This window comes from Arachis hypogaea, chromosome 2, assembly GCF_003086295.3.
Source record: "Arachis hypogaea cultivar Tifrunner chromosome 2, arahy.Tifrunner.gnm2.J5K5, whole genome shotgun sequence".
In the NCBI taxonomy this organism is placed as follows: Eukaryota; Viridiplantae; Streptophyta; class Magnoliopsida; order Fabales; family Fabaceae; genus Arachis; species Arachis hypogaea.
The window spans coordinates 58,126,526-58,198,614 of NC_092037.1; the positions used below are offsets into that span (position 1 = coordinate 58,126,526).

Consider the following 72,089-nt stretch of genomic DNA (forward strand, 5'->3'; position numbering starts at 1 on the left):
TTCTCTGATATGGTGGAAAAATTTCTGGAAGTCTTCATGGATGACTTTTCAGTATTTGGAGACTTATTCAGCTCCTGCCTTAACCATTTAGCACTTGTTCTGAAAAGATGCCAAGAGACTAACCTGGTTTTAAACTGGGAAAAATGTCACTTTATGGTGACTGAAGGAATTGTCCTTGGGCACAAAATTTCGAACAAGGGGATAGAGGTGGACCAAGCTAAGGTGGAAGTAATTGAAAAATTACCACCACCTGCTAATGTTAAGGCAATCAGAAGCTTTCTGGGACATGCAGGGTTCTATAGGAGGTTTATAAAGGATTTTTCAAAAATCGCCAAACCTCTGAGCAACCTGCTAGCTGCAGACACGCCATTCATCTTTAATGAAGAGTGTCTGCAGGCATTTGAAACTCTGAAAGCTAAATTGGTTACAGCACCAATCATCTCTGCACCAGACTGGACATTACCATTTGAACTAATGTGTGATGCCAGTGACCATGCCATTGGTGCAGTGTTGGGACAAAGGCATGACAAGCTTCTGCATGTCATTTACTATGCCAGCTGTGTGCTAAATGATGCACAGAAGAATTACACAACCACAGAAAAAGAGCTACTTGCAGTGGTTTACGCCATTGACAAATTTAGATCCTACTTAGTAGGATCAAAAGTGATTGTGTACACTGATCATGCTGCTCTTAAATATCTACTCACAAAGCAGGATTCAAAACCCAGACTCATCAGATGGGTGCTGCTTCTGCAAGAGTTTGATATAGAAATAAGAGACAGAAAAGGGACAGAAAATCAAGTAGCAGATCACCTGTCCCGAATAGAACCAGTGGAAGCGGCGTCCCTCCCTCTCACTGAAATTTCTGAAACCTTTCCGGATGAGCAATTACTAGCCGTCCAGGAAGTGCCATGGTTTGCAGACATTGCAAACTACAAGGCAGTGAGATTCATACCCAAAGAGTACAGTAAGGTGCAATCAAAGAAATTAATCACAGATGCAAAATACTATCTTTGGGATGAACCATATCTCTTTAAGAGATGTGCAGACGGAGTGATCCGTAGATGTGTGCCTAAAGAAGAAGCACAGAAGATCCTTTGGCATTGCCATGGATCACAGTATGGAGGACATTTTGGAAGTGAACGAACAGCCACAAGAGTCCTCCAGAGTGGCTTCTACTGGCCTACTCTCTATAAAGATTCCCGAGCATTTGTGCTTAACTGTGATAGTTGCCAGAGATCAGGCAACCTGCCTCACAGTTATGCTATGCCTCAACAAGGAATCTTGGAAATTGAGTTGTTTGATGTATGGGGCATTGACTTCATGGGACCTTTCCCACCATCATACTCAAACACCTATATTCTGGTGGCAGTGGATTATGTATCCAAATGGGTGGAGGCTATTGCAACACCCACTAATGACACTAAAACAGTGTTAAAATTCCTCCAGAAACATATCTTCAGCAGATTTGGTGTCCCTAGAGTGTTAATCAGTGATGGGGTACTCATTTCTGTAATAAACAGCTCTACTCTGCTCTAGTACGTTATGGAGTCAACCACAGAGTGGCTACTCCATATCACCCACAAACTAATGGGCAGGCTGAAGTCTCAAATAGAGAACTTAAAAGAATCCTGGAACGGACTGTAATTAACCGTAGAAAGGATTGGGCAAGAAGCTTGGATGATGCTCTGTGGGCATACAGAACAGCATTTAAGACCCCTATAGGGACCTCTCCATACCAGCTTGTGTATGGAAAGGCATGTCACTTGCCAGTAGAACTGGAACACAAGGCCTACTGGGCAACCAGATTCCTGAATCTTGATGCCAAATTAGCTGGAGAAAAACGATTGCTCCAGTTAAATGAGCTAGAGGAGTTTAGACTCAATGCTTTTGAAAATGCGAAAATCTACAAGGAAAAAGCAAAAAGATGGCATGATAAGAAATTGTCATCCAGAGTCTTTAAACCAGGACAAAAAGTTCTGCTATTCAACTCTAGGCTCAGATTATTCCCTGGGAAGTTAAAATCCCGGTGGAGAGGTCCATATGTGATCACAAGTGTATCACCATATGGATACATAGAACTTCAGGATAGTGACTCAAACAAAAAGTTCATTGTCAATGGACAAAGAGTTAAACACTATCTTGAAGATAATTTCGAGCAAGAATGCTCAAGACTGAGATTACATTGAATATCAGTGTCAGTCCAGCTAATGACATTAAAGAAGCGCTTGCTGGGAGGCAACCCAGCCATTTACAAAGTTTATTTACTAATTAAATAAATTTTCTTTTCTTTACAGGTTTGAGTCCAAGTATCTTCAAAGGTGAATTAGTAATTGATTGAAGTCCCAAGAGTTACAGAGAAATTTGGAAGCTCACTGGCATGAAAAAGCCAGTAAGAAATACTTTGGGCGTTAAACGCCCAAAAGAAGCACCCACTGGGCGTTCAACGCCAGTAAGGGTAGCCTTCTGGGCGTTAAACGCCAAGAAGAAGCATCTTCTGGGCGTTAAACGCCAAGAAGAAGCATCTTCTGGGCGTTAAACGCCAGAAAGATGCACCTTCTGGGCGTTTAACGCCAATCTGCTAGCATTCTGGGCGTTTAGAAAAACGCCCAGTAAAGAAGGACCTCCTGGCGTTCAACGCCAGGAAGAAGCATCACATGGGCGTTGAACGCCCAGGAGAAGCAACATGTGGGCGTTAAACGCCCAAACCATGCACCATGTGGGCGTTTAACGCCAGGATGGTGGGAGGAGGTACAATTTCATTTTTCTTTGCAATTTTTCAAAATTTTTATGTTTCAATTCATGATTTCTTGCATAAACATATTTTAAATTATCACTTTCAATTCCAAAAAGTTTATCCTAATTTCTAAAATCCAATGATTGCAAATTTTTTAGATTTATCTTAACCCAAAAGAACAAATGGCTTTCCAATTCAATCCATCATCTTTTCAAATTTGTTTCCAACACATCTTTAACTCCTTTTAAAAATCCTTTTCAAAATTAAAATTCAATTCTATCTTTTAAATTTTGATTCATATCTTTTCTTTTTTAAAATTATATCTTTTTCTAATCATATCTTTTAAACTTATATCTTTTATCTTATCTTTTATCTTATCTCTTTCTTATTTTTTCGAAAATTACCCACCCCCCCTCCCTATATCTTGTGTTCGGCGCCCTCCTCATCATCACCATTCCACATTGCTCTCCTCCTATCCCTCTTCTTTCCTCTCTTTTGCTTGAGGACAAGCAAAGCTCTAAGTTTGGTGTGTTTTCCCGTGATCACCAAAACTATTGTGTCTCTTGATCATGGCCCCTAAAGGGAAACAAACCGCCCCAAGAGGAAAGAAAGAAAGCGTTCCAAAGCCACTTTGGAACCAAGGGAAGTTATTAACTAAAGAACATTCAGACGATTACTACAAGATAATGAGTCACAGATCAGTGATCCCGGAAGTCAGATTTGATCTGAAAGAAGATGAATATCCGGAGATCCAAGAGCAAATTCAAAACAGGAATTGGGAAATTCTGGCCAATCCTGAAACGAAAGTGGGGAAGAATATGGTTCAGGAATTTTATGCTAATCTATGGCAGACAGAAAGGCAAAGAATCATTGGAGCTGCTATCTTTGACCATAAGACAGTGGTCAGAGGAAAAATCATTCATACCAATTCTGACAGGATCAGGGAGATATTCAAGATCCCTCAACTGAAAGATGACCTAGACTCCTTTAATAGGAGAATGATAAGGGTCAATAAAGGGCTGGATAAGGTTCTGGAGGACATATGCATTCCTGGAGCCAAGTGGACTACCAGTACAACTGGCATCCCAGTTCAACTCAAAAGAGAGGATCTAAAACCAGTAGCCAGAGGCTGGCTGGATTTTATTTGTCGTTCCATATTGCCCACCAGCAACCATTCTGAAGTTACCATCAAAAGAGCTGTCATGATTCACTGCATCATGTTGGGAAAAGAAGTGGAAGTCCATCAGCTGATCTCCTGTGAGCTATATAAAATAGCAAACAGGAATTCTAAGGACGCCAAATTGGCTTATCCAAGCCTAGTTTCTATGCTTTGCAAAGATGCTGGAGTAAAGATGGGAATAACTGAATATATCCCAATTGAAAAGCCCATTACTGGAACATCAATGATCAGGCAACAGCAACAAGAGGATCCTGCCAGAAGGAGAGCACAAGAAGCCCTCCCAGAATTGCCCCAATTCGAATATTGGGAACAGCTTGAGGCTTCTGTTTCCAGATTGCAAGAAGCTATGGATCAAATAAAGGAAGAACAGAATAATCAAGGTAGCATGATTTGCAAACTGCTCAAGGAACAGGAGGAGCAAGGGCGTGATCTAAGGGAGCTGAAGCGCCAAAAATTAATCCTTGAACCACACCCCAAAGAATTAGAGGAGCATCCACTCCTCAAAACAACAGGTTGCTGAGTTCCAATTTCTCTGTTTTAACTTAGCAAAGATTATTCCCTTTAGAAATTGACCTTAGAAGATATTTAGTAGGAATTAGGATGTCTATTTTGATTTTACTTCCAATTAAGTTATAAGTTATTTTTCTCATCATCATTAGGCATGAATAAAGTAGTAGATTTTCTTTTAGAATAAAGAAGTAATTTATATTTTTCGAGTTCTTAATAAATAAAATTATAATTAATTATATGTGGTGGCAATACTTTTTGTTCTCTGAATGAATGCTTGAACAGTGCATAAGATGTACTTTGAATTTGATGAATATTGGCTCCTGAAAGGACAAAGAACACGAAAAATATTGTTGAGGATCTGAAAAATCATGAAATTGATTCTTGAAGCAAGAAAAAGCAGTTCAAAAAAAAAAAGGGCGAAAATTTTAGCAAAGATCCAAGGCTTTGAGCATTAATGGATAGGAGGGCCCAAGGAAATAAAATCCAGGCCTAAGCGGCTAAATCAAGCTGTCCCTAACCATGTGCTTGTGTCATGAAGGTCCAAGTGAAAAGCTTGAGACTGAATGGTTAAAGTCGTGATCCAAAGCTAAAGAGTGTGCTTAAGAGCTCTGGACACCACTAACTGGGGACTTTAGCAAAGCTGAGTCACAATCTGAAAAGGTTCACCCAGTTATGTGTCTGTGGCATTTATGTATCCGGTGGTAATACTGGAAGACAAAGTGCTTAGGGCCACAGCCAAGACTCATAAAATGACTGTGTTCAAGAATCAACATATTGCACTAGGAGAGTCAACAATACTATCTGAATTCTGAGTTCCTAAGGATGCCAATCATTCTGAAAATTTAAAGATACAGGGAGATGCCAAAACTATTCAGAGACAAAAAGCTACAAGCCCCGCTCATCTAATAAGAATCTGAGCCTCATTTAGAACTCGAGAATATTATTATTTCTTTATTTCTGTTAGAACCTATTTTATTCATCTAGTTGCTTGAGGACAAGCAACAGTTTAAGTTTGGTGTTGTGATGAGCGGATATTTTATACGCTTTTTGGGGGTAATTTCATGTAGATTTTAGCATGTTTCAGTTAGTTTTTAGTAGAATATTATTAGTTTTTAGGCAAAAATCATATTTCTGGACTTTACTATGAGTTTGTGTGTTTTTCTGTGATTTCAGGTATTTTCTGGCTGAAATTGAGGGAGCTGAGCAAAAATCTGACTTAGGCTGAAAAAGGACTGCTGATGCTGTTGGATCCTGACCTCCCTGCACTAGAAATGGATTTTCTGGAGCTACAGGAGTCCAATTGGCGCGCTCTCAACGGCGTTGGAAAGTAGACATCCAGGGCTTTCCAGCAATATATAATAGTCCATACTTTGAGCGAGGATAGACGACGTAACTTGGCGTTAAACGCCAAGTTCATGCTGCTGTCTGGAGTTAAACGCCAGAAAAACGTCATTATCCGGAGTTGAACGCCCAAAACACATCATAACCTGAAGTTTGACGCCAAGAAGGGCCTCCACACGTGGAAAGCTTTAGTCTCAGCCCCAGCACACACCAAGTGGGCCCCAGAAGTGGATTTCTGCACCAATTATCTTTGTTTATTCATTTTCTGTAAACCTAGGGTACTAGTTTACTATTTAAACAACTTTTACAGACATTTCTTGGACCTCATGACATTTTCAGATCTGAAATATACACTTTGTGACGGCATGAGTCTCTAAACTCCATTGTTGGGGGTGAGGAGCTCTGCAGCGTCTCGATGATTTAATACAATTCCTTTGTTTTCCATTCAAAAACGCTTGTTCTTATCTAAGATGTTTATTCGCGCTTAATTGTGGAGAAGGTGATGATCCGTGACACTCATCACCTTCCTCAACCCATGAACGTGTGCCTGACAACCACCTCCGTTCTACATCAGACTGAATGAATATCTCTTAGATTCCCCAACAGAATCTTCGTGGTATAAGCCAGATAGATGGCGGCATTCATGAGAATCCGGAAAGTCTAAACCTTGTCTGTGGTATTCCGAGTAGGATTCCGGGATTGAATGACTGTGACGTGCTTCAAACTTTAACCTGCTGGGCGTTAGTGACAGACGCAAAAGAGTGATTCTATTCCAGTAGGAGCGGGAACCAACCGGTGATTAGCCGTACTGTGACAGAGTGCGTGAGCATAGTTTTCACTGCGAGGATGGGAAGTAGCCACTGACAACGGTGACACCCTACATAGAGCTTGCCATGGAAGGAACCTGCGTGTGAGAAGAGGATTTCAAGGAAGAGTTGAAGTCAGAGGACAAAGCATCTCCAAAACTCCAACATATTCCCCAGTACTGAAAATCAAAGTAACATTGTTCCCTCTTTTATTTTTATAATCAAATCCAGTAATTTCACTTTTAATCCAAATAATCCTATTGACATCCTAACTAAGATTAATAAAATAAATATTGATTGCTTCAAACCAATAATCTCTGTGGATTCGACCCTTACTCACGTAAGGTATTACTTGGACGACCCAGTACACTTGCTGGTTAGTTGAACGGAGTTGTGAGCTTCTCTAACAGTGCTTGAAACTCTTTTATCACAATTTCGTCCACCAAGTTTTTGGCGCCGTTGCCGGGGATTATTGAGTTTGGACAATTGAAGGCTTATTTTATTTCTTAGATTAGGAATAATTTATTTTTATTTTTATTTTTATTTTTATTGTTATAGAGTCATTAAATTTTGATAGGATAGTTTCTTTTCAAGAACATCTGCATCAAGTGTCATATTTATTCCCAATTGGCTAAAGCATTGGCTTATATTCTTGATAAGGGAGCACCACTAAATGTAACACTTTATTACCTTAAGCCTTACCTCTAGCCGTAAAGCAAAAGGATAACAAAGTGCCACGACAGTTCTAAAGCTTATAATAGATAATATATATCCACGAATTTATATAACTAGAAGCCCGATGAAGGAATAAAGCTCAAAGTCGCATAAAGCAGAATTACGAAACGCGAAGCGTTCACACACGATAACTAAACGTTTAGGCACGGACAGAATTTTGACACTAATTTTAAAGATTTTGGCCCGAAGGAATTCATAAAACTATGCTATTTTATTGAACAAATGTAGAAAAAGTTGATAAAATTCACCAAATTCAATACAAGATAAACTATAAAATTGTGGTTTATTAAAGACCTGAACAAATGGAATATGTTCACAGTCACTGTTAAAAATTAGAATGTGCAGGAAGATATTCACTGAATTATGGAATAATTGAAGAAATACACATATGCATTATGTTGAGCTAAATCCAATTTGAGTTTTATCTCTTAAAGTCTTATACATATAGACTACATTTTTGTGCTGATCAGATTTCAGTTTCATCATGAGAATAACTAATAGCTTTAATTTCCATTCTCCTGTTGTTAACCTTTTAAAAAAATATATAATTCATGACATGCATCAAAGCATCTATGACAGAGTGACGTAAAATTTCATTCTAGCTACCTAGTTCTATATAAAGTTCAGTACAAGCTAAGTGAGCCTATTCAATGCCCACACTCCAGGTTATGATATGTACTATAATCAATGTACTAAATATGTAAGGCATCCAAATTGAAACCTACATGCATCCATCCATCCTTTCCATTCCTTTGTTTGATGTCAATTAAGATAAAGTATGGTTCTTCCAGAAAATGCTTATGAGTCATTATGTTTCTTTAAAGAGGTCATGGCTAAAACTAGAATCAGAATAATGTACAAGAAGATGAAAATATCCCGAATAATTCTATCACACGAATAGAAAAGGAAAATCTAGTTAAAAAGAAGCTATTACAAGCTATTTCAATATAGTTAATTCATTTTCAGTATTGATCTAAAAAAAAATAAAGATTGGGTTACCCAATAAAACGAGCCAATGCTAGCATTTTGACCAAGGATTTAATTTATGCAATAAGTTATTAGGCTGACTAGTTCTTTGTCAGCACCAGTATCAAAATCATAAACATCATTGCTGCCATATGTCATTAATAATTTTAAATCTGTTTTTACAATATTCAGTCACTAATCCTTGAAACAGCATAGAAAATCATCTCAAATTAATCTAGGTAATAACAAGAACCGAAGAAGCCAAGAGCACAAAATAGGTCCGAGCAGAGAACATACCCGTATGCAAATAAGCTATTGCACTGGCTACCTATTTGTGGCAACAGCGAAATTAAAGAAACTCTCTGAATTAAAGGATTGAAGGACACATGAATTTTGTAATTGAAATACTCACAGTTAGAGGAACCAAAATAATAGCGTAAATTGGCAACTTCACTGCCTTCCAAATCAAGGTTTTCCCTGAAACAAAAAACTCTTCATCTTGTTCCTCTTTGACGTTAAAACTATTTGATGACCTAGATTTTTCTCAAAATAAGATTTCTTTCGTTGCAAGTATAGTCTAAATCAACAAACAATCTTCACAATCAAATATTTGAATTCAAAACAAAAGATAACCGAGAGTATCTAAACCTCAGTTTGTTCTCCCTAGGAACGCAATTGAAGTGTGTTTCTCTTTTGATTGATAAGGCAAAAAGGGGATTTTCAAGCAAGAAATGAAAGATTAAAAGAACTAAGCAATAAAAGAACCAAGAGATGATCAAAATTGTAATTAATGCAAGCAAGGAGAAAATAAGATCAAAACTAGTGAAAATGCAAGGAATGCAATAAAGTTCCTTGAGTTGGGAATGAGGATCAACGGAATCCTATCATCGCCATAACCACAACTATGGTAATTATGATAAGTCAATCTCGCCTAGTCAACCCCAACCATCGAGGAGTAAGTCAAGCAAGCATAATTGACCTTAATCCATAAGTCCTAACCAACTTATCAAACTAGTTGATAAAAGGCTAGCGTCAATGGAGACAAGAGTCAACTAACTACCCAAGAATTACCACTAAATGTTGGACATTATGACTCTAGTATCCTAGGAACTCAAACTACAAGCCAAGGTGTGAAAATCTACTCAAACCTCATAATTGGCATTTTCACAAACATCTAGTGTGCATAAAAGTAAAGCATGGAAAATTGCAAGGGAAATCAGAAAGCTATAACCAACTATCAACAAAACCAAATATGAACAAGCAATCAATCATAAAGAAAGTATAAAACAGTAAATTCATCAATCAAAACTTCAAGAACTCAAAATTGCAAGTATAAACAAAGCACTTGAACCAAGAGGAAATGAAAATAAAGACAATGTAATTAAAAATGAAATTGAGAGTACTTACAATTAAAGATGATCAAAATCCAAAATTAAGCTCTATAAAATGCAACATGAGAATGGAAGATGAAACCTTACGAGAGCAATGCTACACTACACTACTCCGAATCCTATGGATGCTTCCTATACTATGTATACCTAAATAAAAGTGAGCTCTCTTCATATGTGTTGATTCTCCCCTTATATAGCACTTCAATTTAGCAATTCAGCCTTCCAAAATGAGCCAAAAGTCCCCAAAATACGCGCAGCACGTGTTTCATTAATGCAATCACGTGCAGGGACCTGTGCGGATGCACAAGCGTGTGCACCCGTACACTCGATTGAAAATTGACCTGTGTGTATGCACAGGTGCTTGTGCACACGCACACACGGAAATTCTCGCTCGTGCGTACGCACGCAGGGCTATGCGCACACACACTTTGCTGTGTGTGCTTTTCCTTGTTTTCTTCATGTTTTCTCCCTTGTCCATGCTTTCTTCCACTTTTGGCCATCCATTCTTTCCTTCAAGGCCTGAAATCACTCACGAACCATATCACAGCATCGAATGACATAAAAGTGGGATTAATTTGCTCTATTAAAGCACAAAATTGCATGTTTTGTCATTCAGGTTTGAATTAGGGATCAAACATAAAAGTATGCTATTTTGGTGCTTAAGTGTGAGTTCATATGCTTGAATCCATTCAAATCATGACAAAATATATCGGAAAGTATGGACTCATCAATTCCCCCACACTTAAACAATAATATGTCCTCATGCTAAACCAACAAAGAAAATGATCAAAAGGGGTAACCAACTTATTAAATGCAATTATCTATATGCATGCAAGTATGTATATACTATCTATACCTATATATCTATTTATAGTATCTATATGAAATTGGTGAAAACAAACGATCAAATTCCCAAGCAAGAGTATGGATATTTAGGGCTAAGCAAGGAAATAATTCAATGCACTCAAAATCTAAAGAATCGATCCAACTCATTGAAGCGAAGCAACTTGCAAGAATGTATGATAAGAAGCATGAAAACATAGAGTTAAGTAATTGAACCCTCACTAGGTGTGTATATACTCTGATCACTCGGTGTTTAGGGTTTTAATCACTCAAGTCTCTTCTAATCATGCTTTCAAGGAATTTCTTTTCATCTAACAATCGACAATAAGTGATGCATGAATGCAATTATCATGAGGACTTCAAAAGGTCGTAATGGGGTTAGGGTAAGGTGGGATTGATGTGGTCAAGTGGACTAAATGCAATTGAATCCTTGATTAGTTTAAGTATCCCACTCAACCTATATCAATCAAATCAAAACAAAGAAGTGCAATCCTAACCTTCCATCAATTCTTTTTCACAATCACTCATGTATGGCTCATCATTCACATCACATATGCATTTCTTATTCATTTTTCTTTTCTTTGGGATAACTTTCATCCCCTTTTATGATGATAATGATTTTTTTATGAAAGTGAAAATGCATATGGTTTTAGTAGCTCATACATGAATGCACCCATTTTCCAAGATTTTCAATAAATACCCAAAAGTAAGATTTTCAATCACTACTAATGTTTCCCAATATTCTCCCACACTTAAATGAAACACACTTCTCCAACCTAAGCTAATCAAGGATACAATCCAAGGTAATTCATGATTTTTTGCTTAGGGCTGTGATGTGCTAAAATCAAGAACAATGGGGTAAATAAAGCTAAAAGTAAGCTTTAAACAAAGATGGCCTCAATCATACTCAATGCAATTCAAAACATCAATCATTAGAAATAAAGAATTAAACAAAACCAAGATCACAATCATAAAAGAGATATAACACACAATGAACAAAATTAGTGGTTAAAATGTGTAACCACTCAATATAAGCCCAAAAACTCACAAGGTATTTGTTCTTTACTCTTCTATGTTTCAAAGAAATTCATTCAAGCAAGTTAAGTTTGAAAAGAATAGTTTTCCAATCAATTCAACAGAAAGCCCAAAATTATTGGAAAGTCATGTTATTTTTCACAAAAATTATTCCTATATATGTATATGTATGTATGTTGTGATGGATGCAAAATTTTCCAAAATTTCCTAGTTCTCTTCCTAATTTTCAACAAGCGAAAAAGTAGCATGAACAATTAGGATCAAAATGAGCTAGGCATAAGCTATTCACATCATCCAATCACAATCCCTATCTATACTATATACCAAGCAATATAAAATGCAATATGTTTATATATATACCAAAATGAAAATGCAATACTAAAAATAACTAGAAGCAACTAATCTGTATACCAAAAGTACTAAGCAGCAGTGCATAAGTCAAAGTACTATAAATATCCACAAAAGCATCATAAAGACTGAAAATAACTAAATGAAAGTGTTCAGGAGAGAATGTTTACACACAAAATATCGCAGATCCTCCCCCACACTTAAGTCATGCACTGACCTTAGTGCCCAAAATAGTCAATTGGGGGTGGGAGGGGGGAATCAACCATGAGAAGCTCCACCGTCAGATGGTGGTGGGTGATGATGACATTGATAAACAATGAGGGCTCTGGATGTCACTAGGGTGGACTCAACTACCAACTGCTCAACTGCCTGGTCGTGACAGCCATCTCAACTATCAACTTGGCTCCAGCTGCCGGCTCCTCAACTCTAGGCTCCTCAGCTCTATGCTCCTCAGGTCTCCGCTCAAGTGTCTGGACTGCCTGGCTAGCTTCAGCTGATGGCTCCTCAGATGCAGGCTCCTCGCCTCAAGCTCTGGTGTATCTGGAGGAGGTGGCCCATGGTCGTGACCGTCAAACTTTGCCACTATCCATTGGAAGCGGCGAGCTATGCGGCACTCAATGCGATGCAGTATCTGCAAGATCTCCCGACCCAGCTCATAAGGCGTCTAGAGTCGGGGTACGGGTGCGGGTGCTGAAGGAGGTGCTAGAGGCTCTGCTACTGCTGATGTAGGCTCAGAGGTCTTCCTCTTCTTCGGAGGCGGTCCTTCGTAGTCACCGTAAGGTAGGAATGTCTGCTTGCTATTGTAGACAGACGTCCGGTCTATTGGACGTCTCTCTACACCAGATAAGGCTGCAAATCTGGTGATCAATGATGGAAAGGGAACGTTGAATTTTAGCTGTTGGTTTACCTTCATCATCGACTCTCTGATAAGGGGAAGAACAAAGATTCTCTTCCCTTCCAGAATAGCCCATAGTAACACTGCCTCCCGGACTCTGATATGCGTGGCATGCGTGCTCAGAAGAATGTAGTCGGTAATGATCTGCTGTCAGATCCTTGCCTCTGGGTTGAGGTCAGTGCACGCAATACTCAACGGAACCGCATTGTCCCTTTTACTGTACTCCTATCTAGCTTCAGGCTGGCCTATCTTCTCCAGGACCACATCCAAAGAAATCTTGCCCGTTGAGACGTCCCTCATTACTTGAGTGTAAGCGTCGCGAGCCGGAGGAATATGCAAAATATCCAAGAGGGCCTCTAAAGTAGTATCAGAGGTGTCCAAGGTGACACCTCTTAGAAAAACAGTTTTGGCATCCCTCTTTAGGAGATTTGCATAAAATTCCTTAACCTGGTGTTCATTTACTTCCACCGAGTCGGATTTTTGCAAATCCCTAATGATAAAAATCAAGTCGGTTAAGTATCACATCCGCATATTTCTCAGGCAAGTTTAGCTTTCTCTCATAATAAAAGGCACATTTTCTAATTTCTTATATTGCTCTTGGGCTTCAGAATTAATGAACATGTCTGGTTGGTCACTTGGGGGCGCAGGAGGAGGATGAGCCAAAGGGTTGGCTTTTTCCTTCCCCTTGCGAGTCATCCTGAGGAAGGAAAAACAGAATACAACTCAGGAGAACATATAAAAGTCACAAAAATTCAGAAGAGACAATCAAACAATTAATTAAGAGCCAATGAGGTAAACAGATACTAAATCAAGGGAAGAAACATGTATGCAGTAGTGAAATGGTCAAAAAGGAAATGTGTTTCCCCAAATCAAGCAACCTAAGTAATATAAAAGAGAATGAACAATAATTAAAGCATATGTGTGATTTCGGTGCTTTATGTAAGTGAATTGATTTGAAAAGGAATTGATTATTCCAATTGTTCTTTGGGATTTGGAAAAGTTTGCAGAAATGAGCACAAGGGGTAATAATCAAAGATTGCAGTGAGAGCATGAGATATTCATGTTTAAAAGCAAAAGAAATGATCGCATATGCATAGCTTCTTGTCCAAAGCAATATCCTATTGAAAAACGGATTGCGTTGCTCAAAAACTTAAAGAAACAAGTTGCTATGTATAGGGTCAAGAATGTTAAAGAAACATGAATATGCAATTGGTCAATTCACAAAGAAAGCAAGGTATGTACTGCTACTCATGACACCAAACAAGTTTCCAATTTTTCAAGTTTAATGCTGGTTTGGTGTTTTAGGCCAAAAGAAAAGAGCATTCAGTACATAATGCAGCTATTCAGCATAGTATGCACTTTGACGTACCAAATGGAATGGTCAAAGCTGTAAATTTCAGTCCCATTTGGTCTCAAGAACAAAATCAGCAATGAAGTGCATAGTTAGCAAATTAATCAGCAGATGATGATGTGCACATTAAAATTGATATCAAACAAGATAATCGCACAGCAAAATGAAGTTCAGTTTGATATTTCAGCATGAACATAAAGTGCATTAATCATCTCAGGCAGCATTTCAAATCAATAAGAACTTGCACAATTATAGAGCAATAATGCAGAGTCAAAACAAACTTCAAAATCTGTGTTGATCAGACACATAAGATGAGTCAAAAAGCTGTATTCAGCATTTCCACAAGTATAATGTGTGCAAAAATAAGTAGTAGCCATCACAGTTCACTACTGATAACATTCACAGTGTAGGAAAAGCAACAGCATTCAGTCTCAGCAACATTCAATAATAAGCCAGTCACATATATTTAGTCCAGAAATCACAAGTCATCTAGCCTATAACCACCTAATAACTAAAGCAAAATAAAAAAAACAGAAGTAAAAAGAAGCAATAACATGAAACAGAAAAGGAAGGAAACAGGGCCAGGAAATAGGGCTTGAACCTGTAATGCAGAAGGAAAGAAGGGAGATGGTGGATGTTGCAGCGGCACAGAAGATCGCCGCCGCTGGCGGCTGGTTGCCGGACTGAAGGTGCGCGGCCTAGGGTTGGCACTGGTGCGGTAGCAGAGGCAGGGAAGAAAGAGAATGGAATGGAAAAGAGGAAGAAGAAAGGAAAAAGAAAGAGAGAGGCGGACGACGACGGTGTGGTGGTCGTCGGCGGTGGCGGGTTGCATTGGAGGAAGAAGGGCTCAGAGGGGTTGGGTGGTGGTGTGGGTTCAGAGAGAAGAAAAGGAAAGAGTTGGGGTGGTGGGAGGAAACTGAAACGCGAGTCCCATTTCTTTTCGAATTAATGTTCGAAAAGTGACCTGTGCAAACGCACGCAAGGAGAAAGAGGGGAGTATGCGCACACACAGCGTCGTGCGGACGTTGCGAACAGAAGGTGCAACGCGACCTATGCAGGCGCACAAGGGGGTGTGCGCTCGCACAGAAGGAGAAAAGGGGTGGTGTGCGATCGCACAAGAGGTGCGGTCGCTACGACCAGAGGGGTTTGTTCAGGCTGTGCGGCGCACAAAGGGTGTGCGTTCGCACGTGTGGCTCTCTTTTCTCTTTTTTTTTTGAAAAGGGGGATACGTGTGCGGACGCATGGAATCAGAAGGGTGGTGTTCCCACGCACAGCCTGTGCGCGTGGTGGGAATAGAGGCGGTGTTTAAGGGTGTGCGTGCGCACGTTGCTGTGCGTACGCACGGGAACTGGAAAACAAGGGACCTAGCTGTGCGGACGCACAAGGCTGTGCGCACACACAGGTCTCTGTTCCTGCAACAAAAATTATGCCTCCAAGGCATCACTCTTGACATCCAAAACAGGTTTTCAAGTCCCAAAACATCAGAAAACTCCTAAAAACACATTATTTCACTAGAATTACTTAACAAACATCAAAATAACTGTAACCAACCAAGCAATATAGCCTATTATTCATGGAACGAAAAGGTAAAAGAGGGAAAGTTAGAAGGATATTACCATGGTGGGGTGTCTCCCACCTAGCACTTTGGTTTACAGTCCTCAAATTGGACTTTTGAGTGAAGCTTGTGTCATGGTGGCTTATGCTTCCACTCATCCTTGAGTTGCCACCCATGCTTGTTCCTCAAGAATCCTCCGGAATCCCAAACGAAGTACATTAAGCTCATAAGCAACCTCAAGTAAGAATTTGGGATCCAAAATTGTTGATTGTAAACATGTATGCCCGGATCCTACACTTTGGTTTCTCTATCATCCTCTTGTTGACCTTCACTTGTGCCATTGCATGAACAACCTTCCCAAGCACTTTTTAAGCACCCAATTGAATATTGGACTTCTCCAAATTGGACCTTGCACCACTTGTTCCTTGAATTCCTTTGAGAACCAACACCTAACTCTTCACCATTTAGCACTCCAAGAAGCACCTTAAGTTGATAATCCGTTTCCAAGAGAGTAAATTGATGTGGGCCTATGAAGCTCATCCAAGAAATTGTTACCCACTCAATTTGTCCTTGGGGTGGAGTTATCCCAGTAAGCTCTTGTATGTATGCCCTCACTTCTTGGATGATCACCTCTTCCTTACCAATCTTTTCAAGCTCCTCTTTATCTACCTCAAACTCAAGAGAGGATGGTTCCTCAAGATCATTGAGTGGGTTGACCAAGGTGGACAAAAAATCATTGATGATGCAATCCACTTCTTGATCAAACTCCTTTAATTCTCTATTTACCTCTTCCGGTTCACTAGTTCTACCTTCCTCCTCTTTTCGCTCAATCCTTGGCTCCTCTTCTTCCTTCCGTTGAGACTCCATGTTTTTCTCCTCACTACACTCCTCCATCGATCCTCCACATCCCTCAAGGGGAATGTCTTAATTGCTTGAGCGTAGCAAGGTCAAGCGGTTCACCGCTTCAACTATGGTGGTCATGAACTCCCCTTGCGTCCTTTGGAACATTTCTTGCTCTTGGAAGAATGCTTGAAGGTCTTGTTCTTCTTGGGGCAAGGGTAGAAAAATTTCACCTTGAGATGGAAGAGAAGGTTCAAAAGTAAGGAGAGAGGTTGTGTATGTGGGAGGTATGTTATGTGGGTGGGGATATTTAGGTGGTGTATAAGGGTGTGATGGTTTATATGGTTGGTAACAAGGTGTATAGACATTTTGGCTCCATGGGGTGTATAGTGTGGTGTTTGAAGATTTGGTGGTTGAGGGTTGTGTATGGGGTATCCTTCATAGCTTTGGGTTTGATATTCATATAGGGGAGAGTGTGGCTCATTGTAATATGACGGAGGTATTTGCCATGAGTGTTGCTCATACACAATTGGTTCCTCCCTAAATTGATTCTCCCACTCCATGAAGCAATCCCAATTTGAATTCATCATACCCTACAAAATACTCACAACTAAACTCCAAGCAACAAGGGTAATAGCTCATAGAAAAAATAGAAAACAAAAACCAAAGACATCAGTAAAACAAGAAAATAAACACTTAAAAATTAAAAAAAAAACAAACAAATACCCAAAAGGTTAGATATTTACACTATTAACATATTCACAACAACCTAAGATATAACACCAATTGCGTTCCCCGGTAACGGCGCCAAATTTGACGTTAGAACTATTTGATGACCTAGATTTTTCTCAAAATAAGATTTCTTTCTTTGCAAGTATAGTCTAAATCAACAAACAATCCTCACAATCAAATATTTCAATTCAAAACAAAAGATAACCGAGAGTATCTAAACCTCGGGTCGTTCTCCCTAGGAACGCAAATGAAGTGTGTTTCTCTTTCGGTTGTTAAGGCAAAAAAGGGATTTTCAAGCAAGAAATGAAAGATAAAAAGAACTAAGCAATAAAAGAACCAAGAGATGATCAAAATTGTAATTAATGCAAGCAAGGAGAAAATGAGATCAAAACTAGTGAAAATGCAAGGAATGCAATAAAGAGCCTTGACTTGGGAATGAAGATCAAATGAATCCTATCATTGCCATAACCACAACTATGGAAATTATGATGAGTCAATCTCGCCTAGTCAACTCCAACCATCGAGGAATAAGTCAAGCAAGCATAATTGACCTTAATCCATAAGTCCTAACTAACTTATCAAACTAGTTGATAAAAGGCTAGCGTCAATGAAGACAAGAGTCAACTAACTACCCAAGAATTACCACTAAATGTCGGACATTATGACTCTAGTATCCTAGGAACTCAAACCACAAGTCAAGGTGTGAAAATCTACTCAAAACTCATAATTGGCATTTTCACAAACACCTTGTGTGCATAAAGGTAAAGCATGGAAAATTGCAAAGAAAATTGAAAAGCTATAACCAACTATCAACAAAACCAAATATGAACAAGCAATCAAGCATAAAGAAAGCATAAAACAGTAAATTCATCAATCAAAACTTCAAGAACTCAAAATTGCAAGTATAAACAAAGCACTTGAACTAAGAAGAAATGAAAATAAAGACAATGTAATTAAAGAGGAAATTGAGAGTACTTACAATTAAAGATGATCAAAATCCAAAATTAAGCTTGCTATAAAATGCAACATGAGAATGGAAAATGAAACCCTAAGAGAGCAATGCTACACTACACTACTCCTAATCCTATGGAAGCTTCCTATACTACTACTACCTAAATAAAAGTGAGCTCTCTTCATATGTGTTGATACTCCCCTTATATAGCACTTCAATTCAGCAATTCAGCCTTTCAAAATGGGCCAAAAGCCCCCAAAATACGCGCAACATGTGTTTCATTAATGCAATCACGTGTAGGGACCTGTGCAGACGCACAAGCGTGTGCACCCACACACTCGGCTGAAAATTGACCTGTGCGTGCGCACAAGTGTGCGCATACACACATGGAAATCCTCGCTCGTGCGTACGCACGCAGGGCTGTGCGCACGCACACGTCGCTGTGTGTGCTTTTCCTTGTTTTCTTCATGTTTTCTCCCTTGTCCATGCTTTCTTCCACTTTTGGCCATCCATTTTTACCTTCAAGGCCTAAAATCACTCACGAACCATATCACAGCATCGAATGACATAAAAGTGGGATTAATTTGTTCTATTAAAGCACAAAATTGCATGTTTTCTCATTCAGGTTCGAATTAGGGATCAAACATAAAAGTATGCTATTTTGGTGCTTAAGTGTGAGTTCATATGCTAGAATCCATTCAAATCAAATAAAAATATATCGAAAAATATAAACTCATCACTCTTCAAACCCATTGCCTACCTATTTGTGTCACTAGATTTACATACAACCAGTCTTAGTTTAGCACATGGTTACCTTTCCAGGAGTGCCTTTGGTGAAATAAGACGTTACAGAAGTTATTTGCTAGAGCCAAATAATTTACAAAGTGCTTGTTAGACAATATACTTCTATCAATTCACATAAGACTGGTTATTTACTCATTCTATAGATTTAAATTGAAAACTAAATTAAGAATTCTAAACAGACAACCAACAGATAGGATTGTAACGAAATTTCTATTACTAAATCAGTCAGAACATAGATCAAAATCTACCTGTCAGACACTTCACACGACTGGTGAAATATAACATAAAACAAAGATGCAAATAAATAATCATCAATGGAACAAGCATTCCAACAATGCATGTTTTTCATAATAGAAATTTTTCTATCAACCTCAGTGCACTACTAATTAAAATTTGAAAATTTAAATAACATCTCAAACTATACTCTCATCACACTATACTAGGTAATGTTACTGCATGTCGTTGGACTTTGGATATTGTTCTTGTTGTACAACCTGTTCTCCACGGTATAAACAAATTTAAGAGAAAAAGAAAGGACTTCAGCACATCATAATGTGATCTCAAATAATTTAAAAAAGTACTAATGACTAAATTTTAACAATGCAATTATTCATCGTTATTATTTATACCTGTAATAACTACTGATGCTTCCATATGGTGGGATGAGAGCCCCATGACTATTATTCAATCCTGAATCACCTAGCCCAAACTCTAACTGCACAGAAGTATCTACTTTTGTATTTGGCACTGCTAATATCCCTTGGGAAGCCTCAGGATCTCTGGGAAGTTCCTATGAAAAAAGAAGACATGCAGTCAAAATTGCCATCAAGTATAAATACAACATAGAATTTACCAATTTATTTTTATTCAAGTAACCCCTACTGTAATATTGTATCTTACTAACATCTTCTTTACCCAAGCTAGCTTGCGTGCCACTGCCAGTCTTATCACCCGAATCACCACCGTCATTCCTCACATGACATTTCTTCTTTACATGACCAGCACTCTTGGATTTAGTGCACCTCCGTTTACCTCTTTCTTTTCTTCTCTTGGGTGCACCTTTTGTCTTGACCAATGACCACTGAAAGGTCACTAGCAAAGTTCGACATGGAAGAATCTCTTATTTGTCTTTTCAAACAAGATTTTTGCTCTATCGTTTTGGTCAACCGACAAACTTCATTCATAGCATCATGAAAAGAAGGACCATCTTGAGCTCCTAAGAATAACATCCATGTAGTTGCCACTGACAATGCGTCATAGCGCATTGAAAATTATCTTTCTCTGTCTTACGCAGTGCCTCCAGCAGAACTTTCGTCCAAATACTTATTAGCATCTTTGGACCATCTTTTCAAAAAAAGACTTTTTGGCAACGTCTGTAAATCTACCATTTTCATGGCACAAAACATGTGACTGCAAGGATACCTTTAGTATTTCATGGATTACATTCACACTCCATATTCTCAGTATTACGATCATAAAATACGTTGTATATATGTTGCCTCTTTTTTACACTCCTTAACTTTTAACACAATAATAGTTGATATGTTTTTCTCATTAATTATATCTAATGCGACCACTCCTTGAATCTCCAGTTTTATTTTTCCAAGAATCTCCTTTGTGTAAAAATTTGCAGCACAAAGCTTCAATGCTTCTACCCCAGTAGTTAGAATGGGATCCCCATACACCATCTTAAATTGAGAAACTAATTCATTGTTTCTGTAGTGCCTAAGAGCATGTTCAAGAATTTAGACCAACTCTAGAAGACTTTGGCGAATGCCAATAAACCTCTCTCACACCTTGATGTTGTTCTAAATCCAACACAGAATTTATCCCTCAAGTAAGCACTTTCCCACCTTTTCTTCTTTTCATATTCATTTAGAACTCAACAATTTTCTTCCAACTCATACTTTTTTAGCTTATTCTTCTAATATTCTTCAAATTCATCAAGATGCCATGGAGCATACAAATATTTTCTGAAGTCGCCAGAAAAATTTTTGGTTTTTATGTTTGCCATTAAATTCTTCTGAATGTGCCAACCACATAATCAGTGAGTTGCATTTGGGAAGATTTCTTGAATTGCTGCCTTCATTGCCTTGTCATCGTTTGTGACCACGGGAGACTTGTTCAAGATGACTTCTAGAAAGTTTTGCAACAATCATATATATGTTGTCGTTTGTTCACCCTCTATTAAGACAAAGCCAAATATGCATGTTTGGCGGTGATGGTTACAACCCGAGAAGATTACCAATGGCCTTCTGTACTTATTCTTTTGATAGGTTGTATCAAATGCAAACACCTCTCTAAAGCACTGATAACTAGCCCTACAAATGCCATCTGCCTAAAATAAATTCGCTAGCAGATTTTCATCAGTAGCACTATACCTTGCCATGGCCATGGGTCAACATCGGCTTTTCCAAGTAGATAGCTTATTGTTGCATTGGAATCCCCATCAATAAGCTTTGCACGACGAGTTCTTTGAATGTGGTTATCCAAGTCCTTCTTTGTGAATCCAACATTAGCATACCCACCGGATTGGCCTACCATGAGTCCCATTATTTTAGAGGTTGGAAGACAATTATCATGCATGGTGTTCACCTGAGCTTTGTGTGCTTCAGTTAACTCTCGGTGGTTTGGAATTAGGTGTATCAAGCATTGTCGGACAAGATCATGGTTGTGCTTCTCAACTAATTTTTTAACCCTTCAAGTCGAAGTTTTCGTGTCAAAGTACACCGCAAGCATGGCTTCACAACCAGTACGAGTCAACGTTTTATACTCCCTCTTTCTATTCGAAGTAGAGATGTATTTCTTGGCTCACTTTCCTTCCTTGTTGCAAAAAAAATTGCCTTCTACGTTGTGTTCCATCTTTCCCACACGATGTATCACCCTTACGAACTCCAAACCCGACACACCTCGCATAACTTACATACAAGTTATAAGCTGCATCCGATATTTCAAATATTTGGTTTATAATATCATCGGCCATAACAAAAACACACTTTCTACTGCTGCAACCGCAATCACAAGTTCAATTCACAAATCAACTTTCATTGCATCCTAATGAGATGAAATAAACAAAAGGCAATAAATAACAAAAGGCAATCCCAATAAATAACAAAAGTCATTGTAAATTTCATTGATAATTAACTAGAATTTTAAGTTATAGTTATTGTCTCATTAAATTACAAATTATTTAAAAAAGATTAAAAAAATAAGGGACCATACCATTGTTTGGTAAAATATCATTTAATTTATATTATGCAAGAATATATATTCTTGCACACAACTATCATGTGACATAAAACAAATAATAAAAAAGAAATTATGTGAAGCAAACGAACTTATAATATGTTGCATTCAGATTTATTGTGTATTTTTGTATGTATTGAACCACTAGACTATAAAATAGAATAACAACGATCAAATTTTTTTCAATTATGTGGATCAAAAGATGTCATCAAGAACTATCAGTCCATCATAAATTGTGCACAAAGTATAGAGAAGTGACTAAATTTAAGTCTTCCGTAATAGTTTTGTTATAGTTTTTGCAGTTTGCCTTTAATACACTTAAATTGCATATGTTAAAAAGAGATGCCATATAACTAGGATATATTTCCTTTTATTGGTTGATGCAGTTTGCATGGATGATTTATGAAATATCAACATATCAAAGCAATACTCCTACCTGTAGCATCTTTATGTCAAGCACAGTTTTGACTAAGCAATAGCAATAGCAATTCAAATAGGATGTTTGTAAACTACAAATCCTTTAAATTTCAATACATTTGAAATCTTAATAGCAGCAATAATTCAGCTTACAAATTAACCTTACAATACCATACAAGCACCATTGTGTATTTGTTCTTCAATGAAAAAGCATATCATTAAAAACCAAAAAGGACCCTTGTGCATTCAAATTGACAAAACTTAAATATCAACAGTCATTCAGCAAAAGGACAAAACTAAGATATCAAAGGCTCTCTAACTACATATATAGACACATCAGATATAAGGAGAAATTACTTCGGTGCCAACATTTATTACATGTTGATATATTATTGATATAATTACAAAATCACAAAAGGGAAGCAGGACAGAATGCCATAATGCTGAGAGCTAGACATTTTCAGAAAGAATTTACGCATAATTGTCATATACCCAAGATCAACAATAATATTCTAATTAGATGAACACAAAAGAGGCTTATTTTAACCAAACAAATAAACAAGTTTATTTATTATCCTAAATCATGCTTGTGCAGTAACAAATTCTAAAATGTAGATTGTCATTTTAGAAAACTATAAATTAATAATTATGAACTGGATAAACAACACATTGAGCAATATAAAATTTCACTAACAAATTGAATTCAGTGATGATTTTCAACAATGAAAAGATTTAGCTAAGTAATTATTTGAGTAGAACAAAAACAAATTCAAAATTCAGTGAATGTTATCAATAACAAATTTATCTCATTGACTCTTCAGCATAAAAAAAAAACTAGCTTAGTGAATTTTCATCAACAAATTATTCAAGGCTCATGATCAGCAACAAATTCATGTCATTGATTATTTTCAGCAACAAAGAGACTAATTCATTGATATTTGTAGCAATAAAATCAAAGGCAGCAACAAAACAGAAAAGGAAAGAACAGGAGAATTTGTTGAAACTCACCAAATTAAGACCAGCTTCTGGTTGCGTGAAGGAAGATGATGATGAGAGTTGCTGACGACGAGAGTTGCTGCCGGGGAGGAGGAAGTGCCGGGACCTGCTACTTCTGCCGCCGGCGACGACGACGGCAGGAAAGGCGCGCGAGACCGTGAGAGATACCCGATCCGAGAGAATGACAACGAGCTTGATGGCGACACCGGAGACAGTGAGAGAGACCGGAGCCGAGAGAGGGAGGGAGTTTGGGTGCGACAGCAGTGACAGGGATGAGAGAGCTCCAGGTTCAGTCTAGTGACGTTGAGGGAGGAATGTGAGAGTTTAGGGATGCCAAAGACGTCGTTTGTGGAATAAAAAGTGAAAAAAAACTAAAAAAAAAATTGATCCAGTGGATCATGTAGATTGGTCGGTTCCATCGAGTTAGATAACAATTGTATTTATTATTATTGGTATAGAAAATTAGTTTTATTTTAATTTATTAAAAAATTTAAAAATAATCGATTCATTAATACGTCTAATAATAACGTAACAAGTAAGTGTCTTAAAAAAAGATGTTTTATAAGTCTTAATGAAAATATTTGTTAAATAGAAAATATTTTAACAAACCAATCAATTTGTTAAATTTTTTATATTTTTAATAATTTATTTTAATTTATAAACTTAAAATGTATCTCTTGGCACAAAAGAAATAAATCATTATTATTATTTTTAGAATAATTACCAAATTTAATTGCTGGAAATTTTAAGATGGGACATTTTAATTTCTTAACTTTAGTTTTGACAGATAAATTAATCTTTAGTCTTATTTTTCTGCCAATAACAAATAAAAAATACTCAGATGGAGACTTAGTCAATTATTTAGGTGTACAATTGTACAAATAAGAAACATTAATCATTGGGCTTACGGTTTCAAACTGACGCACCCTTCTCTGTGAGGCCCCAAAGATCACCCGTCCTTACACAGAGTGCAGCAAGAGGTTATGATCCTGGAAGGATCTCTTCGGTCACATGCACTGCCACCCAGAGCGCCATTGGCAAGGGATCATCAGACCACCACCGCAAGATGGGGAAGGAGGACCACCAGATTGCGACATGTCTGCTGTTGCTGGCGAGTGGGAAGGGGACCTCAGCAGGGTGTCACTGGGAGAAAGCCGACACCGATGACACTGCATCCTCCTCCGTTGACATCTATTTGACTGCTTCTCTTGATCAACAACACCACCATTGCTCTTTGGATTTGAGGTTGGGTCTTTAGTGTAACCCTACTCTGCTGCCCCTTTCTTTTTCTTTTCTAATTTGCTGTGTATCTTAAGCAGTAATTCTCGCTGACAGTGGCGGATTCGTCCGGAAAAAAGATGGCTATCGTGGCTGCCGGAATTGCGAAGGTGTTGGAAGCACTTATTGGATATGCGAAGAGAAGTGGTGGAAAGAAAATTTGGGATGAACAACCTGGGGCTGGGACTGTAACACCTACTTCTAAAGTCGAACATAGAGAGAAAGGTGAGTCGGTTTTGAAACCCTATTGCCATAGACTAATTTATTTATCCAGCTTGTTTGCACATATGGATAACTGGCTGCCAAGTGTATTAGTTCAGGCCTCTGTGTCATTATTTTTCGGTTGTTATTGAACAAAAAACAAGGTGAAAGACTGATTTATTTATCAGAATTAAACTTGAAGAGGTTTTTTGTGTATTTCAAAAATTAGAGGACTCAAGAGTCCGATCCTAAAAACCTCGATTTGGATAATTACTCTATTAATTTTTTTTTTTAAGAGACTACCTTTTAAGAAAGCGGCCATGTGAGGAGGAGCAAACAGTAAACAGGGCAGCTACATCCCTAACTGCCGAATTCCCCTTCTTCTTCTTCTGCATCAAACATTCGAACGGCGGCCACTTCTTTCTCTTCACTGCGGCTTCTGCTATGTATTCTATCTCCGTCGTCGATGTTGCTATATAGTCTCTCTCTATTGGAGCTGCAACCCTGCAACCTTTCAACTCGTCGCCGTCTGTTCTCCTGCTCTCTACTCACCCACTCTCTCTCGCTACCGCTGTACTCTCTCTCCAACTATTTGCTTCGTCTCCGCACACTGCCGCTGTTCTATCCACTACCAGACTCCGCCGCCGCCTGCAAACTCTGCTGCCTGTACCGCAACGAACACCGCCTCCTTTAGAAACTTAGGTATGCGTTCTCGTTCTTCATGTTCTATTAGTTGTCCTTTTCTCTTTCTGGAACTTAAGTCTCTTGTTTTATTTTATCCAAATATTTGTTATTTTTTTTTTCTCTTCCTCTTATTTCAAACAATGGTACTTTGTATGGTGTTTTGTGTCATTTTCTGAAAATATAGAACTTTGGCTTTAGAATTTCCCTAATGGGAAGGGTATTGATGGTGTGTTGTGTTGTTGCTTTGATAAGTTGTGTTTCTTGTTCATGGGCTAGGTATTCATATATGCATTATTTCTATTTTCGACCCCTCAAAATTCCATACTTTTATTCCAAAAAAAAGGAGAAATTGTGATGGCTAATGTGCTTGTCAGTATGTTTTTTTTTTGTAATTATTTTTTTTAGCGAGACTTTTTGGTGATGGTGGTGGTGTAGTGTAAGATGTGCAATTTGCTGTTTGCCACCTATGAAGTCTGGTTTACTAATTGTTCTTGTTGGGGCTAGCTTAAGTGTGCAAGTGCCAGAGGTACTTTAGTTATTTCCCCTCTATATAAATAGAGCGTCACAATTCACAAGGGTCACCAAGGTGGTGCTAACCATCATGACACCAACTTCAGAAATGGCTACAACAATGATATGACTTGCATTAGTGTAGATTTACCTCGAACTTTTCTTAAGCATGAGGCATTTCTGTTGTATTATATCAAATCATTTGGTTCCTTAGGATAACATCATGTGCCCTGTATAATTTTTAGTTATTTTATAAAATGTGAAATCTTTTTTTCTTTTTTCTTTTTTAATAAGAGGAGAGAAAAATAAATAACCAAACAAAAAGAGAAAACAATAGAAAGGCACAATAACTAGATTGACAACGCATCATCAAGAACAAGCCAACCACATAGTTGGAGGGATGGCCTATTGAAGCATGGTTTATGATGTGTTTGTTGACAGGGAATTTTTAAAAAATATATTTATAAATTTGTAATAATGATTTTAAATTAAATTTTGAATATTTTATCGATATTCCTTCTGCTGTCCATTGCCCAGCTAAGAGATAGTATTTGAGAAACTGAGAATTGAAATTCTGATTTTCTGCTTTAACGTTATTGCATTTTCCGCATTTCTTTTTGCTATTGTTGTGGCCTGTTATTTCTCTCATGCTGGCTGATTGTTATGCTCTGCTGAAATTTTGGAGAAAGATCAAGCATTATTATTTGAACGAGCATGTGGCTGCTGACTGCCATCATCATCAATAAACTATTTAGACTTGTTTAATGCTGAAATTGATGTGTTTTCTATTTTATTATATAAAGTTTGTCAAATTTTTATAGAAACACACGCATACTTGTAGGTTGTACCCCACCGGTGATTGTTGCTGATATACACTTACATTATGATAATGCCTTTAATTGTGCTTCTAATTCTTTGCAGATTGGACAAAAATGTGAAGTCACTTGGTTGTGTCTTTCCAGTCTCATCTACATTAATGGCCAGATGGGATGCAATTTTGTCGCTTCCCATCCAAAATCCTCCCACATTGGAGTTCTCTTCTGCTGACCTAGTATGGTCGGAAGTGGAAGGTTGGCATGATAAACTAGATAGAGTTGCTCTAATTCCATTTGCCAGAGCTGATGATTTTGTGAGAGGTGAATCAAATAATAAAGAATGTCCAACAAGATTTCATGTTGAAGCAAGGCGTCGACATCGTCCATCAATGCCTCTCAAGCCAAAGGTTGATGGTATACTAGAGTATATCCTGTAAGTTGTAAACACTTCATTTAGTGTCCACTATTTGTTTCTATTGCTTCCTGTATTCCACTGCAATGTGAATTTTTATACTATGTCAATGCAGGTATTCGTGTTCCTTTGGTCCCGATGACCACAGAAAAGGTGACGTTGTACGGCCAAGTTGGACTACATATGCTACAAAGAGGAAAAATACTGGTCGGCCAAATACTAAGAGAGGTTGCACCTGTCACTTTATTGTGAAACGCCTCATAGCTGAACCTTCAGTTGCCTTGATCATATATAATGATGATAAACATGTGGATAAAAAGGGTTTGCCATGCCATGGTCCACAAGACAAAAAGGCTGCGGGAACACGTGCAATGTATGCCCCATATATCTCGGAAGATCTTCGACTTCGTGTTTTATCTCTCCTATATGTTGGAGTCTCTGTGGAGACTATTATGCAGAGACACAATGAATCGGTTGAGAGACAGGGAGGTCCTAGTAACCGTGATGACCTTTTGACCCACCGATATGTTCGGCGACAGGAGAGGGTGATCCGTTGATCTACATATGAACTGGATGATGATGATGCTGTTAGCATCAAGATGTGGGTTGAAAGCCACCAAAGTCATGTTTTCATCTATGAAGATTTTTCTGATTCAGATCCATTTACTTTGGGGATTTAAATTGAGTGGCAGTTACAGCAAATGGGGAATTGAGCTTTGCTTGCCTCAGATTCAAGATTTGGTACAAACAAATTAAAGGTCTTTTTCTTTCCTTTTCCTTGATTTCAATATATGAAGCACTAACACTTTGTTGAATTGCAGTATTTACACGTCGGATATATTTTAGACACGATACTTGTTTAACACTCATCGGGCACACATGTCCAACCGTGTCTTAATAAGAATTAAAAGTTATTTCTTTGAACACATTTGGACACGCTCAAATATGATTACGTGTTAGCGTGTCCAACTTTATTCTTGACTATGCTTGAAATGAGTTTAGAAATACTAGTTATTATTAATTATTAATGCAAAAAGTTATCTAAAATGATTTATATATTTAAAATTGGTATAAAAAACATTTAAAAAAGTCAGTTTGTATTTCGTGCATCATAGATTTTAAGTAACCGTGGAACATAATTGTTTCCTGTTGTTTCAACAAAAAGCTAATAGCAAACACAATGATTATTTTGTCCAGTACCCCATTCACAGTCTTCTTGTGTTTAACTGTGACAAGAAGGCCATTCCAGTGGCTTGGATAATAGCTCCAAGGTTTTCGAGCTTAGATGCACATTGATGGATGACGGCTCTTTACACTCAAGTTCGCACAAAAGATCCTAACTGGAGATTGGTGGGCTTTATAGTAGATGATCCGCTTTATGATATCCTGGCAATCAGGTTAGTGCAAGTTATCAATGAAGCTAATATTGTAAAATATGTAAGATTTATAAAGAATATTGTCGATTTCTACTACAATTTCAAGATTCTAAATTTCTAATGTCAAAAGTAGGATGGCTTCATTTATAATTTCCTTTATGTAGATATGAATCATTTGAAGTCAATAATGTTTGAAATGTTTTTACAGAATGTACTGAATATTTTTTATACTGATGCTTCTTGGTTTAGGATTTCTAGTGACATCTTCTTGTGTCTCTTTTCTTTCAAACCCAAGAATCCAAGAGTAAAACTATTATTTTACTTGAGGATGATTATTTTTTAAAAAAATTGAATTTGATTTGTATATTAAGAGTCCTTTATCCATGTCATAAGATATGGACTGGTCCTTACATGGTTTTAATATTTGAGCATGATGACTGGTTCAAATATTTGATATAGAAATCTATTTTGCATTGTGAATCCAAACTAGGAAACTATATTCTCAAATAACAATTACTATATTCTGTGTATTTGCCAGAGATGTTTTTCAGTGGTCCGTATTGATAGGTTTCTGGAGGGTTCGTCATCTATGGCATAAAAACATAGTGAGGAGTTTGGAAATTGATATGCAAGTAAAGATATCCAAACAACTTGAGTGGATTATGGATAATATTTGCCGCCTTCAAGGGACCATGTCACTCTTCGAAGATTTCATTGAAGACTTTATTGATGAATCCAATTTTATGGACTATTTCAAGGCTACATGGTATCCTAGAATGGGTTAGTAGTATCTACCTATATCATGGAATGCTTTTTTGTTTTTTAATGAAATTGAGAAATAATATTATGCTCACAACCAGTTATCATTGTGCTTCATTTTCATTACCCTTATGCCCACAGACTAGTAAAGATCAGCAGCTATTTCAAGTATAGTTTTATAGGCAAATGCTTGACACTTGTCCAAAATTTTGCATGAATTTTTTGAAGACATTGTTTGGTATTTTTGCTAAGTGTACGGTGTGTTCAACAACATTAGGTCAGTTCCCATTGACAACTTTGTGGGTTTTGAGAAAAGATCAAAAGAAAAGAAGCCAGACTTTGTGGCAGTGTGTTTCTGCTACATTTTAGTTTTTAGCACATGTGGTTTTGATACTCTTTTCTCATGTTCCTTTTCTTATAAAAGGGATATCTGTTTCTCCTATCTATTTGTAATTTTCCCTTTTATCCTGTAGAATGTTATAAAAAGATAACTCCACATATTTATCAGAAGTTCTCTTTTAATTTGTAATTGTAAATAAAAGTTGACGATCATTTTAAAGTTGTTCTGTTTGTAATTTAGTATTATACTAATTTTCTTCCTATAAAAAGAAAAGAAAAGGAAAGTATTAACTCTTGATACTTTTTTCTCAATACATATATAATAGTTTATTGAATACATAATTAGTTATGTTGTGTGTCTTGGTTACAAATGTTTTTTTAGAACGGTGCATAGATTGGGAGAGTGTATTTTCAATCAAGATGTTAAGTTCTTCCCCCTCCTAAATAATAACATTCATTATTATTCTGGTGAAGATTTGCCAACGTATACCAACATAATGAGCCATTATATTGTCATGATGACTTACAATCACCAAATATAATAGTCTTGAAAGGCTATGTTGTTTTATCGAATCGGAAAAACATCTAATTATGATGGACTTGATACCTATTTGCATTTATCTTTTTATGGGTATTTATATATATGAAGTTGATGCCGTTGAAATTTTGTCCCGTTGATGTAGGAGCTTGGATCAATGCGCTTAAAACTTTGCCGCTTGCTAGCCAGGAAAGTTGTGCAGCAGTGGAATTTTATCACAATCAACTGAAGATCAGACTGTTCAATGAGAAGGACAACAGTGTTTTTCAGCGAGCTGATTGGTTGGTTGACAAGTTGGGTACGAAAGTCCATTCTTATTTCTGGCTTGATGAGTACTCCGGAAAAGATGATTTTGCTCGCTATTGGAAAAATGAATGGATAAGTGGTTTGACATCATGGCGCAAGGCACTGAAAATTCCAGATACTGATGTCCTATTGGAAGATGGGTGTGCCAAGGTTACTGATCAGGATAATCCAGAAAAAGCTTATGTTGTCCACAATCCCGGTTCAATGTTTAGTGTATGTAATTGTAGTTGGGCGCAAGTTGGGAACCTCTGCGAGCATGTCCTGAAAGTTATTAGCATCTATCGAAAGAGAGGGTCCATTCCGCCTTCTGTTGGCTTTTTTTGGTATCAGAAGGCTCTAAAGAACATGCTGCATTGCCCACCCTATGACTCTATTCGCGATCATGCAGTCTCCTTGGCAGTTTCTGTTCAGCAACAGTTAAACACCCTGCTTGATAAAGAAAGTATTGCAACTGTTATGGATCCTAATGAGAAAAGAGTAGTTGTTGATATCTGCTTAGAGACACCAAAAGTAGTCTCATGTAATCAAGATCCGAAGTTAGATAATAAACAGCTTATAATCAATGATGATATATCTCGTGATGGTGATGACTCTGATGATGGACTCAAAATTGCTGATCAAGTTGTAGATTGTGGCAGCAATGAAAATGAAATCCCATCTGAGAGGGTTAGAGAAGACAGTCTACTTGCTGACATGGATGTTGATCCATCGTCAATATATATTTCCCCTCCTAGATTGTGTTTTACCGATGAGAATTTTTCAAGTAATGAGTTCCGAGAGAAAGCTTTCGCTACTAAATTGAATGAGGTTTCAGCTTCTGAAAATGGTGCTTTGTGCGATGATAAGGATAAAGAACGCAATTTAGATAAGGCTGCAAAGAATATGCAATGGATGTGGATCCCCCAGTCTTAGATGTCTCATCGGAAACAGCAACTCTGAAACACTGAAACCCATCAGAATGGGTTCAATGATGTTCCTGGAATAATTTCTTGCAGAAAAGAAGCTGAGCTATAACATTTCTTCGATATCCATGGATGTTGACCTACAGGATGCTGTCGAGAAACAAGGTCTTGGTACAATTGAACCAAAAGTATAATCAAAGATGCAAAATTTGGTTCAAATACAATGAAAGGAAGATTAATTAAAATTCATCTATTCTTGACGGCTATTGATGATATGACCATATTTGAGGTTATCCAGCCAGCCTGAAGTGTCAATAGCAATTAGATATATTCACAAAACTGTATCAGGCTTCAGGACGAATTGGTGGTAGATAATAGTTACAACTTATAACACTTGCTATTAACTGATGGCGATTTGTAAATTGGAGCTTTCTTCAGATTCTCTCCTTCCGAACAACTACTAGCGGGTAAGCATGAAATTGTATTTATTCTTTTTTCATTACCAAATAATAAGAGTTTGTTCTGTTTAACTTGGCTAATTTTTTTGTGGTGCTTCATATATGATTATATACTGTAAATTTGAAGTCTGCTCATGTTATATGGAGTTCACATCTAATTAACCAAGATATTCTGATCTGTCTGGGATGAAAAAGAAAAATCTCCAGATTGCTTCATGCTTTTGTTCCCTTAATTGTACCCTTTAGAGGATCCAAATCCTTAATAATATGGAAGCAAAGATTTTATACCCTTACTAATGTTGAGCGCATCGCATGGTTTAAATTGTAAACGCAGTGGCGGTCGTGGTTATGGTTGTGGTTGCACTACGATGAAGAAATTGTAAGGAAAATGTGTAACAGCCACAATTGCCTCTATGATGCCCATATAGTGGACACTGCAGATAGCCTATAGTTGATTAACCTGTTATTTCTTAGAGTTATTATTAGATCGGAGTATGTTAGATATTAAACATTCTCTCTCGTATAATCCTGATATAGTTAGTTACTTAGCATGCTAGTGTATGTCTCGAGCATACGTGCAGGTTCTGTTTATTATATAATTTTCGTTATTTAAATCAATTTTCGTTTAAATTCTTCTAATAAATATAAAAATAAAAAGGGTTTATCAATTACTTTTTTAATTTACATTAGATCTAAATTTTTAAATCGTCCTATTAAATTTTATTGGGCAAAAATTTGTAGTGCAATTAAAGGTTTAGCCAATAAATTTCGAATTTGATAAATTATTTGAAGCCCGATAAAATAATTTTTATCAAGCCAATGAGTTCATGTAACACATGTAATTGAAAATGTTTTGGTCAATCTAATACCTCTGGCTCTAATGGGTAAATGAAAAAGGGAAAATAAACCAAAAAAGGTATTTTGTAAGTGGACTAGAATAGATACTCTTAAATATCTAGTGTATATAAAATGTTAAAAAAATAGCTTATAAAAGAAAAAAATAACAAGGAAAAGAAGTCTTGTTTTATTAGCACTAATAATATTTTACATTTAACGTTCCTTTCTTAATCATAGGTCCATTTCAATGCCATTACTTAGCTTAGAGGTTTCTGGGCAAGTCAAGTGAGAACCGAGAAACCTCCAATTTGAAAGACGGACTTCTCCTAGCAGCCATTACTGCGTTGTTTCTCTGACAACTTCCATTTAAATTCCATGTGGTACTGGTAGTTGCTACCAACCAAACCGCTGGCTTGTTGACTTATGATTATTATTTTGCTTTTTGAATACGCTACTAATATTATATTTCAAACAATTTTGGAGGTAGCAATTTCAAAAATTATTAATATAGAGATGAAGATAGTGTTTTGGTTGAATATTAATATTTAAAGTATACGCATTGCTAAGATGATGACATGTGTTTAATATGCATTCTTCTTGTTGACTCTCTAATCTCTACCTATATGTAATTATATTAAATAATTTATTTTTAACAAAAATATTAATATTTTTTTATATACAAAAAATTAGCCTAGCAATTTTTTAAAATTTTGGCCAATATTTATTCAGTATAAACTAATTTATTTGTCAAAATTTTGATAAATATAAATTTAATTATAATGACTTATATATAAAATTTTTTATAAATATAAATATAAATTATATATATTTTTTAATTGTAAAAAAAAAGTTTAAGGAATCAATATTTTTATTAAAATTTAGCTTGTATTTAATAGCAAAAAAAATGAATACTTAATAATTACAAATAACAAAATCAGCTTAACTATTAAATATAATTTTAAATTATTAAAAATATTAATGATGACTAATTAATGATTACAAATCCTAAAATCAGGAGTGTCTTGCACTTCTTTTTAAATATAACTCACTCTCCTCTCTTCTCAGAAGTCAGAGCTTCCACCCACAAGCCACAAAGTCACCTTCTCTTCTGTCACGACAGCTACGCCACAGCCCCGGCCTCGCTGCAACCGCCACCCCTGCAATCTGCTCCCCTGCCTCTGCCTCAAAGCTGATCCTCTGCCCTTGCCTTGCTGCCTTGCTGAGTCTGCTCTGCTCACCCTTATCTTTCTTCACCACAGATTCAATTGAAGCCCCGAAATTATTAATGGCGTCACAACTAGAGCCATGGAACTACCTTGCGGGAAAAGTTGTTATGGTCACCGGCGCCTCATCAGGCCTCGGCCGTGACTTCTGCCTCGATCTTGCTCGTGCGGGCTGCCGGATTGTCGCGGCAGCTCGCCGCGTTGATCGGCTGAAATCCCTTTGTGACGAGATCAACAGAATGACGACGCCCCTGGGTAGAGGCAGTGACGACGGGGCCCTCCGAGCAGCTGCAGCGGAGCTTGACGTGACCGCCGACGGCGCCACCATCGAGAAGTACGTGGAGAAGGCGTGGAATGCATTTGGCCATATTGATGCGTTGATCAACAACGCTGGTCTTAGAGGTAATTGGAACATCACTGAATTTTGAGGTCAAAACCTTGTTCTATGAAGATTGAAGAATCAGAGATGCTTTTTTTTTTAAATAAATAAATAAAAATAAAAATATGATTTTTTACTATATATGCATCTTTTTTAACCTCCACAATTATGAAAGGCTTAAGGCTTGTCCTCGTGTTGAGCTAAACTTTGAGCCCTTTACAATCGTGGAGGGAGTCCCGATTTTGAGGTTGGAATTCAACCTCTCAAAAAAATCCTAAAAGCCTCACAATTACCTCGAAAAATATCAAGGGTTTCAATAAAAAAATTTTTACTATTCTTTTTACATAGAAATTTAAAAAAAAATTTAGAGTCATCAAAAATTATTATTTTTAGCCATTATTTAGTATTGAATTCAACTATTTTAGTTTAATTTTTTTAATCTAGTAATTCAATAAAATATTTTATCTTATACTTTTAAACAATGATAACCGCTAATCGATGATAAGAACAATAAACTTTGATTGCCTTCTAAAAGATTTTATTATGTATAAATTTGTCAATTTTTTAAATTTTTATAGATAAAAATAACAATTTTTTATCTTTTATAGATATAAAAATTAATTTCATTTATTCATAGTCATAGATAGACTTATTAATATTCTAAATCTTTTTTGAAAAGAAATAATACTTTACACAAAATTTAATAAAAAACTTAAGTTTTTTTTTTACTTTTATTAAATTTTTAAAATATTAAATGCATAAAACATACTATTTTTTGTGTCTTCAATTTCATATTTTAAAAAAATTAACTAATTAAATATATTTTTCCCTTTTTTTTGTCTGTGAAAGAAGAAGAATGAAAATGAAATTGGTCATACATATCGATGAAATTCTATTACTATATTTATTTAAGTATATATAAATTAAAGAAATGATTGAAATAATTTTAATTTCAAATGAATTAAATTATTTATACAATATTAGTTTGATTTTTTTTCAAACACTTATTCTTCTTCCTAGTTGAATTTCTACTTATTTGCACATTTATTTAACGAAGTTACTAATAAAAAAGTTAAAAATAATCTATATTTTGAATAAACATTTATTTAAAATTAGGGAATGCGGATCTAATTAAATCGGATACGATCAAAATTTTGATCCGATCCGCATTAAAATAATTGGATCGGATCCGCTGATTTTAAACTTAGATCTGATCCGATATGCACATTTGCGAATCGGATTGGATATCGGATATAGCCGCAAAACACAAAAATATTTTTTAATGTTTATTTTTATTAAAAAATATCAATAAAATCTCCTTTTTCTACTCTTTTAAATATGTTTACTTTTAAAATAATATTAAACATATTTTTTAAATAATAAAATTTAAATAATATAACATATATGATAATTATTATTCAAAATAAAACATAAAAAAATATTTATTTATTTATTTATTGTTGCGAATCTACAGATATGCGAATCGGATATGCGAATACCTACATAAAATCTATAATTCTATTAGTGCGTGATTGAATTCATATTCGCAATTTTCGAATCAAATTTAAATAAATACGTAAATGTAAATATCCAATCAAATTCGATCTATAAATATCCTTATTTAAGACCAAATAAAATATTAAAAATATGCACAATTTTTTTTCAAACAATTAGTAAGTCTTGCTTCTGCTTCAATGATTAAGATTAGATTGAGGTGTTTTTGGACTCTTGTGCTGCACCCGAATTAATGAATTATTATAGCCGCGAATAATGCATATGCAAGTACTGCAACAAGTTGCTATATAAGCCCATGAAAAGTAATGGTATCGAGACAATAACACAGTTAGGAAGAGAATAAAATAAAATCATTTTATTTAACTTAACATCTTATAATTATATATTTATTATATTTAAAATTATTTATTTATTTAAAAAATAATTAATAAATATAAAATAAAAAATTAGACTACTTTAGAGTTTAGACTAACTTTTACTGCCTTCTAAATTTGTCTTTTATTGATGGTTTGTTGAGAGATCATAATATTCTAAACATAAAAAAATGAAGAAATAATTGATATTAAAGAGTAAGTGAAATGATTGATTTCTAGCCATAATAATAATAATTTGCTCTGTTTTCTTACTTTTGTTGTGCGTAGGAAATGTGAAACCGGCTTGGGAATTACCTGAGGAGGAATGGAATCAAGTGTTCAAAACTAACGTAACTGGGACGTGGTTAGTGTCAAAATATGTATGCCTACGCATGCGTGCTGCTAAGATAAAAGGATCGATCATCAATATCTCGTCAATTTCTGGTGAAAACAGAGGTCAGGTGCCAGGGGGTGTTGCCTATGCTTCTTCAAAGGCAGGTGTTAATATGCTTACCAAGGTAAATAAGATATTATTTGACGTGCAATTTATTTTAAAGAATTTAAATTTTATACACTTTTATTGCGAATGTTAATATGATTTATTCAAATGTTTAATTATGCGTTATCACTTTATTAAAAATAATTACTACATTACATGTTCATCTTAAAATTAATGCAAAATAATTTTGATATTGTGCAACTATGTATGTATGATAGAAACGCTTTCATCAATCATCAATCATCAAATGTCTGTATCACAATAATTTGGAGGTAGAAATTTGTGCCTTCAATTTCTTTGAGCTTTTGGCAGTGGTGTGAAGAAATCGCACCCATCAATTTAAAAAAGAAAAAAAAAAAGAGAAATTGAGCCTTCTAATTTTCGTTTTTCAAAAAAACAAAATATTTTTAAACTGAAATTAGATCTTTTGATTTTTATTTTTGGAAAATTAAAAAATTTAAAATATTTTTAAATTGAAATTTGATAAAAAAAAAATAAAAAAAGACAATATACTTGAAAATATTATATTTTAACCCATATTAAATATTTTTCCCCCTAAAATTAACATTGGCTGTTAAAGAGAGGCACCAAATAAAAGGAAGAGAAGCTTTTTCTTGAATTTTGATACACGGTCAAAGGCTACCACAGAAAATCAAGATTATTTTTACAAGTATCTATGCTAAATTGCTAATTATGGTGGTTCCTAATCATGAATAATGTTCAAATGATTATTTAAGTGTAACTTTTCTATGTCTAGTCACGTTAAATATGTAATAGTTAAGAAATGTATGATATGGAGTAGTTAATTTTCAGTTTCCTGAGAGAAAATTGTCTTTGTTGCATTACCCAATTGCTGCCACCCTGATAGACATGTTGGAAAGCTTTAACGGTTGACCTGAAAAACCGTTTGGTAAAAAACAGGCTTTCCGTAATTTGATAAAGTTTTTATTTTTTAAAATTAATTTATAAAAATTAATTTTTAAAAGATTATTTTTGTAAAAATATAATATTTATGTTTGATAAATTAAATTAAAAATTATTTTTAATAAATATAAATAACAATAATTATATTTAGTAAAATAATTTTTAAAATTTAAAAATTAATTAATATATGAAATTATATTAGATTTTTAAATTTTAAAAACTACAAACCAATTTTAAAAAGTTTTACGTTAGATGCCTTTAAAAATATTCCGATCTTTTAAAGACGACAAGTACAAAGGCATGATTTTTTTATTTATCAAATATAAAATAAGGAACTTATGCTTTTAAAAAGTACAAATATCTTTTTAAAAAACTTTACCAAACATAAATTTAAAAAGCACAAACACAAGCACCTCTCAAAATATGTCATTTATTTTTATTAATTCTTAAAAATAGACTGTACACACTATTTTTTATTTTCTTCGCTCATACTTTTTCATTAAAGAATTATCCTAATTGTTATCTACTTTCTTCTCTTGCATTTTAAAAAATATTACATTTTCTATTAAATTATTTTAGCGTTTTCTTTAAAAAAAATTAATTGTTTATATATTATTTAATTATTTTATTTAAAATAAAAACATTAATAACTTAAAATATTATTTTTCTAAAATAATAAAAATGTTCAAAATATAATCATTTTAGTTTTGGTGTACTATTTTTTAATGGTTTTAAATAATTTTAAATTAAATTTTTAATTTTCTCATTAATTTACTTTATTAAATAGGGATATAGTAAGTTAAAGATGGATGTAACTATCTAAAATATGATCACGTAACAAAACACTCACATTAATATATAACTTGTTATATCATTTAATAGAACAAACTAACAAATAAAATTAAAAATAAAAAATCAAATATTTAAAGATCAAAACCAGAAGAACAAAAATAATCTTTAAAGAAAATGCATTATATAAAAATAAAAACTTATTTAAGCCAATATTATTCATACTAAAATTTTATACCATATGAAAACTAAAAGTAATTTGAGAACACTCCAGTTCGAAGATGTTTAGAATCATGAAAAACTCTGTTCATACTTTAATAACTATTTCAGGTCTCCATGTATCCTTTTTCTAATTGAGTAGCTTTTTATCTGCCATGCAAGCAAGTGTCCGAATTCCCTTTCGGTAGAAATTTTGACAAATAATTTGTAATTTAAATTACTTTATATTAAATAAATTTAAAGCTAAAAATAATTTTTAAATTTAAATTATTCACAAAAATTTAGACAAATATATGAAAAGTAATCTTGACTAGAAAATTGACTTACTTTTTCAAAGCTAGCTTTTCCTTTTTTTCATTATTTATGCACTTCTTTTATATTCACATATATAAAAAGCAACTTCTTTTGTTTAATTATACTAACTTTATGCAATTCTAAAACAACGGTATATTTTTGTTTTCTCTTATATTGATAGGTTATGGCATTGGAATTAGGAGTACATAAAATCAGAGTGAATTCTATATCACCTGGGCTTTTCAAATCTGAGATTACTGAAAAATTAATGGAGAAAGATTGGCTGAATCAAGTGGCCATGAAAACCGTACCTTTGAGGACATACGGCACTTCGGATCCAGCATTAACAACACTTGTTCGTTACTTAGTTCATGATTCTTCTGATTATGTGACCGGCAACAATTTTATTGTTGATGCCGGGACAACCTTACCGGGTGTACCTATTTATTCATCTTTATGATTATTGTATGGCAAAGTTTGGGATGAAGTTTCCTATGAGATTGTTTATGAAGTTTTTTATTTTTTGAGGAGGAGAATAAAATAGTACTTAAAAAAGCTGTAAAATTATGCCATTTTTGTCATTTGATGTAATAAATCTGTCAACTTAAAATCCCAGCAAATTCTGGTGTTACAACAAATGTAAATGCAGGGAAGGGTATAATATATAGCAGCTTTTCAAGTGTCACCTCCAAACAAATTCATAAATTTTTCATCATAGAAAACTTATATAATAATTGCTTAATAGAGTGACAAATTCAGGAATTTTAAATTATGTAGACTAACATATAGAACATAATATTCTAAGGTATATCTGAAACAGGTAGTGTATAGATAAGTTTGGTTAAAAACATATCTCGGTTTTTAATGTTTGTTCTTGTTTTTTGCATGAATTCTTGGGTTTGTTGAATAAAATGGTAGTTGAGTGTGATAATTTTTCCACAATAAGCTCAAGAGATGCTAACTCTTGAGGGACTTGACATTCCACATTGAAATTGTTTTGCTGTTGGCATGGACAGTTGAAATATCCTTGTCCTTGATTTTTCCAATTAGGAGTTGGGTAGCTTCTCCATTCAGGAAAAGAGTAATTAAAAGAGTAATTTCATGGTTTGGGAGAATATCTCAAATTCTCAATGGCTTCTCCTGCCTTTGTTCCATTTGTTTTATGAAGAAGAAAAGTCGTTGCATCATACGTTTATTATTTGCTAACATTTTATCCACAACGTCTAGCTCCATCTTGTATACACAAATAAGAAAAGATCAAACACACCTTCACCTTGTGATAGACGAGAATTAAAGGAATGAAAAAGATAAAGCAGCTAACAGAAATAAAAAAGAAAAATAACGTAAAAAGAGAAGCGTAAACTCAAAGAAATTAAAAAAAAAAAAACCTGATAAAAGGAAAAAGAACGTAGAATGGAAGAAAAGAAAATAAAGAAACTAAACGTGAACAAAAGAAAAGAAGAGAAAAGAAATTAAACAAGATTTAAATTAGGATTTAACTGAACGTTATGTTGTCCATCTTAATTAATATCCAATAACGATGCCAAAAATTTGATGAGCGAAAATTGAAGCTTATGGATACCAGCAAGTGAACCGAATCGTTCAAATAATATCACGATGAGCAAGCAAATATCATATTAAATATCTAATTAGATTAAAAGAACCTGAATGAAGAGGGCAAGATTGAATCTTGTTGAGAACTTAAAACTTGAATACTTGAATGTTTACAGATAGAGAACTTGAATGTTGATTTGAGAGAAGACAATGATGGTGAGAGTTAAGAATTTCTAAAATGCTTATGCTCTTAGAAAGATCAAATCTTGTTTATTTATTTTGAGGTATGCAAATATCTTTCATGACAAATCTTTAGTAACTGATTTCCAATTTTAGTTCCTCAGTTTCTCTTTAATTAAATAGATGTCAGTTAAATAATTAAAGAGGTTAAGCACAAAAATTTATTTAGATTCAAATAAGATTTAAAAGTGGTCCTTAGGTCGAATTATATGTCACCTATTCAAACTAGTCTCATCCAATTAAATCTTGGAAGAAAACACAATTTCCAAAAGTTGTTATAATTCAAATTATATGTCACTTATTCAAAATTAGAGTGATTGAAAATCATGTATATATCGCACACTAATTGAACCACTATTCCTAGCCAAATTCAAAGAGTCATGTGAAAAAATTTTTAAATTTTAATTCAATATCAAAATTTTCAATTATAATAAAAGAATTCAAAAGAGATTAGCATACTTTTCGATACAACGAATCCGAATGAAGAACGAATATCTCAATCATGAAATAGATCAATGAAAGATTTCAAAATAAAATAAATGTAGATTAATAATCCATAAAAAACATAAACAGAACTCCTAACCATTTGATAGAGGATTAGTTACCCATGAAAAATGAAAAAAAACCATGAAAAGAAACTAAGCGGAGGAACTGAATGTCCTTCTTTACGAACAAGGTTCACTTATTTATATCCTAAATTTTAGAATTCAAACTCTCTTAATCTTATTTCTGGGAGAGAAAGATAAGATAACTACTTACTAACTTCAATTTCAAATTTAAAACAATAATTCAAATCAAATCATAACAAACCAAATTCTTTATATTTCTAGAAAGAATTAATAACTAATTTTTTAGAGTCTTCAATATTTTGGATGTGATTATAGCTTCTAATGATGTAGATGATTAAACTTAGGTCTTAATTGTTGTTTCTTGAGAGTTGTAATTATGTTTAAGTCGGGCTTGTATTAAAAGAAATTGAGCAAAAGTTCAAAATTCACCTTCCAGAAGGGAGATCTACCAAGCATGAAGCCTAGGCCGCCAGGCGTGCTGGAGCGAAGAAGGAGGTCACCGGGTGTGGGCCCTTGTCCGCGGGGCATGTGCCATGCCTGCCTGCTTGGTTGCTTTATTTCTTTTTTTCTTAGGGAACACTTTTGTTCTTTAGACTACGCTTTTGTTATACTTGTGTTTTTTTTTTTATGAAAAGGTTTTGATTCTTACTACTTTTGAACCAAAAACTCTTGAAAACATAAAAATACTATCTCAGCTCCAAATATTTTATTTTTTATGAAACTTCTTTAGAAAACATAAGAAATTCGATTAAAACCTAAGAAAATTAATGAAAAAACTCGTAAAATTTGCTTAAGATGACATGTTGTCAGCGACAACATCTTTTTTGATGGTGGTAGAGACAAAGAGAGGAACTCCATTTGAGGCGACGAAATAAGATCCAGATGACTTCATGCAATCTTTGGAGGAGAATGTAGATGGTCAGCATTGGCAGATGATTGCCGGGGAATTGCCAATGGTAGTTGCAGTGAAGAGAGAAGAGAGAGAAAAGTGGTGCAAAGAGAAGTGTGTTTCCAAAAATAAAAAGAGAGGGTGGGGCATTTTGAATTTATTTCACTTTTACTATAAGATTTATCGGCAAATGAATTCGACAATAACTAATTCAAGTGCGTCAAAATGTAGTGTCACACTAAATGGATTTACCGTCTGACGGTAAATTCGCTCCAAGTTTTAGCGCTTATTCTTTTGTTTTTTTAATAATTATAAATTATTAGTGAATTTACCGTCAGAAATACAATCCACCAATAAAATTTTAACTGATGAATTTATTATAACGGCTACCAATAAATCTGACAATAAATTCACCGCTAATGTATGACACTAAATTTAATGGTATTAGCGCTTATCTTATAGTTCTAACCACATAATTGAAATCCATGTCTTACTGTCCATAACTAATTCAATATTGTTAATGACCAAGTAGCATATCTTCATAGAAAGAGCTGAACACATGAGGCGTATCATGCATGTTAATTTGATTACAAATATATAATCTAGGTACAACTAATTGAATCTCATGCATAAATACTCCAATGTGCGAATATATTGTTATAATAGTCATTGGCATCTTTAATAAAGTTGGAGATCACATTTGCATATCAAGTGTAATTGTTACTTGTTTTATGTCATCTAATATGACCTTTATATTTAAAAACAGAGCAACTAAAAAAAATCGGATTAGCTAGTGATTTATTGGAAAGTTTATTTTCTGGATTTTTATTCCATTAAACTTGATTCATTTTTATTGGGTAAAATTATTAATTTTTTAATTGTGAAGTACAATATTTACAAATTTAATACAATTCAAATTATTGTGAAGATTATTTTTTTTTTTAGAGCGGTAAACAATTCGATATTCAGAAACTGACTTTTTTATTATAGAAGTTTTTAAAATATTTGTTAAATTTTGATTAACAAAAGTAGATATGACATTTAAATAATACATAGATAAACAGATTAATAAACATTTAAGATGAATTGGAGTATATTACATCCTCGTGCTTCAAATTAATCTGTTGTCGTAAACTGGCTATGTAAGATTATTCTGTTCATGAATGATTGCCCACTAAAAATGTTGGAATGGCAGTACAAAACATTTATTAAATTCTACACAAAGTATATTTTAATTAGGACAATAATATTTTGGGTTTACTATTAGGGTTTAGGGTTTATAAATGTTTTTATTCATAAAATATAAAATAACGAGGTTTAAAATTTATAAGTTTATGATTTAGGATTTAATTATTTAGGGTCACTTTATGGTACAGATGCAAGTTGATAAAGATATACATATATTTCTTTTATTTCACTACTAGATCAACAGATAGAAATTAGTGTCAGGGCTTGTCTGCCCTGATGGTAGCTGTGGCTAAACCAAGGCTGTTTGTTGCCCGTGTTAGTTCGTGGACTTTTGGATTGGGCTGTGACAGCATTAAATTGGGTATCCCAAATAATAAATTGGATCTCAAATGAAAATTTATGCTGCTTTCATGTCAAATTTTTTTAATGCCTTTTAATTCCTTTAATATTTATTTGGTTTGGAATAATTTATTTTAATTTCAAGAAATCAAAATAATTTAAAAAATTTATTTTAAATTCATTTTAAAATAGCAAAATTTATATAACAATTAATATAAGTTGCAAAAAATTTTAAAGATTGAAACACAAGGATAGAAAAATTAATATCCAAAATTTATATATAATTTGCAATGATCTTTTTTTCTTTAGCTTTTAAGAGAATAGTTTTCGCAACTATTTTTTAAGATTATAAAGTTAGCATTTAATACTTTAGCTGGTTGTAGTATTATAAATTTTTATAACTTTTTATTACATTAATTATCAGATTAAAATTAGATTTTGTTATTTATATTTATTATACGTTCATATAAAATAAAATATGTTGCAAAAATTTAGTTATTATATATTTGTTTATTATTTTATTTATGTCTATACTTTTAAATCTACTACATTAAGATACTCGTAGACATAATCCTAATAGTTATATGAAATTAATGAGACGACATAGAAATTTAATTGTGCTAATTTTTTTTAAATAGTTTTATTAGTCTTTCATTTATGTTCTTTCAAAAATATATCTTTATTGTCTTATTATTACTTGTTTCTTAACATTATTACTATCTGTTTTATTATTATTATTATTATTATTATTATTATTATTATTATTATTATTATTATTATTATTATTATTTGATAAAAATAAAATATATATAGAGTTAGTTTACCAATCAATTTTCTTTATACATTTTACTTCAGTAAAAAAAATTTATTAAGGATAAAAATAATTGTCATCAGATCTTTTATTTTTTAAAAATGCTTATTTTGAATAAATAATATGAAATATATATATTTTTCAAATATAGAAAAATAAGTAAATAAATAAAATACAAAATATTATTTAAATATTTTAAAAAATAAAAAAAGAATAATCATCTTAAAAAAGAAAAACATAAAAAATGTTAAATAGTAATTGTCTCCGTTATATGGTTAAATTGAAATTACTATTCTACTTTTCTTATTTTATTTCATGTATTATATATGCTTTGCTCTTACGTTAAAATTTTTTATATTCGTCACTCATAGTGTATGATATGATAACATGACATAATATGAAATATAATACTTTTTCAAAAACAATGAAATTATAGATAATTAAAGATATTTAATATAAAATTGAAGACATCTTTTTTTATCTATTACAATTATGCACAAAAATAAAAAAATATTTTAAATATAAATTTTTAAATTTGTTTCAAAACAAGGTTTAAGAAACAGACAAAGCTTAGATATAAAGACCAAATTCATTTTGTCAGTGTGTCCGATCTCATAAGAGTTGATTTAGTGTGCAAAATCTTAACTGCACATACAAATATGCTCATATATATTTAAATATGAGATCTCAACACCTCTTAAAAAAAGAAGAAAATAAATTCCCCACCAGAATAGAAAGAGAGGTTATAAGAGTAGTCACTAAGTTACTTATCCAATTATTTAACTTTCATTTCCATCTTAGGAATTTTTCAACTCTAATCTATATAAAACCTGCCGAAACTCGTTGCTTACTTAAGCATTTGAATCCCCTGCAGGTACCATTCCACGCACACCTCCTCACGAGAAACTCGGACGGCTTCATCCCTCCATGAGAAAACGTCATATATTACACTTGAATGCGTTTAGACCTCACGTTCAGGCCCAAATCATCTTCATCCCTTTGAGATTTAACAATCCCTTTGATGTTGTGAACTGTCAGGGGTTTTTCCAAACCCTGACAGTTCCACATCAGCATCTTCATCCCTCCTGAGGTGTCCATTGTAAGGTAGCACCTTCCCCATCTCAGTTGATGTAGTTTCTTTCTGGCATTGCCTCTTTCTTCGATCTACTTCTTCTATCTCCTCAAGCCCTCTCTTAACTCTAGTGATAGGACTAACTTCTCCCTTCCATGCTGATTTTTTCAGTTTTATTTTCTTCCTTACATCTCTTCCTTTCAAACTCTCCATAGAACCAGGATTAGGGAGGCTTCTTGAATTATTTGTATTATCCGAGATCTGCTGGAAGTTTTTCTCCTTTTTCTTTGCCTCCAAGACTCTCACTTTTGGCTACTTCCTCTTCTACCCAAGTTCCTTTCTGGTTGCTTTAAACTTCCTTCTCTTCTTCCGACTTTTGTGTATTGTTCTCATCTACCGATAAACTTGCAAAGACCTGGATTAGGTTGACTGGAGTTGGCTTCTTATTTACTATCTTCCTTTTCTCCGCTGTTGAAAATCTATTGGGGTATTAATTCTCCTTCTGCTCTTCGATTTTTCTCCCAACCCACTTTGCCCGTAACCATTGCCCCCTCCCCATTCTCCTCTGTTGTCTTTCCAGTCGCAAAGTTCTCTAAGTACTTTTGCATACTTTGTTTTCATGTCCAAGGAAGCCACAGTAATGGTGTAAGACCCAAAACCTTTGAAAAGTCTTATTATGATCAAGTCTCAAATCATATGGTTGTCTATAGCCTTAATTTCAGAAATTATTTTATCAAAGATAATTAAGGCAAGTTTTAATTTACCGAATTTGAGATGAGTTATGATTATTATCCAATTTTATAATTATTGGATTATTTTCTATATTTAAATTATAAATTTAGCAGTTGTGAAATAATAAGGATTTTATATGTTTTGGACTAAGTAACTAATATTTTAAATATTAGTACTGCTATTTTGGAAAATAGAGAAATTAATTATATTATTTCTAATTTTTAGATTTGGGTATTTTATTGAAAATAATTTGTGAAAATAATGAACACATGGTATTTTCTATATATAATTAGTGTTGGATTTACATTGGGTTTCAATTACTATATTTATTCCAAATTTTATGTGAAATTATCATAATGCCCTTAACCCTAATTTTCAAAATGAAACCCTAAAACCCTAACCCGACCCGTTTCCCCCCAAGACCCAGCCAAGCACCCACAATGTACCCTCACCAGCAGCAGTAGCACGCGCTGCTTTCCTTTCTTCTTGAACAAAAGAGAAAAAACGGCAGAGGGAAGGGGAAGAAGGGAGATGTCCGCCGGCGCCACTGAGTCTCGCCACCACCGCCGATGCCTTCGAGTGAGACACCGAGCTACTGCACGCGGGGAAGCATCCTGCCAACGCATCCTGCCCAGTTGAGGTCGCCGCCATTGTTCGCGGGCTGACTCCATCACAAATCGGGGGTGAGGTGATAGGGGAAGAGACTAACGGGAAGGCCTTGCGAGGAGGGTTCACGCCGTGCCGCCGCCGGTGCTAGGGTCTGACACCACCTGTCACCGTCGCGAGCTTCCTTGCCGTTGCCACAGAAGCTGCCTTTGCCGGTGCCGTTGGAGGCGCGAACGGAAGAACGCCATTGAGAGGGGAAACGTGAACTGCGAGCCACAGGTTGAGGAGAAGCTCCACCCTCGTTGCCGCTAGAGGAGTTCCATGCGTCGCCGCCGAGGGTTGCTGCGGGTGGGGAGAAGACGTCGCCGCCTCACGCCACTGCCACCATCTGAGCTCGCTGCTGTTGATGATGGTAAGTCCAAACCGCCGCCGGTAAAGGGATTCAGGCCGCCGCAGGTGTTGCTACCGGAGGAGGGAGCTGTATCTCAATGATTCCGGCCGCCGGGAGAAGTTCTGTGACCTCTGGGAGCACTGCCGGAGCTCCGGACTCAGATTCTGCCACTTGAGACCCTGCTGCCATCGCCGAAAAAGTTGCCAGTAAGGGTTTTATTTGAAGTTTCTGCCTTTTTGGATTTCGAAAAGGTTTTAATGTTACGCGATTTTCTATAGTTGATCCACCGGGGCTTTTGGCCGCCGCCGGAGCTGTTGCCGGGGCCGGTTCGAAATTGCAGCTGCTTCGTGTTGTCATTCCGGCAAGAAATTATGTTTCGAAAAGCCTCGCGTTAGTTTTCGGTTGTGTTTGGTTAATAAATGAGTTTTGGTAACGTGGGGTCGAGTCCTGATTATTATATGTTGCGATTAGTGTTGCTAGGGTTATTGCGAATGTGGCTTGAAGATGAGGTTACGGTTGTTGTTGATTTCGGGTTGAGGCGGAAAGGGCTTCGTGAGATGTTTGGGTTATGGATTTGCGTTTTGAGGTAGGGGCGCTTTCCAAAAACTATGTTTTATGTATTGGAATTATTATATATGGATATTGATGTGAGATATTGTGTATTTGGTGATTGTATCTGCCTTATGTATTATTTGACTGACTCGAATGATTATGGATGTTGGTTTGGCTGAATTGTGGTGTGGATTTGTAAAATGAAATGCTTTTGGAGTTGATTCTTTTGAAGCTTTGATATCTGAGTTTAATCCGCTGAGGATTGATTTGAATTGAGTTAATTATTTTGATGATATGAAAAGTTGAATGCACTTTTGAATTCAGCCTGGTTTACTTTAAATGACTTGGTCTTATACAAATGATTTGTTATTGAGCTGTTTCTTTAAAATTTTGGAAACGAGTTAAATCGGTTGATATTGAGTTGATTTTGAAATGGTTTCCTTGAGATATGCCACTGAGGCGACTGTTGGATTTAGCTTGTTTTTGAATTGATTTCTGGTTTTGAGCTGTTGAAAAAGAATGAGAAACGGTTTAGTTGGGACCCGAACCGGGTGGCAAAAGTCCAAGTTTTAGGGGAGGTGCTGCCGAAATTTCTACAAAATCCTAGTCTTTTTTTAAAAGTTATTTAAAAAGGGTTGGATTTGAGAAGTTGTATTATTTGAGTTATTAAGAGAATATTTATGTTTTCAAGCTTAATTTATTTAGTGAACTTTATGCCTTGAGTTCGACTTATTTAGAAATGAACTATTTTTACCGTTTGAATTACTGAAGGAAAGAATGATGCTCTAATATTGATTTCAATATAAAAAGGAGCTTTTAGTGATTTCAAAGGAATCTAGACTTTTGATTGAGTAATTAAGTTTGAGGCATTTTGGAAGAGTTAGAAAAATGGGTTCCAAAAAGAAACCTGAAAGTGGTTTGATTCAAATGAACCGGTTCCATTTCAAACGAGTTAATTTTTGGACCGGGTTGGAACTTGTGATTTTGTATGGTTCGGTTTCATAATAAATTCAGCTTTATTTACTTGAGCCAAGAATTTATGATTTTAAGAGTTTCAATAAATCTTAAAGAATTGTATAGATTGACCTTCCCTAAAGACTTGGGACTCTGCCGAGAAACTTTTGTTATAAAATTCCATTGTTGGATGGATGATTTTAAATACTTTGAAATAAATCCTTAACTTGCCAGGGTTTTGGAAGTTTTGGAAAGAGAATGCCAAGAGTGGCTTTGTTTTAAAAAAAGAACTCACTTGAGTAAATTTGGCTTATGAGCCTGGGATGATTTGAGAAATGAGATCTTTAAAGCCAAGGTTGAAAAGAGTTGAAATTTGATTTCAAAGTGAAATGGCTTGAGAAAAGTGAGTTATGGCTTAAATGCCGGTTTTATGAACTTGATGATGTTGAATGGTGGAATTACTGTTTTGTTATGGGCCGGAATGGCTGTGTATGATTATAAATATTGGCTGGTTCTGGATTGAACCGTAAGACGGAATGGCTGTGTGTGATATTGATTTATGGCTGATTGCCGAATGAGTTGTGGGCTGTATGGCTGATTATGAATTATGAATTTAAGCCGCAGGGCTGTATTTGTTAATAAATTGGCTGGTTCTGGATTGAATCGTGAGCCGGATGGCTAAGATGGATGGTGATCCATGGTTGAGTACAAATGCATGTATGCAATTGAATGAATTGTGAATTTAAGCCGGATGGCTGAGATGAATGTTGTATGCAAGCATGCTTGTGTTTTCTCTCTGGTTGTAAGGGTGACAGGGCACCGATACCCTCTAATGGCGACAGGGCGCAGATACTCTCTAATGGCGACAGGGCGCAGATACTCTCTAATGGCGACAGGGCGCAGATACTCTCTAATGATAATAATGCGCAACAGAGAGACTGTGCCCGGGTCAGCTACCGGACACGTCGGGTTGGTTTGGTAACCGACAGATGATATCATCAGCCACTAGGGACAGGCATGCATCATATGCATCTATGTGACATTGTTTGGGTGTGCATATTGTACTTGGTTTGCCTATGTGATTACTTGAGATTACCTGCTAATTGTTCTACTTGCTGTAACTGTTTGTTTGTGCTTAAACTCCCTATCTGTGTTTGCAACTGGGACTCTGTTGGATCGTGGTGATTTGGTTGATGGTTGGATTGTTTGGGCCTAGGGCCATGGTTGAAATGATATGGACCAATGGTTGGTTTTGGTTTTGTGTTTCTGATTTGGAAAAGTATGAAAGGCTATTTTGGTTCAGCATAGATAAACTGTTTTGAAAGGCTTTTTGAGTTTTTGAGAATCGAACGGTTCCTCTTTTATAAAGGATTTTTGTCTTTACTTCTATTGTAAACCGTTGTTTTTGAAAGGAGGCATAAGGCGGTTATTAATCACTGGTACGGTTTATCTTCATGTATCCTATTACAGTGATTCCCAAAAACCCTTTACTGAGAACCCTTTCGAGGATGATGTTCTCACCCCCCTACATTTTTCCCCTTTCAGAATATGGGCGCAGAAGTTACGAAGAGCTTATTTAATTATTGTGATGCTCTGTATTATTTTAGTTATGGTTTATTGTACCCTCGCCTTTATCTTGAGATATTTTGTAAGAGGGATAGAAATTGTATTAGTTCATGCTTGTAATATTATATATATATATATATATATATATATATATATATATATATATATATATATATATATATATAATATGGATGTACTCATTATGAGTTTCTGTAAGTTGTATGGTATGTATGGATGTACATTGTATAGCAAAAGTATTTTTGGGAACGGTATCGCGGTTTAATGTTTTAAACAGGCTCATATAATTAGTATTAAATAGTATAAGTGTCGTCGTAATGTCCGAGCTATCAGAGTTGCGCAGCCGGAAGCGTGAGCTTTGATAGTTAGGGTGTTACATTATGGTATCAGAGCAGTCCTTCCTGTAGAGCCTAAGGAATGGACCGACTATGCTTCAGTTGCATACTCTGAGCGTTTTTCATGTATTAGGTCTTGTGAAATGACGAGAATTAGAGCTTTATGCACATGACGGTCTATTGATTAACGCTGTTAGTCTTGCATTGCATAATTCCTGATATTAAGTTTGGCCGACTTAATACTAGTGAATTATGTATATGAGAGCACTAATGGGTTATCATAGATGATATACGAGTTTTGAATAAAGCGAATCGCGGGTTTGGGAGCGTTGGAAACTTTTTCTCGAGGCTACTCAGTTGTGCGTCTTGAATGTTGTTCGAGTTGACCTGTTCTTTCGTATCCTAATTTAAAGTTCTTGTTTGCTAATCCTTTAGAAAGGTGGTTTGATTTTCAACTCTATCCCTCCATTCATATGCATTCTTGTTTGATGTTAAGTGCGTATGCTTGTTTGAGATCCTTGTTGTATCTATCTTTCTCTGTTTGAGTTTTTCTTGATTCACGTGTTCTTTGATACAGCTTTGAACTTGTCTTAATGTGCTATGCTTTTTGACTCCGGTTTCCGAGTCCATTCTCAGAGAACTTGTTGTTTCAGTTTTCCTCCTATTTGACAATGATTACAACCAATTTTGAGATTTTTATAAAAATTGCTTTTGACTAGATATACACTTATTTATATGTGGAACTTTGAAGATTTCTTATACAATTTAACAACTATTTATTTCTGATACCTCGTCTGTACTTTTACTTGTTTACGGAACTGCATTTACTTTAAAATTACAATTTGACTTTCTAGTAATTTTACTATAGTTCCAATGCATATCTTCATTTGATTATATATCTGGATATTTTTCAAAATTTTAAAAAGAAAGGATTTACCAATTTTGTCTCGGTTGAGTTTCGTTTGATAAGCTTTACTTAACTTGTTTTGAATTGAGTTTGATTTAGCATGCTATATGGTTTATGCCATTGTTGTTCTTTTGAAAGTGCTGGACTCATAGCTTTCTTCCTATGAACGGACTAAATTCTCTATTAAACCTTCCGTCTCTATGAATGTCATACTTGACCTTATTTTTAACTAATCTTTACAATTTGTGAACATAACCATTGATCTTGGTTTTTCCAATATTGTGAATCTCATTCTTATGTGAGTTAGTTTGATTCGTTTCAAAATAGTGCATCGTTTATCCTCTCATTGTCCTTACAAGAGTTTTTAGTCAAAGATTTATCCTTGAGAAGTTACTAATGATTGCGTTGTCTTTTCCTATGATTTTTGTATTCTTTTGAATCAATTGAAAGCTGGTTTGATGTCTCACGCTTAGTGAATCTTGTTTGGACTACTTTGATTTAAGATCTTTTTTTTGTATGGCTTGACTCCTTTTTAAGTACATTCTAATCTCCTTGAATATCCTTCTGAGATGGTGATTTCAAGAACACTTTGGAGTCTTGTTTTGAACTTTTAAAGAAATTTTGAATTCTCTTTGAAGAAATTCTAAACGGAATTTATTTTTTGTTTCTTGATTGAGATTGAAACCATTGTTCAATTTTTGATAAAATTATTTTAAAGTTGACATGCGCTATTTTAAATGAGGTTTTGAAAAGTTTCCTTGTTTAATGGAAACCTGTTCATTTGTAACGCACCGCTTGTTTTCTTACCAGATTGTAAGCAAAAATTTTACCTCGAAATTTCTTTTCTAAAGAGAGTTTAACTTCCTCTTTTGTCCTCGCTATAAATGTTATACACGCTTGTTTGAATATGGGTTTTGGAAATTTTTGAACAAGCATTTGATTTCTCTTCCGAGTTTTATGATTGCTTTTGGTTAAGTTGTGCACCTAATTATCTTTCTAACATATTTGAGGAAATATTTTAGCCTTTAGCCAAACTTTTGTGCACCTTGTTTTTAAATTCTGCATGATCTGTTTCAACATAAGATTGTATTACAGCAAAGCCACGTTATTGCTTTTGTTATTCTCTTGGAGAATGTTTGTCACTTAACTTTTTTTCTAAATTGCGAAGTGATTTTTCCGCAAGTTTTCGATCCTTTTGTGAACAATGTATTTGGAAGTATTTTTAATCATGCTCTTAAGTTCTGTGAGCTTTGCCTTGGGTTTGAGATATTCTCTTCTGTAAACCTCATACTTCTTCGACTCAACTTGAATTTGTTTCAAACCAATGCGCTGATTTTCTTCCTATGGATCCTATTGAATTTCTTTGATCCAGGTGTCATCTTTGAGGTTGTCAATTGATTTATTTCTAGCAAAATTCATTTGCTTGATCATCCTTGTTGTCTGGAATTGGATACACTGTCTTGAATCTATGAGTATTATCCTTGACAATTGCCTCTTCTTTCTAAATCTTGTATCCTTTTGAGTAGACTCGAGAATTGTTTTGATATCACGTGTGACTTATAGACATAGTAGCGCGATGCGTTAGTTCCTTAAGACGTGATATGTGTATACGGAAACTGGAGCGGTAGGTGTGCAACGTTATGAGTTGTGGGTGTTTTGTTTCTAGCGAACGGGTTTGCGGTTGTTAGGATTATGATGGGCTATGAGGTTGTAAGATGATTGGTGGAGTTGAGAAATTGAAGTTCTGAAGTGGGAACGAGATTTGTCAGCGAACGTTATGCCGCTGTTTAAATACCAACATGCCTTGCAGCCTTTTACCACACTAATTACCGCTTTACTTTGTGAACGCCTATCTTGATTTGCACGCTTTTTTGACACCTCAAGTTTTTGTAAAGTCTTGAGATTATGTGACCTTGTGCATTGAGCCTATCTTGTAACGTTTGCCTTGCAATCACACTCCTACCTTTGTATCTTTATGCATACGACCACCCAAGTATTTGAAAATCGTATATATGTTTATATTTTGAAATATCCTTGCTTCTTCTTTAAATGTGTTCAAGGGTGAATTGTTATGAAATTTCTTTCATTTCGTATCAATTTTCGAGGGCGAAAATTTTTATAAGGTGGGTAGAATGTAAGACCCAAAACCTTTGAAAAGTCTTATTATGATCAAGTCTCAAATCATATGGTTGTCTAAAGCCTTAATTTCAGAAATTATTTTATCAAAGATAATTAAGGCAAGTTTTGATTTACCGAATTTGAGATGAGTTATGATTATTATCCAATTTTATAATTATTGGATTATTTTCTATATTTAAATTATAAATTTAGCAGTTGTGAAATAATAAGAATTTTATATGTTTTGGACTAAGTAACTAATATTTTAAATAGTAGTACTGCTATTTTGGAAAATAGAGAAATTAATTATATTATTTCTAATTTTTAGATTTGGGCATTTTATTGAAAATAATTTGTGAAAATGATGAACAAATGGTATTTTCTATATATAATTAGTGTTGGATTTACATTGGGTTTCAATTACTATATTATCCCAATTTTATGTGAAATTACCATAATGCCCTTAACCCTAATTTTCAAAATGAAACCCTAAAACCCTAACCCGACCCGTTTCCCCCCAAGACCCAGCCAAGCACCCACAATATACCCTCACCAACAGCAGTAGCACGCGTTGCTTTCCTTTCTTCTTGAACAAAAGAGAAGAAACGGCAAAGGGAAGGGGAAGAAGGGAGATGTCCGCCAGCGCCACTGAGTATTGCCACCACCGCCGATGCCTTCGAGTGAGCCACCGAGCTGCTGCATGCGGGGAAGCGTCTTGCCAACGCATCCTGCCCAGTTGAGGTCGCCGCCATTGTTCGCGGGCCGACTCTGTCACAAATCGGGGCTGAGGCGAGAGGGGAAGAGACTGACGGGAAGGCCTTGCGAGGAGGGTTCACGCCGTGCCGCCGCCGGTGCTAGGGTCTGACACCACCTGTCACCGTCGCGAGCTTCCTTGCCGTTGCCACAGAAGCTGCCTTTGCCGGTGCCGTTGGAGGCGCGAACAGAAGAACGCCGTTGAGAGGGGAAACGTGAACTGCGAGCCACAGGTTGAGGAGAAGCTCCACCCACGTTGCCGCTAGAGGAGATCCATGCGTCGCCGCCGAGGGTTGCTGCGGGTGGGGAGAAGACGTCGCCGCCTCACGCCACTACCACCATCTGAGTTCGCTGCTGCTGATGATGGTAATTCCAAACCGCCGCCGGTAAAGGGATTCAGGCCGCCGCAGGTGTTGCTGCCGGAGGAGGGAGCTGTATCTCCATGATTCCGGCCGCCGGGAGAAGTTCTGGGACATCTGGGAGCACTGCCGGAGCTCCGGAGTCAGCTTCTGCCACTTGAGACCCTGCTGCCGTCGCCGAAAAAGTTGCCGGTAAGGGTTTTATTTGAAGTTTCTGCCTTTTTGGATTTCGAAAAGGTTTTAATGTTACGCGATTTTCTATAGTTGATCTACCGGGGCTTTTGGCCGCCGCCGGAGCTGTTGCCAGGGCCGGTTCGAAATCGCAGCTGCTTCGCGTTGTCATTCTGGTAAGAAATTATGTTTCGAAACGCCTCGCGTTAGTTTTTGGTTGTGTTTGGTTAATAAATGAGTTTTGGTAACGTGGGGTCGAGTCCTGATTATTATATGTTGCGATTAGTGTTGCTATGGTTATTGCGAATGTGGCTTGAAGATGAGGTTGCGGTTGTTGTTGATTTCGGGTTGAGGCGGAAAGGGCTTCGTGAGACGTTTGGGTTATGGATTTGCGTTTTGAGGTAGGGGCGCTTTCCAAAAACTATGTTTTATGTATTGGAATTATTATATATGGATACTGATGTGAGATATTGTGTATTTGGTGATTGTATCTGCCTTATGTATTATTTGACTGACTCAAATGATTATCGATGTTGGTTTGGCTGAATTGTGGTGTGGATTTGTAAAATGAAATGCTTTTGGAGTTGATTCTTTTGAAGCTTTGATATCTGAGTTTAATCCGCCGAGGATTGATTTGAATTGAGTTAATTATTTTGATGATATGAAAAGTTGAATGCACTTTTGAATTCAGCCTGGTTTACTTTAAATGACTTGGTCTTAGACAAATGATTTGTTATTGAGTCGTTTCTTTAAAATTTTGGAAACGAGTTAAATCGGTTGATATTGAGTTGATTTTGAAATGGTTTCCTTGAGATATGCCACTGAGGCGACTGTTGGATTTAGCTTGTTTTTGAATTGATTTCTGGTTTTGAGCTGTTGAAAAAGAATGAGAAACGGTTTAGTTGGGACCCGAACTGGGTGGCAAAAGTCCAAGTTTTAGGGGAGGTGCTGCCAAAATTTCTACAAAATCCTAGTCTTGTTTGAAAAGTTATTTAAAAAGGGTTGAATTGGAGAAGTTGTATTATTTGAGTTATTAAGAGAATATTTATGTTTTCAAGCTTAATTTATTTAGTGAACTTTATGCCTTGAGTTCGACTTATTTAGAAATGAACTATTTTTACCGTTTGAATTACTGAAGGAAAGAATGATGCTCTAATATTGATTTCAATATAAAAAGGAGCTTTTAGTGATTTCAAAGGAATCTAGACTTTTGATTGAGTAATGAAGTTTGAGGCATTTTGGAAGAGTTAGAAAAATGGGTTCCAAAAAGAAACCTGAAAGTGGTTTGATTCAAATGAACCGGTTCCATTTCAAACGAGTTAATTTTTGGACCGGGTTGGAACTTGTGATTTTGTATGGTTCGGTTTCATAATAAATTCAGCTTTATTTACTTGAGCCGAGAATCTATGATTTTAAGAGTTTCAATAAATCTTAAAGAATTGTATAGATTGACCTTCCCTAAAGACTTGGGACTCTGCCGAGAAACTTTTGTTATAAAATTCCATTGTTGGATGGATGATTTTAAATACTTTGAAATAAATCCTTAACTTGCCATGGTTTTGGAAGTTTTGGAAAGAGAATGCCAAGAGTGGCTTTGTTTTAAGAAAAGAACTCACTTGAGTAAATTTGGCTTATGAGCCTGGGATGATTTGAGAAATGAGATCTTTAAAGCCAAGGTTGAAAAGAGTTGAAATTTGATTTCAAAGTGAAATGGCTTGAGAAAAGTGAGTTATGGCTTAAATGCTGGTTTTATGAACTTGATGATGTTGAATGGTGGAATTACTGTTTTGTTATGAGCCAGAATGGCTGAGTATGATTATGAATATTGGCTGGTTCTGGATTGAACCGTGAGCCGGAATGGCTATGTGTGATATTGATTTATGGCTGATTGCCGAATGAGTTGTGGGCTGTATGGCTGATTATGAATTATGAATTTAAGCCGAAGGGCTGTATTTGTTAATAAATTGGCTGGTTCTGGATTGAACCGTGAGCCGGATGGCTGAGATGGATGGTGATCCTTGGTTGAGTACAAATGCATGTATGCAATTGAATGAATTGTGAATTTAAACCGGATGGCTGAGATGAATGTTGTATGCAAGCATGCTTGTGTTTTCTCTCTGGTTGTAAGGGTGATAGGGCACCGATACCCTCTAATGGCGACAGGGCGCAGATACCCTCTAATGGCGACAGGGCGCAGATACCCTCTAATGATAATAATGTGCAACAGAGAGACTGTGCCCGGGTTAGCTACCGGACACGTCAGGTTGGCTTGGTAACCGACAGATGATATCATCAGCCACTAGGGACAGGCATGCATCATATGCATCTATGTGACATTGTTTGGGTGTGCATATTGTACTCGGTTTGCCTATGTGATTACTTGAGATTACCTGCTAATTGTTCTACTTGCTGTAACTGTTTGTTTGTGCTTAAACTCCCTATCTGTGTTTGCAACTGGGACTCTGTTGGATCGTGGTGATTTGGTTGATGGTTGGATTGTTTGGGCCTAGGGCCATGGTTGAAATGATATGGACCAATGGTTGGTTTCGGTTTTGTGTTTCTGATTTGGAAAAGTATGAAAGGCTATTTTGGTTCAGCATAGATAAACTGTTTTGAAAGGCTTTTTAAGTTTTTGAGAATCGAACGGTTCCTCTTTTAGAAAGGATTTTTGTCTTTACTTCTATTGTAAACCGTTGTTTTTGAAAGGAGGCATAAGACGGTTATTAATCACTGGTACGGTTTATCTTCATGTATCCTATTACAGCAATTCCCAAAAACCCTCTACTGAGAACCCTTTCGAGGTTGATGTTCTCACCCCCTACATTTTTCCCCTTTCAGGATATGGGCGCAGAAGTTACGAAGAGCTTATTTAATTATTGTGATGCTCTGTATTATTTTAGTTATGGTTTATTGTACCCTCGCCTTTATCTTGAGATATTTTGTAAGAGAGATAGAAATTGTATTAGTTCATGCTTGTAATATTATATATATACAGATGTACTCTTTATGAGTTTCTGTAAGTTGTATGGTATGTATGGATATACATTGTATAGCAAAAGTATTTTTGGGAGCGGTATCGCGGTTTAAAGTTTTAAACAGGCTCATATAATTAGTATTAAATAGTATAAGTGTCGTCGTAATGTCCGAGCTATCAGAGTTGCGCAGCCGGAAGCGTGACCTTTGATAGTTAGGATGTTACAAATGGTAGAAATTACCAATCCTTTTGTACTTTGGCTGAACCTCAATAACCTTCTGATTTCTCCCTGCAATTTTTAGAGTTCTACGCAGGAGTTTTGATATGTCCAATAGTATTTTAACTTTTAGCAACATCTCTTCCTTCCCTTTGAAATTAAACAAACCAGCTTACAGGTCCCTTTCCATCGCCTCTCTGACTCTCCTACCTAGTCCCTTGGTTTTGCATTGCTCTGGTAATATGCAGAGTTGCATTGGAGTCCAAACAGACTCGATGAATGTATCACACAAATTAGGATTCCCTACAAAATTCTAACAGAGCAGATGACTAAACTTCAGAGCTGGGGCACCGTAGCTTTTTCGTTTTTCTCTTAAAATTCTAAAGTGATAGCTCAAATAGCACAGTCTCTCTATACTTACCTAGAGGTCGCGGGTTCGAGTCTTCATATCTTTGGTAAAAACAAATAAAAAGATACATTTATGGTTTAATTTAGGCCATTTTTAAAATGTTCACTCTTTTTTTATGCTAGAGTTAAATAATATACACTTTATTTTATTTGATTAATTTTTTTTTAATAATAATTGTTTATACAAAACAGTAATTATTTTATTATTTAAAACAAGAAATAATAATATAAAATATATAATTATTATTGTAATATTTTTTATTTATTTTCAATATTTTAACTTGTTACAAAAATATTTAATTCAAAATTTTTTATATACTTTATGATTAATGAAAACATTAAAAATAATTAAAATTTATTACATGGATGGTAATATTTATTTTATATTATTGTTAAATTTATTATAGTAGTAAAAAACTAAAAATAATAATATAAAATATATTACACTTATATAACTATGGTTTATTATTGACAAAAACAAACCAAACATCAAAACACACCCCACCACCTAAGTACCCTGTTAACCTGTTTGCATTGGATCGGCTCACAAGAATACACCTACATGGCTATACCTAAAGCCACATCCAACAGGCTCTGACATCCACGAACAAGCTTGCAGCCTCTACAAAAACAAGTATCCAGGTGTTAATGCCTCATTCATTTAAAAGAAATATCTTTACCTCATATCTGTACCGTATAATTGGCCAATTATTTAACATAACTTTGATTATATTACATCTTTGTCCTTCAAATTAAACTGTTATCGTGTCCTATTTATATAAAATTTTTTGTTCAATCCTAATTACCCAATAAAAAACAATTTTGCTAGCACTCTCAGGAGCACATTTTTGCTCTAATGTTCAAGACCACAATTTTTTTTTTTAAATTTCAACAAACATACATCACCCATCCAAAATTTGAAATTTTGAACTTTTGATTTTTCCCATTGCATACCAATTAACATCTTAAAAGATCTCTTAGAATTAAAAAACGTCTTTTAAAAGAAGAGTGATAAGGGCAGCAGAATTTGTGATGTTTAGCCATTAATTAGCCATGATTAATATTTTCAATAGTATGAGATGATATTTAATAGTGTAGGATTAATAATTTTTCTTTTGATGATTAAGTGTTAGCCAAATTTCAACAAAAGTGCTGGCCTCCTAGACTTTCACTTAAAGAAAATTCAACATGAGCCAAATCTATTAACACATTACACATGAAACAAAAATAATTTTGGATAATACACATCTAAACATGAAGGACCATGTCATAGCTCGCACAGATGGATTTCATGAACACATCAAAAGGATAATCTATGATATTAATGATTCTGGTAATGCGAGTTCTTGGATTAGCGCCACCTAATCCGATTATTGTCCTCCTACTATCATTGGGAGCCCCCTGTCTAATGTAAGATACCTCTTTAAGCAAAATTAGTTCTTTACCAACAAACAATTCAGGACGGTCTAGGACTCCAATTCCATGACCACTCATTGCACGATGCCATGAGTACGTACCATATCCAAGACTATAAATGGAAACAAAATAGAGTTGTCCATTTATTTTAGGATTTTGTGAGTGCTACTACTGGCCTTTTGGGGAATTATAATGTAGCCAAACTCATTAATCTCTATGGAATATCGCACAATATAATGCGGCTTGGTAGCAAGATGATTATTCCAATTCAACCTATATATGATACCATTCATGGCAACATATTTAGGATAACCTGCACATAAGGTGGTGACACGGAACATATCTATCCCAATGACCATTAACTGATGAATAGGTTGCATACTAAGACTGTGTATCTAAAAACTTAATCTTGTATATATTGACCAACATATAATTGAAGGCAGAGATATTTGAAAAATCAATAGTGAAATCAGGAATGCGTCTTACCTGACCACACAAGGTTCCAAACAATATAATCCCATTATCAGAACTGATCACTTCCAAGCGGTCCTCATTATTCCTCAGAAAAGAAATTCTCAAATCTTCTCTGTTCCCAGTTTGAGGATTGATCTTGAAAACCTAGCTTGCACCTAAAGCTAGATTATCTCCACCAATCTCAGCATAAATACAAGTACATCTCCTCTTTAGAACAAACTCTTCCAAAACTTGCAAAGAGTTCGGCTCTGCCCGACCGTTTTAGAATCTTGTCTAGTGAAGATATCGAAAATGATATCATTTGGAATAACATGCAGGACTGGGGAAAGAAATGTATCGAGATGGTTTAATAAGTATTCAGCACTTTTTCTAGGTTATCCGATATGGTGTTAAAGAGTGGAACATTTGAAGACAAAGTAAACTTAACACAAAAGGCAACCATTTGGTTTGAATGCACTACAATGCTTGATGACCATCTGCTTTTAAAAAATAAAATAAAATAAAATAGGCCCCAAGTTCCCAACAGTATGTTTTTGCTTCCCAATTCTGCCTTGAATTAAAATATGATATGACCAGTTGACCACCATCAATTGTGAAGTGACCGTGACCGTAGGCTTAACTCTGCAAAAGTTACAATACAAAGTAACCCCCAAGTGTGTTCATACTAAATATATTTTGTCTTTATAAATTATGCAACTTTTGTTAAGAACTTCTTAAATTTAAGTTTGTTCATTTGAAAAGAAAAACAAAATCATGTTATCGTAAGTTTTTGTTAACTACAATTTGAAATTTATATTTATAAAGTATTATTATAATTTTGTATTGATCTTTTCTATTTGCAAAGTCTCATCTTTCTTATTGAATATGAAACAAATTGTTCAACTAAGAAATAACTTACGATAAAATAAATTTGTTATGGGTCGTATAAACCAAATTCAGGGTTTGTTCAACACTATAAAATTTTGTGTGTGGTATAAATCCAATTTGTATGGTTCTTTCGATAGTAACCATAAATTGTAAGTATTTAAAAAATAGGTAATTTTTGTTGGATATTAAATTAATGTGAATGAGTAGCAAAGATGTAACACAGAGACTTGTATTAGTATGTGCTGCACACTGCACACTGCACACCATATGTTTTAAATTCGGATTCAATTAGTATGCTGAATGTATACTGATGGGAGATATATATTAATTAATACTTCAAGCAAATTCTCATTCATTAATCTTTTTGTCTATAATGTCAAAACAATGGTAGATTTAATTGTTTAAAATCTGTATCACTTAATATATTTATGGAAAAGTCCACCAGTACTTTTATTAAAATTTAGCTAATATTTAACTATAAAAAAATAATTTTATATTATTGGAAAAAATTTCACTCTATTAAAAATGTCAATAATGATTAATTAATAGGTACAAATTACAAAATTTGCTGGCCCCTAGCGCTCCTCTTTATTTATTTCAAAGAAATACTAGGGCCAACAAATTTTGTGATTTATAAACATCAATTAATCATTAATAATATTTAGAAACGTATATAGAACTAAGAATAATCAACCAAATTTTTAAACAACTCTATTTAATAATTAATTTTAAATTTTTTAAATTTAAATTTGAATAATTAAAAGATGATTAAATAAATTATAATTAAAAACGGTAGAACCCTTCTTTTTCTCTCTCATTTCCATAGCTGCGCACAGAAACCCTTCCCCTTCCCCTTCTTTCCCTCTCCACCTCCCATGGCCGCGTCGTCCATATTCCTCTCCAATTGGCACAACTACCGCGACACCCAGAACTGCGCCGTTAGGCGACTGATGTGAGAATTATAGTTAGTCTAGAATTTTCTCAATAGAAAAAGAACTTCGTTGTAAGCATAGTTCCAAACCAACTAATAATTTTCCATCAAAATTTAATTTTTGTTTGTCACAAGTACAAACCCCAATAAAAAAACTGAAGTATTTAAACCTCGGGTCGTCTCACAAGGATTTGCAATGAAGTGCTCAATTATTGGCTATGAAAGAACAATGGGGTTTGATTTGGTGATTGACAAGAAAAGTAAATAACAAGAAAGTTAATAACAATTAACTAATAAAAGAAAGGAAAATAACTCTTGGCTAAGGCATGGAAATTGAGATCATCATCCTTATCTATAAATCATATATTGACAATTATAAGGGACCAACCATCAAGTCTACTCCTATGCTTGAAGTATGTCAAATAGGCTTGATCAACATCAACCCATAAGTCTTAACCTAGTTACTAATTGACTTAGTAGTAGGCTAGTATTAATGAGTATCAAATTAACCACTAAGGGTGTGTGTAGTTGGAGGAATTATAGAACATTCACAGAAATTTTAAGATGAGAATATGAAATTCCTATGTGTGGTTCAAAGTTAAAAAAACATTCCAAGGTAACTTTTATTCCTTGGAATTGAATTACCACTAATTCAATTCCCATCTCTCTCCTAGTTATCTTTTATTCCGATGGGAATGAAATGTAAATAATGAAACAAAAAGACTAAATTACCCTTATTATTTAATACTAAGTTTCACCTTCTTGTTCATTTTTCTTCGAAGAATGAAACCCTAGCAGATTGGTTTTTTCCCCAAATCAGTGAGCTTCACCAACGCCACCACCACCACCAGAGCCGGCACCGGCGCCGCCGTTACTCTAAATAGAAGATTCGTCTCCTTATCTTCTCCGATTCATGTTCGCACTGCTTTTCTCTGTGAATTTTTTCGAATCTCATATTAAGGTTTGAGTTTTTTCCCAAATCAGTGGAGGCTTCACCAACGTCACCACCAGCGAAGCTACGTCGGCGCCACCTTACCCTAAACAGAAGACTGGTTTTTTTATCTTCTTCGAGTTCATGTTCACATTGCTTCTCTCTGCGAATTCTCTTTGAATCTCTCATTAAGGTTTGGATTCTTTTTATGCTTTCTACATCATATTACACTAATTTCTTGAAATAGACTGTTAATTTGATTAGTTATTTTTTATTTTGCTTGATTTCTTATACGCTCTCTGTGATTATGTTGTATGCAAATAACATGTTTGATGATTTGCCTCAATAAAGAGTTTAAGCTTGTGACATATTTTTACATGTTTAATTTGTCTTGAATCTGACAAAAACATATTTTTACATGCTTAATCTTGTCTTAATTTAGCTTTCCGTGCTGTGTACTTCATGAGCCATGTTACAATACACTGCTAAACTTGCATTACTATTGCTCTTCTTTTTCCTATTGTCTTCATGAATTTTACATATTAGTAACAATGTAAAGTTGTTTTGGTGGCAATTTAATTTTCAGCTACTGAATTTGTGGGATTTAGTTTTCCAATTTTAAAATGTATTTTGGTGTGCATGTTCTGGTATATTTGTATGTTCTGATGTTATTTGTTACAGTTTCGTATGATAGTGCAAATTTGTTCAATTATTCAATCTGCATGTTTACAGATTTTGGCATATAACAAGAAGCCCTTTAAATTTTTCTTCGATGCTTCTTCAATTTATTTCTTCTATTTTACTTGTTTTTTGATATATTTTAGAATATTTAAAAATTGAATTAGCCAACTTACTTAGTGGAACAAGGATTTGTTGTAATTGTATTTGTTGAGAACTAATATTTTTTATACTGCTATTACTAAATTTGATATGTGATCATCGATTCTTTTCTTTCTTATTAACAGCAATTCAGGAGTGGAATGACTCTTGTATGATTTCTATGTGCAGTTAATGTTTTGATTTAAGTGATTTGAATAAAGTCTTGAATTAGATTGAAGGATAACTAGGTGAATGAACATTAGTGCATTACCATTAATGTGCATGTAAAATTCTCTAAACCACAATGAACTTCGATTTAGTTATTCTTGATTTGATAAATATGAATGTTAGTTTATATATAAAAAAAAATGAATTCGAAAAGGAAAAATGTAAATTTTGGTACTACAATTAATTTCAATGCATTAATCTTTTAGTTGATCAACTTTTAAAAAGAAAATGTAAGGTAATTCTCTTATAGTTATACTCTTTATTGAGTGAAGTCTTGAAAGGGTACAAGAATAAATAGATTAATCGACAAATTTGTTGTACAAATAACAAAATTAGGTACATTCTATTTTGTATTAACTGTATGACCCTGTCTTGTCATGTATATATAGATCAGTGTAAATTTATGTGAAGATTATATCAATAGTATTAATTCCTCTCTCTTTTATTCATTCTTTCCTTCTTACTCTTTCAAAATTATTGGTTCCACTCTTTCAAGTCTCAACCATAGATCCTACATTATTTTGATTCTTTATTCTTTGCCGTAACAAGGAGCCCTTTAAGTTTTTCTCCTCCAAATTGTCTGAGTTTTTTCTTTCTCCATTCTATTTTCCCTCTTTATAATTTTGTGTGCTTGCATACAATTTTCTTTTTCTTTTTGCACAACTTGTTTTTCATACTTTCTCTTTTTTTTTTGTTAGTCAATGAACTTAAATTGTTCAATTATTAAGCTGTTGTCTGAGGTTAGAGTTCGATGAAAAAATATTGAACAGGGGCATCTTTAATCATCAATCTATGTATTGGAGGGTTGGGAGGGTTCAGCTGCGGATTCTAGGATATTGCGAGATGCACTATTTTGCAATAGGTTTAGTGTTCTCCAAAATATTTTTATTGAGACTTTAGTATGTTACCAAAGTAACTATTTAATTTTTTATTAATTTTGTTTAATTTTATATGTCACACTAGGTCATTACTACTTATGTGATGCTAGATACATGAATTGTGAAGGATTTTTGGCACCTTATAGAAGACAAAAATATCATTTGAGTGAGTTTAATCCACATAATCAACCCAATACAACTCAAGAGTTTTTTTAATATGAAACACTCACAAGCTAGAAATGTCATTGAAAGGACATTTGGAGTATTGAAAGCAAGATGGAGAATTTTAAGGGGAAAATTATTTTATCCTATTAAGACTCAAGGAAGAATTATAACTGCTTGTTTCCTTTTGCATAATCATATTAGAAGAGTGATGGTTGTGAATCCTATTGATGAGATAGAAGATTAAAATATACTTGGAGTAGATGGTGAGACGATCCACCATATTGAGACGAGTGATGCTTGGGGTAGATGGAGAGATCAACTTGCACAAGAAATGTGAAACCAATGGAGGAGAAGACATCACGCTCGATAATTGTAATCATTTTTCTATGTGTGAGGCTGTCTGTCGTAATATTGATTTCATTTTGTTGATGTGTTTGTGTTCTTGTATAAGAGTTGTGCATGTATGCTTATTAGTACAAGTAATTTTTTACTTTTGAGACTTCTTTATAACTTTCATTTGGATAATAGTAATGCTTTTTTAGTAAATTTAATTGTGATAATGTTAATTTTAATTAAAGATATTTGTTATTAGGGGTATTTTAGTAAATTTAAAAAGATTAGAATCGATAATAATTTTAATTAAACAAATTTTTATTAAAGATATTTTAGTAAATTTTTTATTAAAAGTATTTTTGTAAATTCAAAATGTAAAAAAGTAATAATTTTAATTAAACATATTGTCATTAAGTGAAATTTTGAATCAATAATAATTTAACAAAAATATTTGATATTGGGATATTTTAGTAAATTTAAAAAAATTAGAATAAAAATTAATTTTAGTTAAACATATTTGATATTGGGGTATTTAAGTAAATTTAAAAAAATTAGAATCAATAATAATTTTTGTTAAACATATTTGATATTAGGAATATTTTAGTAATTTAAAAAAATTTAGAATCAATAATAATTTTAATTAAACATATTTGATATTAGGGGTATTTAAGTAAATTTTAAAAAATAGAATCAATAATAATTTTATTTTAACATATTTAATATTATGGGTATTTTAGTAAATTTAAAAAAATTAGAATCAATAAACAATTTAGCTAAAGATATTTGATATTAGGGGTATTTTAGTAAATTCTAAAATAAATTAGAATCAATAATAATTTTAGATAAACATATTTATTATTAGTGGTATTTTAGTAAATTTATTATTAGAGATATTTTGTAAATTAAAAAAATCAATGTAAAAAAATAATAATATTTAATTAGCTTTATATTTAATTTTTAGTCATTAATATTTTAATTTGAATGAGTAAGAGTAATTTTGACATATTACATAATATGACCAAGAAATTTAAACTCAACCAAACAAAAATTTATTCATTCCAAGAATTATTACATAACATTCCAAAACATTAAATTTTATAACCAAACATAGGTATTTTATATTCCAAGTAATCTTATTCTAGGCATTATATTCCTAGGAATGACATTCCTGATAATAAAATTTAATCTTTGAACCATACACACCGTAAGGGTTCTCAAATTACCAATTCAATTAGACTCAATGACTCAAGCTCACCCAATTTCCTTAGCCTAGGCTAAGAGTAAAAAACACTACTCTATAACTAGTGAAAACATTTTAACAAACACCTAGAGTGCAATAAAAGTAAACATCACGAATTGCAAGAATGAATGAAACCCATAACTAACACAAACAAGAAATCAACAATAGCAATTAAGATAAATATAAAAAGACATGAAAACATAAAATTTCATTAAAAAAAATAAAAATCCAACAAGGGTTCATGAAAGTAAAAATGGCAAAATAAGAAAATTAACGAGGAAAGCTAAGAATATTGAGACAATAGAACAATAAAATATAAAAATAGTTGAATTAAAAACAAAAATTAAAAGTTGGATTTAAGAAAATTTGACCTAAACTACCCTAAATTCTAGACTAAAACTATGACTATGACTGCTCCCCCCATTCCCTTACAATTCTTGGGTTCAAAAGTATCAAAAATGAGTTGGATTTGGGCCTCCTTGAGCTCAGAAATCGCCCCCAGTGTATTACCTTTAAGTTGGTCACGTGCTGCTTGTCACGCATATGCATGGGTCACGCGTACGCATCGCTGGACAGATTTTCTTTTCATGTGCACGCGTGGGCCATGTACATGCGTCACTGACAGATTACCAAAATATCATTTCATCATGAATTCTCTATTTTTGTATGCTTTTTCTTCATTTCTTCAACCCAATATTTGCCTTCTAAACCTAAAATCACTTAACAAACATATCAAGGCATATAATGGAATTAAAGTTAATTAAATTTAGAAATTTTAAGGCCTAAAAAGTATGTTTTCACTCTTAAGCACAAATTAGGAGAAATTCACAAAACAATGCTATTTCATTGAATAAATGTGAGATAAGTTGATAAAATCCCCTAAATTCAACACAAGATAAACTACAAAATTGGGGTTTATCAAACCTTCCCACACCTAAACTAAGCATGTCCTCATGCTAAACCAAGAAAGACAAGAAATGGGGTATGAACATTTATTTAATGCAAATAAACTATATGCACCTATTTACATGCATGCAACAAAATGCAAAATGATTCTACCTACTTGGTTAAAAGTAAATTAATCTCCAAGAACGTATATGAACAAGTAGGGCTAAGATAATATTATGATTTATGAATTCCACCAATTCAAATATCAAAATGAAGCATAAACAAACTTGCAAGAAGAAAGCTCGTGAAAGCAGGGAACACGGAATTGAGCATCGAACCCTCACCGGAAGTGTATCCGCTCTAATCGCTCAAGTGTATAGGGTTTATTCACTCAATCCTCCTCTAATCATGCTTTCCAAAATTTATTTTTCACCTAACAATCAACAATTATTCAATCCATATATATATATATATATATATATATATATATATATATATATATATATATATATATATATATATATATATATATATATATGGCTAAGTGAGTTTGAAATTTGCATCTTTGATTAGCCTAAACGCTAACCAAACACATATAACAACCTATACAATTCTAATACACCACCTAGCTACTCATGATTTCCACTTTTTTTTCACATACTCACGCATTCTCTTCAATTCACATTTCATATGCGTTGTTATTATTACTTTACTTTGGGGCATTTTTGTCCTATTTTTATTGTTTTTATTTTTCTATATATTTTTCTTTCTCTATTTTTTCTCTTTTTTTAATTATATATATTTTTTTCAAATTAAAATATATACGAGAGCATCAATACATATGGTTTAAACATTTAATGCATGAGTATATACCTAATTTTTAATATTTTCAATGAAAATACAAAAACACTCTTTTACCTCAACCAATGTTCGCAGGTTTCCCACACTTAAATGATACATGATGAGCGGATAATTTATACGCTTTTTGGCATTATTTTTAGGTAGTTTTTAGTAGGATCTAGCTACTTTTAGGGATGTTTTTATTAGTTTTTATGCAAAATTCATATTTTTGGACTTTACTATGAGTTTGTGTATTTTTTTGTGATTTCAGGTATTTTCTGGTAGAAATTGAGGGACATGAGCAAAAATTTGATAGGAGGCTGACAAAGGACTGCTGATGCTGTTGGATTCTGACCTCCCTGCACTCAAAATGAATTTTCTGGAGCTACAGAACTCCAAATGGCGCGCTCTCAATGACCTTGGAAAATAGACATCTAGAGCTTTCCATCAATATATGATAGTCCATACTTTGTTCGATTTTAGACGACGCAAACTGGCGTTCAACGCCAGTTCCATGCTGTATTCTGGAGTAAAACGCCAGAAACACATTACAAACCAGAGTTAAACGCCAAAAACACATTACAACTTGGTGTTTAACTCCAAGAGAAGCCTCTGCACGTGTAAAGCTCAAGCTTAGCCCAAGCACACACCAAAGTGGGCCCGGAAGTGGATTTCTGCATTTAGACGTATTTCTGTAAACCCTAGTAACTAGTATAGTATAAATAGGACATTTTACTATTGTATTAGACATCTTTGATCTCGGTTTTAACCAGTTGTTTATCTTAGGAGACTATTGATCACATTTTGGAGGCTAGCCTCTCAGCCATGCCTGGACCATCACTTATGTATTTTTAACGGTGGAGTTTCTACACACCATAGATTAAGGTGTGGAGCTCTGCTGTACCTCGAGTATTAATGCAATTACTACTATTTTCTATTCAATTCAGCTTATTCTTGTTCTAAGATACCATTCGTACTTCAACCTGACGGATGTGATGATCCGTGACACTCATCATCATCCATCCTTATGAACGCGTGCCTGACAACCACCTCCGTTCTACAAGCGAGAGCTAGAGTGTGTATCTCTTGGATTCCTGATGCACGACGCATGGTTGCCCTCGCCTGACAACCGAGCCTTCCATTCTGTGAGATCAGAGTCTTTGTGGTATAAGCTAGAATCCATTGGCAGCATTCTTGAGAATCCGGAAAGTCTAAACCTTGTCTGTGGTATTCTGAGTAGGATTCAAGGATTGAATGACTGTGACGAGTTTCAAACTTTGCTAGTGTTGGGCGTAGTGACAAATGCAAAAGAATCACTGGATTCTATTCCGACATGATCGAGAACCGACAGATGATTAGCCATGCTGTGAGAGAGCATTTGGACCATTTTCATCGAGAGGATGGGAAGTAGCCATTGACAACGGTGATGTCCTACATACAGCTTGCCATAGAAAGGAATAAGAGTGATTGGATGAAAGCAGTAGGAAAACAGAGATTCAGAAGGAACACAGCATCTCCATACACTGATCTGAAATTTCCACCAATGATTTACATAAGTATCTCTATCTTTATTTTATGCTTTATTTGTTATTATTTTCGAAAACCATTATAACCATTTGAATCCGCCTAACTGAGATTTACAAGATGACCATAGCTTGCTTCAAACCAACAATCTCCGTGGGATCGACCCTTACTCACGTAAGGTATTACTTGGACGACCCAGTGCACTTGCTGGTTAGTTGTGCGAAATTGTGACAAAGTGTGATTCACGTTTGAGAGCACCAAGTCTATTGGCGCCATTGTTGATAATCACAATTTTGTGCACCAAGTTTTTGGCGTCGTTGCCGAGGATTGTTCGAGTTTGGACAACTGACGGTTCATCTTGTTGCTCAGATTAGGTAATTTTCTTTTCTTTTCAAAAAGTTTTCAAAAATCTTTCAAATTTTTCTTCTTTTTTTTGTTTTTCCAAAAGAAATTTTCAAAAAAAAAAACCAAAAAAAATAAAATCATAAAAACTAAAAATATTTTGTGTTTCTTGTTTGAGTCTAGAGTCAATTTTTAAGTTTGGTGTCAATTGCATCTTTTTAATTTTCTCAAAAATTTTTGAAAATTCATGCATGGTGTTCTTCATGATCTTCAAGTTGTTCTTGGTAAGTCTTCTTGTTTGATCTTCATATTTTCTTGTTTTGTGTCTTTGGTTGTTTTTCATATGCATTTTTGCATTCATAGTGTCTAAACACGAAAAATTTCTAAGTTTAGTGTCTTGCATGTTTTTCTTTTCTTGAAAATTTTTCAAAAATAAGTCTTGATGTTCATCTTGATCTTCAAAGTGTTCTTGGTATTCATCTTGACATTCATAGTGTTCTTGCATGCATCATGTGTTTTGATTCATAATTTTCATGTTGTGAGTCATTTTTGTGTTTTTCTCTCTCATCATTAAAAATTCAAAAATAAAAAATATATCTTTTCCTTATTTTACTCAAAATTTCGAAATCTTTAGGTTGACTTAGTCAAAAATTTTTAAAATAAGTTGTTTCTTGTTAGTCAAGTCAAGATTTCAATTTTAAAAATCCTATCTTTTCAAAATCTTTTTCAAAAATCAAATCTTTTTCATTTTTCTTATTATTTTTCAAAAATTTTAAAAATTAATTTTAAAAATCTTTTTCTTAATTTTATTTCATGATTTTCAAAAACTTTACTAACAATTAATGTGATTGATTCAAAAATTTGAAGTTTGTTACTTTCTTGTTAAGAAAGGTTCAATCTTTGAATTCTAGAATCATATCTTTTAGTTTCTTGTTAGTCAAGTAATCAATTTTAATTTTAAAAATCAAATCTTTTTCAAAATATCTTTTCAATCATATCTTTTTAATCATATCTTTTTCAAATCATATCTTTTTCAAAATCAATTTCAAAATCTTTTCTAACTTCTTATCTTTTCAAAATTGAATTTCAAATCTTTTTCAACTAACTAATTGACTTTTTGTTTGTTTCTTATCTTTTTCAAAACCATCTAACTACTTTTCTCTCTCTAATTTTCGAAAATTCCTCACTCTTTTTCAAAAG

At 34.4% G+C, this 72,089-nt stretch overlaps 1 protein-coding gene, 2 long non-coding RNA genes and 1 pseudogene across 3 annotated transcripts; all 4 read left to right on the forward strand.

Moving 5' to 3' along the window:
* Positions 1–24,580: 24,580 nt before the first annotated feature.
* Positions 24,581–32,888, forward strand: LOC112744857 (uncharacterized; annotated as a pseudogene).
* On the forward strand, positions 32,127–39,969 carry LOC112744862 (uncharacterized). Its single transcript, XM_025794622.3, has 4 exons — positions 32,127–32,267; positions 34,161–34,720; positions 36,854–37,083; positions 39,472–39,969. Exons 2-4 carry the CDS (start codon positions 34,381–34,383, stop codon positions 39,748–39,750), a joined length of 849 nt encoding a protein of 282 aa, XP_025650407.1. The 5' UTR covers positions 32,127–32,267; positions 34,161–34,380; the 3' UTR covers positions 39,751–39,969.
* A 7,121-nt stretch (positions 39,970–47,090) lies between these two features.
* Positions 47,091–48,413, forward strand: LOC140179299 (uncharacterized). The gene is made up of 2 exons (XR_011872879.1): positions 47,091–47,887; positions 47,960–48,413. It is a non-coding gene; the product is annotated as an uncharacterized lncRNA (long non-coding RNA).
* Positions 48,414–54,926: 6,513 nt separating this feature from the next.
* On the forward strand, positions 54,927–58,490 carry LOC112744873 (uncharacterized). Its single transcript, XR_003172939.3, has 4 exons — positions 54,927–55,435; positions 55,508–55,590; positions 55,701–55,815; positions 58,253–58,490. It is a non-coding gene; the product is annotated as an uncharacterized lncRNA (long non-coding RNA).
* The last annotated feature ends 13,599 nt before the right edge of the window (positions 58,491–72,089 follow it).

What these genes read in the sequence shown, in the direction of transcription:
- LOC112744862 (XM_025794622.3), top strand. Translation starts at nt 34,381, where the DNA reads ATGGCGTCACAACTAGAGCCATGGAACTACCTTGCGGGAAAAGTTGTT. An exon ending in CAACAACGCTGGTCTTAGAG is followed by an intron (nt 34,721 to 36,853) that starts GTAATTGGAACA and finishes TGTTGTGCGTAG; the next exon opens with GAAATGTGAAACCGGCTTGG. An exon ending in GTGTTAATATGCTTACCAAG is followed by an intron (nt 37,084 to 39,471) that starts GTAAATAAGATA and finishes TTATATTGATAG; the next exon opens with GTTATGGCATTGGAATTAGG.